The 72089-nt window shown below is 35.6% G+C and overlaps 2 protein-coding genes across 2 annotated transcripts; both read left to right on the top strand.

Moving 5' to 3' along the window:
• The first annotated feature begins 20722 nt into the window (after positions 1–20722).
• Positions 20723–38072, top strand: LOC149842957 (subtilisin-like protease SBT4.14). The gene is made up of 14 exons (XM_090000782.1): positions 20723–20894; positions 20991–21114; positions 23804–23939; positions 31322–31582; positions 32511–32593; positions 33661–33758; positions 33855–33998; positions 34204–34309; positions 34432–34954; positions 35071–35171; positions 35533–35754; positions 36368–36476; positions 36641–36854; positions 37588–38072. Exons 1-14 carry the CDS (start codon positions 20723–20725, stop codon positions 38070–38072), a joined length of 2778 nt encoding a protein of 925 aa, XP_089856908.1.
• A 1184-nt stretch (positions 38073–39256) lies between these two features.
• On the top strand, positions 39257–64964 carry LOC149842956 (subtilisin-like protease SBT4.14). The gene is made up of 11 exons (XM_090000781.1): positions 39257–39429; positions 48579–48676; positions 48773–48916; positions 49122–49227; positions 49352–49874; positions 49991–50091; positions 50409–50630; positions 62529–62580; positions 63242–63535; positions 63713–63784; positions 64893–64964. The coding sequence occupies exons 1-11, from the start codon at positions 39257–39259 to the stop codon at positions 64962–64964; spliced, it is 1857 nt and encodes a 618-aa protein (XP_089856907.1).
• Positions 64965–72089: the final 7125 nt, after the last annotated feature.

The raw sequence follows: 72089 nt of genomic DNA, 5'->3' as shown, positions 1-72089 counted from the left end.
AAAGTCCATTTATGACTTTGAATTTTCCTTTCTTCTCCTTTCATCTCAACTTCAAAATCATTCCTTTCGAAGTTCAAATTTATTTTCCCAAAATCTGATTATTCCAAAAACTTAAATCTTAAAGTTCTAAAGTTAGAAACCATTTCCTCATTCTATTATCAGATTCATCTCAGAAACACTTGGAGATTTCCAAAATCATTTTTTGAAAGAGCATACATCCTTGCATTTGCACAAGCATGATTCTTTGTGCATTTAGACTTAGAATAAATTCTTAGATAATCTTTTAGCAAAGCAAAATGCATGAATTCGACCCTTGGTTCGATTACCCCTGGTAAAGGCGCTAGGAACGGTCGAACCTCGTACCAATTAGCGAATCCTGTCTCCCAGTTTTCCCGCAAATATTTCAAAACGGAGGCGAGTTATTTTCTTAAATATCTTCAAAATTAAGGTCAAGTGAGACCCCACAAAAGAGTTCCTCTTCTTTTCTTTTCTCTTCCCTCTTCTTTTCTCTCTTTTACTTTTCTCCCTTCAAAAAGGAGGAAAATAGAGGTTGGAAAGGAAAAGAGAAGGAAGAGAGAGAAACCACAAGAGAGGAAAAATTTTGCGATGATCACACTATGCCACTCTCCTTGCACTCTGCATTATCATGGAGATCCTAATTTGAACCTGAAATGCTAATAGCAAATCCATATCTGGGTCAAAATCAGAATCATATCTGAATCCGGATCTAAAATATATATTTCAAGAAAGTGAAAATTTTAACTTGACATTTTAAAGAATTGCTATTGTAAAAACCTGATATTAATATAATGATTTTTTAAATTTTTTTGACTTATAAGTATATATCAATAATTTTCAAGGATTTTTCAATAAAAACTAAATTCTTCAATGTATTGCAATATTACTCTTAAAAGTCCTTGGGTTTCGTCCCTACCAAAACAAGCACTACACAAGATTAATCCACCAACTCCAAATAATCTGCCTCTTCTTTCCTTTTGGCGCTAAATTTAAGTCGATATGAGATCTCTAATTGAGTACATAGAGCTTCAAATTAGACTAAAAACCCCACCATGGCAATCCAAATATTTTTTGAAACCAAGGACGGGACAAGAAAATATGTGGTGCATCATCTTATAATTCTAAGATTTTAATCATAACGCATACATGACAAGGTCAATATCGGATAAAAGCTTGCAGTTTTAAAGGTACTACAATGGCCTTTCTCACTCTCTGAAATTAAACAAGTGGTCTGGCACTTAGCCCAATTGAAAGCCCTAGGGGTCGATGGCTTTCCCATCGGCTTTTTTAAAATATTTATGGGATTCCATAGGGTTATCTTGATCCTTATTTTTTGAAAGATTTTGAAAATGAGCTTTAAATAAATATCTAAAAATATAGATTTGGGATTAGATTCTTGAAAGTTATGGGTTTCGTTCTACAAGAATTCAAGTGTTTCTTCCTTCTGTGAGCAAGGATCAAATGAATCAACGATGCAACTTTTCATCTTTTGATTCCTCTGTCATACGATCCAACATACCTCAATTTGCTTTTCTAAAAATAAAAATGTGGTTCATGGTATATGTCAACACCAACACTTGAAAATATAGAAAACAAACAAAAATATAGAAATTAGAGATTAAACACACCCCAATAAATAAAATAAAAATAAATAAAAGTAAACTTACTATGGACTTTGCTAGCCCTCCTAATGACTTTGATGAGCACAAGAAATCTGTCAGAGTTGTCACAAGATTAAGACTCTATTCAGGTCTGATATAGTGAACCCAATGGAGCAATTGTAACGCACCAAAATTTTAACCAAAAAAATTTTGTGATTTTTTTTTCTTTTAAAACTAGTGAAAACAACCTTTTTCTTTTGGTTAAATATTTTGGGTGGGCTACAGTAGGAACAATCATCATAACTGAACTAAAATATGAATAACATTCACTATTAAAATTTAATTCAGTCTCAATAATTAAAAAATCATATTAGAGTATTTTCAATCTAAAATAACAATAAATATTTTTTCAAAACTATCATAAAAAAAGAAAAAGATTGGCTCTCAACAACGTCGGAGCATTCCATATTCGCTCCGCAGCTATACATCATACCTCACATGAAAATCCATAAAATGGGTCAGACTCGTGAAAGCCTGATTGGAAATAACGACACAGGTAAACCAAAACTAGTATACATTATCATATTTCAACAAACTCACATAATGATGCAGTCAATTATTCATTCAAATATACATATCATCACAATGCATCACAATAATATCATTTATAAATAGTTATAATCTTATGCATGATTAGATAAACGTAAATGCACTGACCATTCAAGGACATAAGATCCTTCATGCATAAGTGACTTTAATTGTTTTTATTTAGGTTATTGTTTTACGTGATGCATGCCATGCTTAACTAAATGCACAAACAATTAAGGTGATCATTTCTTAACCCTGTGGGTATTACACAAACAGTACCTAGATTAAGATCATGACCATGACTTAGGAGGTACATTCAAACAATTTATGGTTATGGTCTAGACGAACACCTTTCACTTGTCCTGGGTGAGAGCTCCCAACACCTCTTTCCTGATGCATCAAACTTATACTCATGTGTTTCGCGACCTACCACCCCACGACTAATGTGGAGGCATTTTCCTATTTTCGTGGCTGAGAAGGAGCAACCTTCCATGCTCAAAACAAGTTCCATGAAGTCGAAAGTACTACTTACCCTCTCATTATAAGCTCAATAGAATCAATGTTTACATGATTAAGTCTATTATTTATCCATGCATATACAGAATGAATATAATTTTAGACCTTTAATTTGGGTTCAAGAATGCAAAATTCAATGCCAAAGATACTATCATGCAACACATACAATTATAACATATCAAACTCATTTATGCATTCACTTATAGGCATTGATCATGATTAACTATATGTATTCTTACACAATCATATAAACATGTAATGCATAACACATGCACTTCAATAGCAGTGTGCATTCAATCATGCACATGCAAAAGTTTCTCTTTTCATGTCATGTTCCTTTAGGCACTTAGTACCTGCATAAACACAACATTATAGGTTGCATCTGCATGCTTATTTATCATTTAAAAACATAGGCTCAAATCATACATTCACTGCATGTATTGCTTAACCGATTCATACCTGGTTCGAGATCCGCTTAGGCCCATATCTGCTATGTTGTTTTGACTATGACAACTCTATTCATAGTCTAAGAACAAAGTTTAAATTTTTACAAAATGTAAGAAATTTTACCAGCTTTCCAATACCGCAAACCGTTAATAAAAACTCCTTTGGATTAAGGAGATATGATCGATTTAGGCTCATGTATACTTGATTGTTCTAATTGTCACTGTTCTGTGCATATTTCAAGAACAAAGTTTAATTGTTTTTTAAAATATATGAAATTTCCTCAGCTTTCCAACACTATAAACCGTTCATAAAATCTCCTTTGAATGAGGTAGATTTGATCTATTTACCCAACATATGTCATATCTTTCACACAGTCGAGAATAGACATTCGAGTGAAATGACTAACGCATGTTCCATATTTTCTTTTCACTGATTCATGAAAGCAATTTTTTTATTTTCTTTTCTTTTTATGGGTTCAGTTTAAACCAAACCCCAATTTTGATTTATTCAAGGTCACCGTTGGTTTTGAAACAAAAATCATATTTATGTTCTTTTGAAAACCGTTTTGCCTAGTAAAAACAAACATAAGTGTTCTTTCATATATATATTTTTTTATTAGCCATGACAAACTGAATGTATACTTACTTATAAGCATATTAGTTCCACCACTTAAATATGTACAACAAGGATAAAGTTTTGCAAAATACTTACATGATTTCAAAAACATTTGTTCAAATAAACTATTTTTAAAACTCTTTCGATTGTGTGGTTGCAACTCCTTGATAAACCTAACTTCTATGGAGGTTCAGACCTCCTACACTTAATAATGGAAGGATAGAAGCAAGAAAAAGAAAGATAAAAAAGAGAGAAAATAAGAGAGAAAAGAGAAGAGCAGAGAGAGAAAGCTAAAAATTCTAAACATACCAATAACGAGGGGGGGCGTGAGCCCTTCTTGGCTCTTTATATAGTTTTTTTCTGCTTTACAAAACTTTCTAATTCCTAAATTTTCAGCCCAAACTTTCTAAATTTCAAAACAACTTAGCCTAACACACATCACTTATTTGTTAAGTTTTAACTTACATATATATTTTTCTCTCTTTGTTTGTTTTATTTTTAGAAAACTTTTGAAATATCAATTTTCACGGATTCTAACTTACAACTTTTAAATTTAATTCCAACATGAGCTGCCACATAAGATGGGCCCACATAAGGGGACACCCCACATGTGGACCTCTATCATTCTATTAAACTTTGTTAATTCAAGTTTTTCATTCTATAAAATATATATTTATTATTTTATGCTATTTTAGAATGGATTTCAAATCCATACAAACCAAATTTTAACTTAATAAAATTACATCACTTACACATCAAATTAAACCTAAATTCATCTAAAATCGTATTTGATTTTATTTCGACACAATTTGCCAATTATTTTATTAAAATTCTAACTTTTTATAAATTCAATTTTGAATGAAAACTTTAATAAAATAAACTTTGATTCTTTATAAAATATCTTTTAAAATTCAACTTAGACTAATTTGCATTTTTATGTTTCTTTCATATAAAAATCCTTATTAATATTATTTTACTCATTAAAAATGCTCTAAAAAGTCAAAGGTGTTACATTTAAATTCAAATTGACGATTAAGTCAAATTTGAACTAGATCAAAACTCAAAATTCTATTCACAATAAACTCCAAAATTAGATTCAAATTAAATCTAGATTAAATCTAATTAAAAATTAAAACCCGATTCAAAATAAATTCCTAATTTGAAATTTCTTCTAAATCTAGATTAAAGCTTGAATTACAATTTAATCATATCTTAAGTTCAAATAATATTTTAACATTAAATTTGCATTTATTCTTCTTAAAAATATCAAAATTTTATGGTTTTTTGTGATCGTTGCAAATTTTTTTCTTTTCTTTCTTTTTAGGAAAAAAAGAGAAAAACTCTCGCAAGGTCTCACTTGACCTTTTGTAGAGATATTTTGAAATTACTCACCTCCATTTTGAAATTTCTGAGAAAATGAAGTGACACGATTCGCTCATCGGTACGAGGTTCAACCGTTTCTAGCGCCTTTACCAAAGGTAATCAAACCAAGGATAAAATTCATGCCTTTTGCTTTGCGTAAATTGGTCTAAGTAATTATTCTAAGTTCATAATGCACATGGAATCAAGCTTGTGCTACGATTTTGAACTTGGAAAATGTGTATGATCTTTGGAAATGTTTCAGAAATTTGGATTTTTCCAAGTGATTCTGAAATCTATTTAAAAACATTCTTTTAAGAAGTAAACTTTGAAGTTCAGAAATCAATTTTGAATTGAAAGGTTAACTTACTTATAAGCATATTTTTGTTCTTTTGAAAACTGGTTTGGTTAGTAAAAACAAACATAAGTGTTCTTTCTCATATATATATTTTTTATTAGCCGTGACGAACTGAATGTATACTTACTTATAAGCATATTAGTTCCACCACTTCAATATGTACAACAAGGATAAAGTTTTGCAAAATACTTACATGATTTCAAAAACAATTTTTCCAATAAACTATTTTTAGAACTCTTTTGATTGTGTGGCTGCAACTCCTTGATCAACCTAACTTCAACGGAGGTTGAGACCTCCTACACTTAATAGTGGAAGGATAGAAGCAAGAAGGAAAGATAAAAAAGAGAGAAAATAAGAGAGAGAAGAGAAGAGTAGAGAGAGAAGGCTAAAATTTCTTAACATACCAATAACGGGGGGGGGGGGCAGTGTGCATTCAATCATGCACATGCGAAAATTTTTCTTTTCATGTCATGTTCCTTTAGGCACTTAGTACTTGCATAAACACAACATTAAAGGTTGCATCTGCATGCTTATTTAGCATTTAAAAACATAGGCTCAAATCATACATTCACTGCATGTATTGCTTAACTGATTCATACATGGTTCGAGATTCGCTTAGGCACATATCTGCTCTGTTGTTTTGACTGTGACAGCTCTATTCATAGTTTAAGAACTAAGTTTAAATTTTTACAAAATGTAAGAAATTTTACCAGATTTCCAATACCGCAAACCGTTAACAAAAATTCCTTTGGATTAAGGAGACATGATCGATTTAGGCTCATGTATACTTGATTGTTCTAATTGTCACTGTTTTATGCATATTCGAAGAACAAAGTTTAATTTTTTTCAAAAATATATGAAATTTCCTCAGCTTTCCAACACTATAAACCGTTCATAAAATCTCCTTTGAATGAGGTAGATATGATCTATTTACCTTACATATGTCATATCTTTCACACAATCGAGAATAGACATTCGGGTGAAATGACTAACACATGTTCCATATTTTCTTTTCACTGATTCATGAAAGCAAATTTTTTATTTTCTTTTCTTTTTATGGGTTCATTTTAAACAAAAATCATATTTATGTTCTTTTGAAAACCGGTTTGGTTAGTAAAAACAAACATAAGTGTTCTTTCTCATATATATATATATATTTTTTATTAGCCGTGACGAACTGAATGTATACTTACTTATAAGCATATTAGTTCCACCACTTCAATATGTACAACAAGGAAAAAGTTTTGCAAAATACTTACATGATTTCAAAAACATTTTTTCAAATAAACTATTTTTAAAACTCTTTCGATTGTGTGGCTGCAACTCCTTGATCAACCTAACTTTAACGAAGGTTCAGACCTCCTACACTTAATAGTGGAAGGATAGAAGCAAGAAGAAAGATAAAAAAGAGAGAAAATAAGAGAGAGAAGAGAAGAGTAGAGAGAGAAGGCCAAAAATTCTAAACATACCAATAACGGGGGGGGGGGGGGGGTTGAGAAACTCTGTTTTGATGTCACATAATATGATACACTGTCTTATTTGATTTCATATAATATGATAATATGTCTTCTTGAAAAATGTTATATTATGACTAAATATGTTTTGCCATATATCTAACGAGTATTTGATGCAAGGATATCTCACTCAAAAAGGGTGGAGACCTCCTGTTCAAGTACAACTATGGTGCAATCATACTCCTTGAAGAAAAAGCTTGTTGAGTCATGCATTCCTAAAGACCATCTAAAGAGATCGGCTACCTCAAGTTGAAGATTTTTTCTTCTTTAGAGTCATATGTAACAGAACCTTCAGAAGCATGCATATTGCATATTACATACTCATTCATAAAAGCTATTTCATAAAAGTATACGATAGTTTCAAAAAGCTCCTTTTTGAAAACAAATAATTGTACCTTCTTACAACCCTTTATGAAAAAGGTATATTGACATGATTTCAAAATGTAATAATTGTACCTTATATCATATACAAGACAACTTGAAAAGAAATGATTTCAAATATAGGAAAAAGACAAAACATGAAATCGGCTACACAAAGAAAACAAATATAATATGTTTTGAAAAGACTCTAGTTACCTTCTTTAAAGAAATGATTTCAAATATAGGAAAAAGACAAAACATGAAATAGGCTACACAAAGAAAACAAATATAATATGTTTTGAAAAGACTCTAGTTACCTTCTTTAAAGAAATGATTTCAAATATAGGAAAAAGACAAAACATGAAATCGACTACACAAAAAAAACAAATATAATATGTTTTGAAAAGACTCTAGTTACCTTTTTACAAACCCATAGAATGTCGACTTACTTGAAGTCATCATTCTCTTTGTATAGCATTAAATACCTCCTGTAAGAAATCCTTGTTAATATCCTTCTCAAGAATGTCGACTTACTTGTAGTCTTCATTCTCTCTGTAGACTTTGAAAAACACATCATAAAGAAAACTCTTGATATGACTATGTACAAATAAATATCTCAAAGCATTTATTGTACTTGCACTCATTTTAAGTAAAGAAGTACTTATGTACCACAAATCATTAATTAGGATAAAGACAAAACTACATGACAGCCTACAATCCAACGTTCAATGTACTATTCTAAGAAATAGACTTTTTACATAAAATATATATATTACCTAAAATATTACAACGACTAGTGTACCCTATATTTTACTTTTATGGAAAAAAGACTTTCTCGAATTTCTCTAAAGATGTTTTTTGAAATGACATGACATTTCACATCTCAAAAAGGCGACGATTTCAAAAAGTAACGACTACTTTTTTAAAGCTATATAAACACACTCAAATGAACTATTCAAGACAATGAATGGATATGTGAGCTTACAACGAGAAAAATTCCTATTCGATATTTGAAAGAGAGCCTAGAAAAAGAAAGAGAAAAGAAAGAGAAAAAGTCAAGAATAACTCTTTGACAAAGAGTATCTTCTGAGTGAAAAGAACAGAACATTCTGAGAATCCTTCATTCGTGCATTCATATGATTCTGAAGGTTCTATAGGAAGTATTGTAACTTTCTGTTATTCACTGTATTCCTTCTTTGTTGAAAGAAGTAGACCTCTGAGAAAGAGGGTGTTGCCCTTCTCTGTTGAGAGAAGAAGACCTCTGTGTAAGAGGGTGTTGTCCTTCTCTGTTGAGAGAAGAAGACCTCTGTGGAAGAGGGTGTGCCCCTTCTCTGTTGAGAGAAGAAGACCTCTGAGGAAGAGGGTGTTGTACTATTTATCCGGTGACTCAGATGTTATAGTGGAAAGCTCAAGTGGTTTGCTTGGGGACTGGATGTAGGTCAGGGTTTTGACCGAACCAGTATAAATCCTGAGTTTATTGTGTTGTGCCTTATTGCTTTATTTTTTATTTTATCAACTTGCATCGTATTTCACTATTCACCCCCCTCTAGTGGAATTTCATTTGGTATCAAAGCAGGTTTGCTGGTTTCGACATAACAAGTCTTCCAGCACATATGGCATCTACTTCTTATGCTCGTGATATTGAAGGTCAACACGCATCTCGTCCTCCTTTCTTCAACGGCTCCAACTATGGATACTTGAAGTGCAGAATGACTATATTTTCTCAAATCCATAGATTTTGCTGTATAGAAAATTGTTGAGCATTCATACACATCTCCTTCCGCAGACTATAACTTATGGTCTGATGAAGAAAAGAAAATGGCAAACCTAAATGCAAAGGCTATGAATGCCTTATATTTTGCCATCGATCAGAATGAATTCAATAGAATATCTATATGTGAATCTACATATGATATTTGACATTCTTTGGAGGTTATTCATGAAGGAACCAATAAAGTGAAAGAAGCCAAAATCTCATCTCTTGTCAGAAAATATGAGTTGTTCAAAATGAACAAAGATGAACCCATCACAAAGATGTTCACCAGATTCACCAACATCACCAACGATCTGAAATCTCTGGGTGTAACCCACTCTCAGACAGAAAAGGTGAAGAAAATCTTGAGATCTCTCACAATTGATTGGGAGAAAAAGACTATTGCTATTGAAGAAGCTCAAGATTTGTCCAAACTTACCCTGGACGATTTAATAGGCAATCTTATGGCCTATGAAGTCCATATGAAGGAAAGAAGGGAAGATGAACAACCTTTGAAGAAAACTCTAGCCTTCCTAGCCCTTTCTGAGGATGAGGACTCAGAAAAAGAAACTGAGATTGCGCTACTCACCAGAAAATTCCAGCGCTTTATGAGAAGGAACCAGCTTCCAAATAAGCACAAAGAAAGAAAAGACCCAAAAGAAGATTCTATGTGCTACCAGTGTAATAAGCCTGGTCACCTGAGACGTGATTGTCCTCTTCTCAAAAGAAAATCCAAGACTGAGGAACCAAAAAAAAGGTTCTTCAAGAAAAAGGCTCGGCATGCTCAATGGGATGATTCAGAACCATCCACCAGTGAAGAGTCAAATGATGATGAAGCAGAAACCGCCAACATGTGCTTCATGGCAGAAAGCTCTGTAAGTGAATCTCTTGATTTCTCCTTTGAAGAACTTCAAAATGCTTTTTAGGAACTTTTTGAAGAATAAAAAAAAACGATTCTCAAAAATAAACATTTGAAATCTGAGAATCTAGAGTTCATTTTGAAAAATGAAAAACTCGGTATTGAAAATTCTGAGTTACAAAATAAAAATCTTCTTATTACGTCTGAAATCTCTTCTACCAGCTCCAAGATTAAAAATCTGCAAGTAGAAATTTCAGAATTAAAAAGTAAAACTGAGAACCTTATGAAAACGGTTTTCAAGTTTACTAAAGGAAAAGAGAACTTGGATAAACTCCTATCCTCTCAAAAAGTGTCTTTTTACAAGAATGGTATTGGCTACTCTCATTTCAACAAGCCTTCTTGTATGAATCAAAAGACCACGTTTGTGAAAAGTTCTTCTGAACCTAAAAAAGAGTATTATAATTTTAACTTCTTAAACTCCTCTAAGGCTGTAGACAAACCCAAATCTAAATGGATATGGGTTCCAAAGTCTAACAAAAAGGGACCCGACTGGGTACCAAAAAGAAATTTTACTTAATGTTTTGCAGGCTCCAAACAAGAACAGATGGATACTAGACAATGGATGTTCAAAACACATGACTGGACATTCAGACCTCTTTGTTGTTCTTCATAAAAAAAAAGGAGGAACTGTCACCTTTGGAGATAACAACAAAGGTTTGATAATAGGTATTGGTAATATTGGAAATATAGATAAACCTCTTATCAAAGACGTTCTCCTGGTTAAAGGCTTAAAACATAACCTTCTAAGTATTAGTCAAATGTGTGATACAGGTTATAATGTTAGCTTTAATCATAATGCTTGTCTCATAGCAGACACCAACGAAAATATTATCTTAAAAGGTATAAGAAAAAATAATATATATGAACTATACCTAGAAAACATCACAGCACATTGCCTCATAGCTAATAATGACTCTCAACATTTATGGCACATGAGAATGGGTCATGTCAATTCTAAGTACATGTCTAAATTAGCTAAAGAAAAGTTAGTACGTGGGTGACCCAAAATATCTTTTAAAAAAGACTATTTTTATGATGTATGTCAATTAGGAAAACTGTCTAAATCATCTTTTAAATCAAAAAATATAATTTCAAGCAAAAGACCTCTAGAGCTTCTCCACCTGGATCTCTTTGGTCCTTCTAGAGTAGCTAGTCATAATCACAATAAATATGTTTTTGTCATTGTAGATGACTACTCAAGATTTACTTGGGTAATATTTTTGAAAAACAAAAGTGATACGTTTTGTCAATTTAAAATTTTATGTAAAAAATTACAAAATGAAAAATCTTGTTCTATTGTTAAAATCCGTAGTGACCATGGAGGAGAATTTGAAAATGAACTTTTTTTAAATTTTTGTAACTTGCATGGTATTTCTCATAACTTTGCCTTTCCTAGAGCTGCACCTCAAAATAGTGTAGTAGAAAGAAAAAATAGGACCCTTCAGGAATCTGCTAGAACTATGCTCCAACACAATAATCTTGCTAAATCTTTTTGGGCAGAAGCTGTTAATACTGCATGCTACATAACAAATAGAGTTCTCATTAGACCCTTATTAAATAAAACTCCCTATGAATTATTCTATGATAGGACTCCAAGAATAGACTATTTCAAAGTCTTTGGATGTAAATGCTTTATCCTAAACACAAAAGATAGCCTAGATAAATTTGATGCTAAATCTATTGAAGGCATATTTTTAAAATATTCAAGTCATAGTAAAGCATACAGGGTTTTCAATAAGAGTTCTAATTCTATTGAAGAATCTATGCATGTTAGTTTCTGTGAATCTATTGATCAATCTGTTCATAAGCAAACTAACGATGATGATGTTGAAAGTACATATTTATTTTTAGATAACACAGCTAAGTCTAATGAAGATGATCATCAAAGAACATTTGTCGATATCAAAGATCATCCTCAAAAGCAGATTTTGGGAGACCTGACAAAGGGGGTTCAGACTAGAGCTCAGCTAGAACGGATTGCAAATATGGCATTCATTTCTCAACTTGAACCAAAGAAGATTGATGAAGCCATCATCGATGAGTTCTGGATGCTAGCCATGACTGAAGAACTGAATCAATTCCAAAGGAATGAAGTTTGGGATCTTGTACCAAGACCAAAGGATCATCCGATCATTGGGACAAGATGGATCTTCAGAAACAAACTAGATGAAACAGGTAATGTTATAAGAAACAAGGCCAGACTAGTAGCTCAAGGATACAACCAGGAGGAAGGTATTGATTTTGATGAAACATTTGCTCCTGTTGCTAGACTTGAATCTATTAGAATGTTTTTAGCATATGCAAGCTATATGGATTTCAAATTATATCAAATGGATGTTAAAAGTGCCTTTTTTAAATGGTTTTATAAATGAAGAAGTTTATGTAAAACAACCTCCAGGATTTGTAAATGAACAATATCCAGATCATGTTTTCAAACTAAAACGTGCTTTATATGGCTTAAAACAAGCACCTTGTGCTTGGTATGACAGACTCAAAACCTTTCTATTAAAAACTAGTTTTTCTGTAGGCAAAGCAGACTCGACATTATTTGTGAAAATAGTGAATAATCATACCCTAATTGTTCAAATATATGTAGACGATATCATCTTTGGATCTACTAACAGCACTCTCTGTGAAGAATTTTCTAAGTCCATGCAGAAGAAATTCAAAATGAGTATGATGGGAGAACTCAACTACTTTCTTGGACTGCATATTAAGCAAACCAAGGATGGAGTTTTCATCAATCAATCTAAGTATGCTCGTGAACTTCTGAAGAGGTTCAACATGAACTCAACTGCTTCAAAAACCACTCCTATGAGCACTACTACTGTTTTGGACAAAGATGAAGATGGTAAGTCTGTGGATACAAAGGTATACCGAGGTATGATAGGATCACTACTATATTTAACTGCTAGCTGTCCAGATATTATGTTCAGTGTTTGCTTGTGTGCTAGATTTCAGTCAAATCCAAAAGAATCACATCTTAAAGCTGTAAAAAGAATAATGAGATATTTAAAAGACATAGTTGATTTTGGATTATTCTATTCAAAATCCTCTACATTTGATCTAATCTCATACAGCGATGCTGACTTTGCTGGAAGTAAATCTGACAGAAAAAGAACAAGTGGAACATGTCATATGCTAGGGCACTCACTAGTATCATGGTTCAGTAAGAAACAAAACTGTGTATCCTTATCAACTACTGAAGCTGAATACATTGTTGCTAGCCTAGTTTGTACACAAGTTATCTGGATGAAACAAACCTTAAAAGATTTTGGTTTAAATTTTGAAAATACAACTATTTTCTGCGATAATACTAGTGCTATAAACTTATCTAAGAATCCTATTTTACACTCACAAACTAAGCACATTTAAATAAGACACCACTTTTTAAGAGAACAAGTCTTAAACAACATAATTAAACTCGAATTCATACCCACTAATCAACAGTTAGCAGACATATTCACTAAACCATTGAAACATGAAGACTTCACACGAATTAGAAGAGAACTAGGAATATGCAAACTAAGTGACTTATAAATTAATCACACTTATTAAAATTAATACTTCTTATAAGTTATGTTAAAATTTTATTTTAAAAGGTTTTTTCTTCTTATCGATTTTTTTTGTTAGTCAAACTAGGTTTCCATATTCACGTATACTCTAACACATTCATCATGACACATTCTTTATGTCTTTCAACTTGTCATCTTTCAAGTACACATCCATAATGACTCCTTGTCCTATTTTCTTTCACTCATATCCATAAGAACTAATTATATTAAAGTAAAAGCTATCATGACATTGCTCACATCACTCATCTCATAACTCCTTTATTATTTTTATCCTTTTGTGAAAACTTCTCTTACGATATGTTGGTTCACCTTCAACATGATAACATATTATTTTATGAGAAATCTTACTTTTCAAATTCTAGTCAAAATCGAATGATTATCTTTTTGGTTCTTTTTACCTTCTTTTAAAGATCTAATTGTTATGTTTTACATATAATTTTTTTACTATATCATTTGTTATATCATATATTACGTACACTCTATTTCTATCATGTCTTCTTTTTCTCCTATCGAGACACTTCACTAAAATCTTAATGCCTTTCATGAAAAATTCAAATGATTATCCTCTCATGCCACCTTTTAAGTTGTTATATTTCACGTAAATTTTTACTATATCATCTATTATATCATAGCTTAAGAACAATCTATTATCATCTCTTCATGCTTTACATCTTTTACGAAAAAGTGTTGTAAAATTCTCTTTTCAAAAACTTGTACTCCACTCATAAGTACGATTTGTATCACCTTTTTATCTCTCTATCTCTCTATATTATACGAAGTACCTTTCCATCCGTGATCATGACTCTCTCATATATTTTATATCTCTCTTCAATCGAGAATCATCAAAACCTTGTCCTTTAAGCAAAACTTAATTTCTTATCTATCATAACTCCACTTTATGTCATCTCCTATTTAACATCAAGTGATTGTTGTCCTTTATGAACACTCTCATTTCTCTACATATCCGTATTACTCTTCTTTATATCTATTCACACTCCTTTCACGTATACCAAAATATACACTTCTTAAATAAGAAATTATTGCATCCCCTCATACATTCCTGTTTGTCCTATTCCAAACTCATCCTTCACGCATTTGGAAAGCTTTCACATAAAGTAAATTCTTTGAAAAGTTGTTTGTTCTTATTAGGCCATTATTCACTTTATAACTTTTCTTACATGATCTTCACGAAAATCTTTAAAAACTCTTGAATCATTAAGTTTACTATGTCACTCCATACTCAATTCATGACACTTCTCACTATTCAATAAACTCGCCCATAGTAAATTTGATAGATATATAGAAAAATTATTTCGAAACTATGTCTTTCTTAACATATATACTAATATAATCCACTATCTTCCAAAATTGATTTGATTTATCATTCACAAGCTTCTTATTTTACAACTCACGCATTTCCTCTTTTAGCTAAAATCTAAAAATCCTTCACTTCCAATGTCATTCATTTCTTATCACCATTATTTTTCTTCTTCTATTTATTAGATTGATTCATATCTCATTCCCTACGAATATCTCTATTCTCTTATAAACTCTTTCCAAGTTTTATTTCTCTCTTGCTCGTTCTTCCTAAGCTCTTGCCATGGCTTCCTCCTCAAACAATGCAATCACTGCCGCCGATCTAAGGTATCCCGATCTATTTCACCACTACAACTCACTCTGCTCACGACCAATTCATGAAGGTAAATTGGTTCACTACGATGACTTCGTATTATTTGACCTAGAAAGATCTCTCCCCGAACTTAAACACTTACTAGGATCTTCATCCCAAGCTGCCTACTATCCCGAACTCGTCCGACTCTTCTACACAAATTTTTCCTCTGATCATGAGCAAACCACCATCACCACCAAAGTCTGAGGACGCCTGATGTTCTTTAATACTTCCTCATTAGGCAGAATTCTAAACCTTCCTTCCACCGGCATAAACCTAGACAACATAGTACCACTCGACCGGTCGGTACTTCGAAAAAATCTTCTCTGTACCAACTGCTCACACCTTCCCTGGCACATGAGGAATCTCCAACCTCATGCTCAACTACTTGCCCAGATTCTTCTCCACAATATCTATCCCAAGCCTCCACGCAAGGGATTAGTTCCAAGAAAAATCTCTCTCCTTCTCTATGCAATTTTTTCTTCTACTCAGATAAACTGGTCCAACATTCTTTTCGACCTTTTTATTCGCTATAAAAAATTTCAGCCTCTTCTTTTCGGGTGTTTTATAACTCCCATTTTAAAATACTTCAAAGTACCCCTTCAAAATGAAGTCATCCTCTATCCCTCTCAGATCCTCGATGCTACTTCCTTCAATCTAAGGTCCCTACACCTTCCCGGCTCTGATGAAGAAGATCCAACATCCAACTTTGATTATTTCTCTGCACTGATGGATGTCCAGCATTCTCAGGATCGTATACTTCGCAATCAAGCCTCGTTGCAGCAGACTCTACAGACCCTCCAGCCGGATCAAGCCAACCGTTCACTTCAATCCTCTCCACCTTCGGAATAAACTCATTTGTTTTTGGACTGTAATAATTTATCTTTTTTACTGTAATAACTTTACTTAAGTTTGGTCTGTAATAACTCTATTACTCTGATCCCTTCATTTTTGTCTATGACAAAGGGGGAGAAAACCTGTCTCCATTATTGGAGAAAAATACTCGTATTTAACATTTTTCAATATTTTTATGATAAGTATTATTTCTATTCATAATGTCTTTTTGACAGGGGGAGCATATTTTTTATCATAAAAAAAGGGGAGAATGTTGAGAAACTCTGTTTTGATGTCACATAATATGATAGACTATCTTATTTGATTTCATATAATATGATAATATGTCTTCTTGAAAAATGTTATATTATGACTGGATATGTTTTGCCATATATCTAACGAGTATTTGATGCAAGGATATCTCACTCAAAAAGGATGGAGATCTCCTATTCAAGTACAACTATGGTGCAATCATACTCCTTGAAGAAAAAGCTTGTTGAGCCATGCATTCCTAAAGACCATCTAAAGAGATCGGCTACCTCAAGTTGAAGATTTTTTCTTCTTTAGAGTCATATGTAACAAAACATTCAGAAGCATGCATATTGCATATTGCATATTACATACTCATTCATAAAATCTATTTCATAAAAGTATACGATAGTTTCAAAAAGCTCTTTTTTGAAAACAAATAATTGTACCTTCTTACAACCCTTTATGAAAAAGGTATTTTGACATGATTTCAAAATGTAATAATTGTACCTTATATCATATACAAGACAACTTGAAAAGAAATGATTTCAAATATAGGAAAAAGACAAAACATGAAATCGGCTACACAAAGAAAACAAATATAATATGTTTTGAAAAGACTCTAGTTACCTTCTTTAAAGAAATGATTTCAAATATAGGAAAAAGACAAAACATGAAATCGGCTACACAAAGAAAACAAATATAATATGTTTTGAAAGGACTCTAGTTACCTTCTTTAAAGAAATGATTTCAAATATAGGAAAAAGACAAAACATGAAATCGGCTACACAAAGAAAACAAATATAATATGTTTTGAAAAGACTCTAGTTACCTTTTTACAAACCCATAGAATGTCGACTTACTTGAAGTCATCATTCTCTTTGTATAGCATTAAATACCTCCTGTAAGAAATCCTTGTTAATATCCTTCTCAAGAATGTCGACTTACTTGTAGTCTTCATTCTCTCTGTAGACTTTGAAAAACACATCATAAAGAAAACTCTTGATATGACTATGTACAAATAAATATCTCAAAGCATTTATTGTACTTACACTCATTTTAAGTAAATAAGTACTTATGTACCATAAATCATTAATTAGGATAAAGACAAAACTACATGACAGCCTACAATCCAACGTTCAATGTACTATTGTAAGAAATAGAATTTTTACATAAAATATATATATTACCTAAAATATTACAACGACTAGTGTACCCTATATTTTACTTTTATGGAAAAAAGACTTTCTCGAAATTCTCTAAAGATGTTTTTTGAAATAACATGACATTTCACATCTCAAAAAGGCGACGATTTCAAAAAGTAACGACTACTTTTTTAAAGCTATATAAACGCACTCAAATGAACTATTCAAGACAAGGAATGAATATGTGAGCTTACAACGAGAAAAATTCCTATTCGATATTTGAAAGAGAGCCTAGAAAAAGAAAGAGAAAAGAAAGAGAAAAAGTCAAGAATAACTCTTTAACAAAGAGTATCTTCTGAGTGAAAAGAACAGAACATTCTGAGAATCCTTCATTCGTGCATTCATATGATTCTGAAGGTTCTATAGGAAGTATTGTAACTTTTTGTTATTCACTGTATTCCTTCTTTGTTGAAAGAACTAGACCTCTGAGAAAGAGGGTGTTGCCCTTCTCCGTTGAGAGAAGAAGACCTCTGTGTAAGAGGGTGTTGTCCTTCTCTGTTGAGAGAAGAAGACCTCTGTGGAAGAGGGTGTGCCCCTTCTCTGTTGAGAGAAGAAGACCTCTGAGGAAGAGGGTGTTGTACTATTTATCCGGTGACTCGGATGTTATAGTGGAAAGCTCAAGTGGTTTGCTTGGGGACTGGATGTAGGTCAGGGTTTTGACCGAACTAGTATAAATCCTGAGTTTATTGTGTTGTGCCTTATTGCTTTATTTTTTGCATCACTATTCACCCCCCCCTCTAGTGGAATTTCGGGGGGGGGGGGGCATGAGCCCCTCTTGGTTCTTTATATAGTTTCTCTCTCCTTTACAAAACTTTCTAATTCCTAATTTTTCATCCCAAACTTTCTAAATTTCAAAACAACTTAGCCGAACACACATCACTTATTTGTTAAGTTTTAAAATACATATACATTTTTCTCTCTTTGTTTGTTTTATTTTTAGAAAACTTTTGAAATATCAATTTTCATGGATTCTAACTTACAACTTTTAAATTTAATTCCAACATGAGCTGCCACATAAGATGGGCCCACATAAGGGGACACCTCACATGTGGACCTCTATCATTCTATTAAACTTTGTTAATTCAAGTTTTTCATTCTATAAAATATATATTTATTATTTTATGCTATTTTAGAATGGTTTTCAAATCCATACAAACCAAATTTTAACTTAATAAAATTACATCACTTACACATCAAATTAAACCTAAATTCATCTAAAATCGTATTTGACTTTATTTCGACACAATTTGCCAATTATTTTATTAAAATTCTAACTTTTTATAAATTTAATTTTGAATGAAAACTTCAATAAAATCAACTTTGATTCTTTATAAAATATCTTTTCAAATTCAACTTAGACTAATTTGCATTTTTATGTTTCTTTCATATAAAAATCCTTATTAATATTATTTTATTCATTAAAAATGCTCTAAAAAGTCAAAGGTGTTACATTTAAATTGAAATTGACGATTAAGTCAAATTTGAACTAGATCAAAACTCAAAATTCTATTCACAATAAACTCCAAAATTAGATTCAAATTAAATCTAGATTAAATGTAATTAAAAATTAAAACCCGATTCAAAATAAATTCCTAATTTGAAATTTCTTCTAAATCTAGATTAAAGCTTGAATTACAATTTAATCATATCATAAGTTCAAATAATATTTTAACATTAAATTTGCCTTTATTCTTCTTAAAAGTATCAAAATTTTATGGGTTTTTGTGATCGTTGCAAAATTTTTTCTTTTCTTCCTTTTTAGGAAAAAAAGAGAAAAACTCTCGCAAGGTCTCACTTGACCTTTTGTAGAGATATTTTGAAATTACTCACCTCCATTTTGAAATTTATGAGAAAATGAAGAGACACGATTCGCTCGTCGGTACGAGGTTCAACCGTTTCTAGCGCCTTTACCAAAGGTAATCAAACCAAGGATAAAATTCATGCCTTTTGCTTTGCGTAAATTTGTTTAAGTAATTATTCTAAGTTCTTAATGCACATGGAATCAGGCTTGTGCTATGATTTTGAACTTGAAAAATGTGTATGCTCTTTGGAAATGTTTCAGAAACTTGGATTTTTTCAACTGATTTTGAAATGTATTTAAAAACATTCTTTTAAGAAGTAAACTTTGAAGTTCAAAAATCAATTTTGAATTGAAAGGTTAAAACTTGAATTGAAAGCATGAAATTGAAGATTTTAAAATTGGATTCAAAGTTGAGAACTTTTAAATCTAAAATTAATTGAAAATCAAATTTGAATTGATTTAGAATAAAGAATCAAACTTAAAAATTGATTTTGAGATTTGAAATCATAATTGAACTTGAACTTAAAATTAGAATTGAAGTTTGGAATTTTGAAAGATTGAGTTTTGAAAAATGAACTTATAAATTGAAATTGAATTTGAAATTGAAATTAAAAGTTGAAATGAAAACTTGATTTGAGACTTGAATTTGAACTCTTGATTTTGAAAATGAAATTTGAAATTAAAATTTAGAATTTAAATTTTGAATTTGAAATTAGAATTGAACTTTTAAACTGAATTTACTCTGAATTTTGAGAATTTCAAAAATTGAAATTGAATTTTTGAAATGAATTTACTTTGAATTTTGAAAGTGGAAAATCAAAATTGAATTTGAGATTCATTTTGAACCTTGAATTTGTTTTAAAATTTAAAGTTGAAACTCAGAATTCCAGTTTAAATTGAATTTGGAATTGGGATTTTGAATGAAAGTTAAAAGTTTGAAATTTGAGAAATGAAATTGAATTTTGAAAAAGAAATTTAACTGAAATCATTTTGGAATTTGAAAATGCAAAATTTGAGAAATGATATGGAGGGCTCGTTGATTTGCTCTCAAAGAGAGATTGAAAGCAATACCCTAGAAAACATGCGGCGAGCTATTCATGAGGAAGAAAGGTGAGAGAGAGAGAGAGCACCTGGCTGCCGGAGGTGCGGTGGATGGCTGCAGTCAGAGGTCGACCTAGGGTTGGAGCACGACGAGCGAGCGAGGGTGATGCAACCCCCAAATCTCCAAAGGACCGAGGATCCACAGTCGAAGGCCCTCTTCAGCAGACATGAAACCCCCAAAACTCGAAAGAACTTGCTGCCTGAGGGGCAGTGGGGCGTAGCTGCAGAGGAGGTCGAGTGATGGTGGTTCGAGCACAGCGAGATGCGTCGTGCAGAGGAGGTCGGGCGACGGTGGCTCCTGAGTGTCGAGGGGGGTTGCTCCTTCACCGGTGGCTAGACGCCAAAAACTCCCAATCTCCCACCGTCGTCGATGCTGGAATGGTGGCAGAGGGGGACGAACCACAGGACGAAGGTGAGACTTGAGTCGATACCGAGAGGCGCAGAGGCTAGGGTTTCAACCAGGGCTCTTCTGCTTTGCAGGGACAGAGAGATTTCCCAATCTTTGCAGAGACAGAGAGATTCTGCGATCAGAAAAGATTAGGGTTTGAAACAGAGACGAAGCAACCGATGAGAGAAATATGCGGTTTTGCCTTTCTGACGGAAATGGCAGAAAATGGGGAGTTGGGTCGTGGGTAATTAAGGAAGGGAAGATTTGGTGATTTTCAGAGAGATACATGCAGAGGAGAACCCGATTAGAGAGAGCAGAAGATCGCTAGAGGTGGGGTTCATAGATGGAGGAATGGTTGTCATTGCTCACCAGAGGGACAATGTTTAAAGTGCCAAAAAGAGGCTCATCGGAGGGATGATGGTCGTCACTTTTTAGAGAAAGAGAGAGAGAGAGACTAGCCGGTGGTGTGGAGGAAACTGGCCTGGATAGACACTGCGGCAGGTGGAGAGGAGACTGACCAAGATGAATGTTGTTGGTGGTGGGAAGAAAATCAACTTTAATAGAGGCTGACGGTGATAGGGAGGAAACTAGTGGACCTTGTTGGGTGACGATGGTCATTAGGGAGAAGGCTAGTGGCATAGTGGTGGAAGTGGTGGGAGAGAAAAGGGGAAGGTAGGGAAGGGGAAAGATAGAAGTTGTTTGATCTGTAAATCGGATGATTGTTGGTTAAAATCAGTTGCTGGAAAACATATTCTAATTTTCATATATATATGTATATACTTCTAATGAAAGTAAGGTATATGAGAAACTAATTAGGCTGGTGAACATTGGATTCAAAGTTACATGGAGATTAGTCTTGGATGTTTATTTCGACAACAACATTACTTGGCATTCCAAGTGGACCCCACAGAAAAAAGGGTGCCAACATTGTAAAAAAAGTACTTTTCTAAAAAAATTGTAGGGTTTTTCTTCATTCGATGTAGTCCATTCAGTTTCTTCCCTATGACCCATCTATCTCTAGCTGAAACTGTTTCACCTCATCCCAGCTTCCCCCTCTCTCTAAAAAATAACAGAAAGAGAGTTCAAAGTTGAAAAGGTTGGTTTATTTTCTTTGTATGTTTTTCTTGTTGAATGCATTTCCCTTTTTGTCTTCCTCTGATGGTCCATTTTTTTCTTGTTGATGTGAGGATCATTGATTTTTTTTTATTTTCTCGAATTTGGGGTTTGTGGGTTTGGCTGGGCTAAAAAAGGTAATTGAGAGAGCATAAGGAAAAAATAAGGTAAGAAACTTATCTTTGTGTTTTTTTTTATTTAACAAATCTCTTATGCTTTCTTTTGAAAGGAGAGGTGGGGACCATTGATTTCTAAGCTGCTTTTACAACTTCCATGCCTACCCACCACATTCTCTCTCTCTCTCTCTCTCTCTCTCTCTCTCTCTCTCTCTCTCTCTCTCTCTCTCTCTCTCTCTCTCTCTCTCGTAGTTTGAAGAAACACTTTTTGTAGGCCCACCCTCACAAATTTGTTATTTTTGTTCCTTTCCATCATTTGGGTTTTTGTGATTAATCGTTTCATTTTCTATGTGCCTTAGCTTAATATTAGCCAAATATATTTCAACTAGTTTGGAAGTGGCTGGTCAAACCCCATCTGAAGCTCAAGGTGGGGTTATAATGTGATTAGGAATGACAATGAATCGGGGAAAAATGGGGCCCCACCTTGGACCTGGTATGTAGGACATGAAACGAGGATGGAGGTTAAAACAAAAATGTATGCAGGGGTGGAGGTGGGGTTGGACTTGCGCTTTCTCCTGCCCCGCCTTGCCTCCCCACCCACCCAATCACGGATCCCTATTAGTAAAACTTTCTCTCCTTCTTTAGGAATGGTGGTGGACCAAGGGGAAATGGGGTCCCACCCCACCTCGGCTTGTTTGGATAGGGGATGGAGGTGAGGATAATTATTAAAATTAAAAGTTCTGCGGGGATGGATGGCAGAATTTTAAGACAAGGCGAGGGTGAAGACCTTGTTTGATCCCTACATGTGATGCATTTTTTTCTAATACTAAGCCAAACCCACAAACCCCAAAATTAAAGGGAGCAAAAAATCAATGATCCTCACATCATCAAGTAAAATGAACCATCAGAGGAGAACAAAAAGGGAAATGCATTCAGTAAGAAAAACACAAACAAAAACCCTGACTTTTTCAACTTTGAACTCTCTTTCTGTTATTTTTTAGAGAGAGGGGTTGGGTAGGTTGGGAGTTAGAAGACGGGTTTAGTTAGAGAGAGACGAGGGCAGAGGGAAAGAAAAAACTAAATGGGCTGCATCGAATGAAGGAAAACCTTGCAACTTTTTTATAAAAGTATTTTTTTCTTTTTCGTTTCTTAATGTTGGGGGCTTTATCTTTTGTAAAAGTATATATATATATACACAGTCTGGTATAGACTGTGCTCTGCACAGTTTGGGTAAAGACTGCGCTCTGCACAGTCTTTCTCTCTAAAGACAGAAGTATATATAAAAATATATAAAAGATATATTTTTTTTAGTTTTTATAAATTTTTGTCCTAAAGAATGGACAAAAATAGACTCGATCAATGTTGATCGAGTGCAAAACATGGATGAACTCGGCCTTGACTCGTTGACCGAGTTCGAATTGGCATTGACCGAGTCCGGGCCGTGTCCGAAGCTGCACCTGTGTTGGGGCGTGTCGACTCGGGTGCGGTGCCTCCTTAGCCGAGTCCGTGTGACATAGATATTGGGGTTTTATTTTGTTTTTATTTTGGGAGGATTGACACATTTCTCTCATCCTTTTTGAGCTTCTTCAAAGATTTAGAACGATGTGATTTAGAAAATGAACTTTTATTTTTATATAATTCTAATTTCATTTGGCATCAGATAACTTGTTTGATGTTGTTTTGTATAAATTTCACATATAACAGTCAGAGTCGTCTATGGAATCCCTCGGACAACATTGCAAGGTTCAAAGCAAACGTTTGGCTCCATGGAATCCCTGAATGTCCACAAGAGCATGGAAGACTGACTACTTTCCAGGCACACAATTTATGGTCTGTCAAGGTCTATGTTTCACTTACACTAACAGAATCATTGACTGGGTTTTACCTTGGGATCAAAACAGGTCCGGATATGGATCCAGTCTTGATTGAATCGACACTGGATCTGATCATTGAAAAGTGGCATAGCGTAGGGGTGAAAAATGGGTCTGAAGCTTCAATCCTATTCCGAAGTAGATCTGACCTATAAAATCTGATATTCAGATAATCCATATCCGAATATGACAGATTTGGAACAAATAATTTGGGGTTGGGGCGGATCATTTTACCCTAAAAATTCATACAATCAGTTCCTTGTTTATTGGAGAATTTTTTGTACAAAGCTGAGGATAAGCATGATCATCTTCACTTGCCATTAGCTTTTTTACGTTTGACACAGTTCAAGGTGGTTCAAGCCAAAAGCTTGGATACCCCTTGAAATTGAACCGAATCATAGGACCCGAAGCTCATGGTCTTCCAACCACTTGATGAGCCTTTTAGTTTTAAGACAACAATTGTAGGCTGTAAATATGTTCAATTTACTAATTGACAGCAAGTCCTTTGAAGATACCCTAATTCCCAATTAATAGGGCAATCAATCGGTTCAAAACGTATAAGATGGGTGGTTCTACATTTAGGGTTTACAAAAAAGAAATGACGAAAATTAGGAATTGAGTCAGATCTGGACCAACCTCACCTATGCCAGAATTGGGCCCTGCTCCATTGTCCAGGGCTTAAGCCTGCCTGTTTTAACAAATGGATCTCCAAGCACGGTTTGTCTAATTGATCATAAATGGTCATCAATGGGACTGGATCCAGACGGATTTTTGATCCAAACTACAAATTAGACATGCTACCCATACATGAATTTTAAAATAAGATCTACTTATATATTTAGATCGACTTCATATTTATGTTATTTTGGACTCAATCTGAATCTATTTAGATCCATGCATGTGTGGGAATATATACAACAATACAAATCAACCTATTTATGCTTATTTCCATGAAAACTCTCATTTACAAACACTGTCAGAATCAGTACTACCATATAAAACTTCATATACGAGTTCAACTCTACTGCAATTTCAGTTCGGATCCATATTTGCAGCATTAAATTCAAGTTCGGATCCAGGTTGCTGGGATCCAGCTCATATATTGATTTTCCATTCTTTGTAATGCCAAGGGTATCTTTATGATTGTCTAAATGCAGAAAGTTTTCTAACATCCAGAATTTAAGGGAAAAAGATCTCAACCACAGGCTAGCAACTGATCACCTTATTAATACTTACCACGTGAAAACAACTTACCGATCTTCTCCTTGCCCTCCATATTGGGTCCGGCGTGACTTTCTGGCGAGGAGGCATACCAGACGGCGTCACTGTAGCAGTGGCCCTGCATAGCAAACAAAACAGAAAAATAAAATATAGACAGCGTACCTGATGCTGCCATTTACGGAGGTTGGAGGTCGCCGGAGAAAGGGATTCTTCAACTCAGCCTGTCCGCAGCCACCACAAGCGCAGGCCTCTTTATGCAGACGGTGAGTCGACCTCTTCCCTCCTCAAAATTTCTGTATTTTCTCTTATTGAAAGGGTTGCTTATGAGACCCTTTTATAAGCCACGAAATGGGAACGGTTGAGTAATTGTTCCCTCTGTTTTTCAGGTTTAACGGAAGGAACATTTCATGTGGGAAGAGTTACCCACATCGTGGGTAACCACCACCAACGTGGTGGTTTAACCCAACATTCTCCCACTTGTTCCGACGATAAACCTTTTAACCAGAAAACCTTATGGGAATAACTTGATGAATAGAATGGCCTTTATATTTTATTCTTAAGGTCCTTAGTTGAATCTCTAATCCTTATGAGATTAACAACAACCAAAATGAGAATCAAAAAACTGAAAGTGATCACTTTATTTATATGCATATGTCAAGAAGAGTTTAACAATCCCATCCTCATTACATGTTCGGAATATAATCCCGGTGCTAGCCCTTTAGTAAGAGGATCAGCGATCATCTCTTTGGTACCAATATTGACAATATGCACTAAATGATTCTCCGTCCTTTCTTTAACAACAAAATACTTCAATTCCATATGCTTGCATGACGTAGTACTTTTGTTGTTGTTCGAAAAGGACACTGCAGCTTCATTATCACAATAGACCTTCAGTGGCTTCCCAATGGAATCGACCACCATTAACTGTGATATGAAGTTCTTTAACCATATAGCCTGCGAAGTAGTCTCGTACAATGCAATGAATTTTGCCTCCATGGTGTGGGCAGCAGTGGTTGTCTGCTTTCCACTCCTCCAAGAGATCGCTCCCCCAGCAAGTAAGAAGACGTACCCAGTAGTAGACTTTCTACTATCAAGGCATCCTCCTAAATCCGCATCTGAGTAGCCAATGACCTCGAGGTGATCAACTTTATGATACGTTAACATATAGTCTTTTGTCCCTTGCAAGTACCGCAAGACTTTCTTGGCAGCCTTCCAATGGGGTAAACCTGGATTAGACTGAAATCTGCCAAGTACCCCTACTGCAAAAGAAATATCTGGACGAGAACATGTCTGCGCATACTGCAAGCTGCCAACAACTGATGCATATGGATAAGCACTCATCTGTGCTTTGTCAATATCGTTCTGTGGACAATCATTTAGGCTCAGCTTGTCACCTTTTGATATGGGTGTAGAAGTAGGAGAACAATTTTCCATCCCATATTGCTTTAACACCTTTTCTATATAGGATCTTTGGGAGAGGCCTAGAAACCCTTTTGCTCGGTCTCGACGAATCTCAATGCCAAGAACATAAGCAGCCTCACCCATATCTTTCATATCAAAATGTGATGCAAGAAACTGTTTTGTCTCTGAAAGTAACTTCATATCGTTGGTTGCAAGTAAGATGTCATCCACATACAACATTAATATAATGAACTTACTCCCACTTTCCTTAAGGTATATACATTGATCAATAATGTTTTCTGTAAACCCGAAAGTCACAATGACTTGGGAAAATTTAATATACCATTGTCGGGAGGCCTGTTTAAGTCCATATATTGATTTGTTAAGCTTACAAACCAAACAATCATTTTCAGAGAAACCAAGAGGTTGTTCCATGTATACCTCTTCATTCAGATCCCCGTTGAGGAACGCTGTTTTCACATCCATCTGATGTAGCTCTAAGTCCTAATGAGGTACGAGGGCCAGAATAATCTTCATTGACTCCTTAGTTGAGACAGGAAAAAATGTCTCATTATAGTCAATGCCTGCCATCTGGGTGAATCCTTTAGCAACCAATCTTGCTTTATGTCTCTCTATGTTACCTTTGGAGTCCTTCTTGGTCTTAAAGACCCATTTACACCCTACGGGCTTTACTCCTTTAGGTAACGTGACAAGATCCCACACTTGATTTTTAGCCATAGAGTCTAACTCTTCTTTCATGGCTTCAATCCAGTGCGAAGATTGTTTGCTCTCAACAGCCTCCATAAAATTCAACGGGTCATCATCCATATCTATGAAATCACAAGGCTTCTGAAGGTACACCACATAATCAGGATGTATGGCAGATCTTCTAATCCTTGTGGATCTCTAAACAGGTCGTTCCTCAGGCTCAGATTGAACTTGATCATCCTGTTCGTGCTCTTCCGCATTGTCCACAATAGGTTCACTTTGGATTTGTGCATTAACAATCGAATGATCAATCACACCATCATTAGGAATAACAATGTGGTATCTTTCGATTTTTTCCTTAACAGGTGATAAAACTGGATCCTGTATTTCCTCAAAACCAATGCTTTGAAGTGCACTTAATCCTACTGAACCATCTTCTAGGAATTTAGCCTTATCCGTTTCAACAATCTGTGGTGAGTGAGATGGGCAATAAAACCTGTACCCTTTTGATCTTTCTGGATAACCAATGAAATATCCACTGGTTGTTCTTGGATCAAAGGCTTTAATGTGGAGGTTATACAGTTTAGCCTTTGCAGAACATCCCCATATGTGCATATAAGACAGTGATGGTTTTCTACCTGTCCACAACTCGTAAGGAGTTTTAGGCACAGATTTCGTAGGAACCTTATTCAAAATATGCACAGTTGTCCTTAAGGCTTCACCCCACAACTTTATGGGAAGTGTTGAATAATTCAACATAGCCCTGACCATTTCTTTAAGCGTACGATTTCTCCTTTCAGCTACACCATTCTGATAGGCACTACCAGGCATGGTATATTGAGGCACAATGCCTTTCTCTTTAAGAAATCGTGCTAATGGTCCTTCCCTTTGCCCCATCTCAGTAAACCTAGCATAATATTCGCCACCTCTATCAGACCTGATTATTTTAATAACTTTATTGGTTTGTTTCTCTACTTCTTTCTTAAATTCCTTAAACATCTGAAAAACATCAGATTTTTCAAAAATCAAGTAGAGATACATATACCGAGAATAGTCATCAATAAAGGTGACGAAATATTTTTCGCCTGTGTAACATGGGGAAAACGGTCCACATACATCCGTATGGACTATTTCTAATATCTCACTACTGCGTTTGGCACCCTCTTTATATGTGTTTGTATGCTTAGCCTTTATGCAATCAACACATGGGTCATTGTCAGTAAAATCTAGAGATTGCAAGATCCCTTCATTTACCAGTCTCTTTATTCTCTTTTCAGAGATATGACCCAACCTTCGATGCCAAAGCATGTAAGATTTATCATTCATCATGCTACGTTTATTTCCAACTAATGCGTATTCAGAAGTCAAAGACTCCTGAGTTTGGATCTTCACATTCAATCTATATAAACCATCATAAACTGATGCAGAACCAATTTCAATTGAATTTCTGAATATGAACAATTTGGAATTTTCAAACTTAAAACAATATCCAAATTTATCCAACTTTGAAATTGAAATTAAGTTTCTACTATACGATGGAATATAAAAGACATCATGAAGATCTAAAACTACACCTGTATCCAGAGTAATCCTGCAGGTTCCAACACCCTTCACATGTGAGCGCATCTTGTTTCCCGAATAGATGCTTTTCTCATGCATTGTTGGTTCCCTTCTGCTCAGGAACAGCTGTAGACAGTTGGAAATATGAACAGTAGCACCAGAATCAATCCACCAGCTATTTTCAGGAATTTGTAATAAATTACATTCATGAGAAACAAATGACAAATTACCTCTCTTTTCCAACCACTTCTTGTACTTTATGCAATCTGCCTTTATGTGTCCCTTCTTCTTGCAAAAGAAGCACTTTATGGGAGCAGAGTTGGATTGCTTATCTTGGGATGTCTTATCCCCAGTTGGCTTCTTCCTAGCATTTCTCTTAAATGCATTCTTCCTTGGTCCTACCTTGGACGTATGAGAAGCCATATGTGCACTTTGCACCTTCTCACCTTTCATCCTCTCTTCTTCTTCAACACACTTGGACATAAGTTCATTAAATGTCCATTCATCATTATGTGTGTTGTACGAGATTTTGAAAGGTCCGTATTCCAAGGGTAAGGACGTTAGAACTAAATGCACTAGGAAAGAATCAGAGATAGTGAGCTTCATGTCATTCAGTTGAGACGCTATGTTTCTCATCTCCAAAATGTGCTGACGAATGTTTCCCCCTCCAGTATATTTCATAGATATCAGTTTTGACATCAGGGTACTGACTCTGGCCTTGTTTGAACTCACAAATTGTGCCTCAATGGCATTCATGAATTCCCTCACTGTTCTGCATTGTGGGATAGCACTCCGAATGTTCTTAGCTACTTTAGATTGCAAAAGCAATAAGCTAAGTCTATTCGAGCGCTCCCACTTCTCAAAAGCAATCTTTTGATCAGCAGTACTCTGATCAGTGAGGGCAGCGGGTTCATCTATCCTTAGGGCCAGATCTAGATCCATATACCCTAATGCAAATAAAACAGTTTCTTTCCAATCACTAAAATTTGATCCATCTAGAAAAGGAATTGAGCTAGAGCCATCTAAAATCACAGAACTAGAAACTGCATGACAAAAGACACGTATCAGGAAGCATTCATACGAGACTTAAAACTTTAGTGGAAAAAGCAAAATGATAAAAACCCTTGATATGCTTCTTTCCAGGCGAGTGAAGGGGGTCATCGGAGTCCTACTTTGGTAAGAGCTCCGACACGCGAAACCACTTCGCCTACCAACCATATTCGGTAAAACTAAGGTTCTTGTGAAGATAGACCATCAACACAAGGTATCTTTGGATACACATGTGTGATGTATCTCGACACATTTACCTTATTCTACCCTACTTAAATTCCAAACACGATAAAACTACCTTTGGGTCGTCTATCGTTTCATGAATATAAGTACAATATGCATATCGGCTTAGGAACTGTATGATAGTATAAAATTCATTCATGACTCACGTGTATTCAGTCACTTTGGTGACATGAAAACACTGATTCATTTAACTATCCTTAATGCTAATATGCAAAATTATATTTTAAAATAGTCCGTAAACTGAATGGACTAGACATATGACCCTCGAAATGGTTCTTAAACTGAATGAACCAGTCATATGTATCACGAACTGGTCTTAAAGCACTCTGAACCGGTCTGAAACAGCCCCGAACCGGTCATCCAAGGGTCTGAACCGGTTCTGAACCTTATGAACCGGGTCAAATATGAACAAAAGTTCATTAAAACCCTATAACCGTATGCCAAAACCCCTATGTTTTCTTATATTTAAGAAAACAGGGTCTTAGCATCTCGGAACCGGTGAGAAACTGGAAGGAACCGGCCAAAAATGGCTCTGAACCGGTCCCGGAAGGGGACTGAGTCAGTCCTTGATCCGGTTCAAGCCAAATAGTGCCTGGACCCTAAAGGATCCGGGTCAGACCCGACTGCTTACTGGATCCGAGTCAGACCCGGGGTTATCCGGATCCGGGTCGGACCCGGTACAATCCTGATTTGGGTCGGACCCGGTTAAGACCGGATCCGGGTCTGACTCGGTTAAGACCGGATCCGGGTCGGACCTGGTTAAGACCGGATCCGGGTCGAACCCGGTTAAGACCGGATCCGGGTCAGACCCGGTTAAGACCGGATCCGGGTCTGACCCGGTTAAGACCGGATCCGGGTCTGACCCGGTTAAGGACCGGATCTGGGTCGGACCCGGTATTACTGGATCCGGGTCGGACCCAGTAAGTACCGGATCTGGGTCGGACCCGGTAACCGCTGGATCCGGGTCTGACCCGGGGTTTACCTTATCCGGGTCGGACCCGAGCGGGTCCCCACCCGAATCCCTGATCCGATCTGAATCACTTTATGGATCGGTTTCGGGTGGTTGGGTCCGGTTCAGAAAATGAACCCGACCCGAAAAACAAAAACGTAAAGAGTCAAAATAGGGTTTTTCTGAAACCCTATTTCGCCCTTTTCGATTTTGTTGCAGGGTGTGGCCGCCGGTTTCGACGATCGAATGATCGCCGGCAACCCCAACGGCGAGGAGGTGTCAGCCACCACCATCGGTGACCCAATGGTCACCCCACAGTCGACGGTGGGGCGACAGCAGCTGCAACAGCAATGTGCAGAAGGAGCTGACCTCTACCGCTGCCTACCGGCGACCCATGCAGCCGGCAGTCGGCGAACGCCTGCCGTCGAACAACCTCGGCGCCTGCCGACGATCAACGCCGGAGTATTGAAGACGACACAGGTAAGTCTTCTTTTTTTTATTATTATACTGTCGCCCAACGGCGACAGTCGCCGGTGCCGGCGACAAGCGCCGGTGACCAGCAGCAGGGTCACCCCACGGTGATCTGCGTTTCTGGTCAAAACCGGAGCACACCCCGCAGCGGAAGCGGGGTGTGGGCCCATAACCCAAATGTTGGGTCCGGCGTGACTTTCCGGCGAGGAGGCATACCAGACGGCGTCATTGTAGCAGTGGCCCTGCATAGCAAACAAAACAGAAAAATAAAATATAGACAGCGTACCTGATGTTGCCATTTACGGAGGTTGGAGGTCGCCGGAGAAAGGGATTCTTCAACTCAGCCTGTCTGCAGCCACCACAAGCGCAGGCCTCTTTATGCAGACGGTGAGTCGACCTCTTCCCTCCTCAAAATTTCTGTATTTTCTCTTATTGAAAGGGTTGCTTATGAGACCCTTTTATAAGCCACGAAATGGGAACGGTTGAGTAACCGTTCCCTCTGTTTTTCAGGTTTAACGGAAGGAACATTTCATGTGGGAAGCGTTACCCACATCGTGGGTAACCACCACCAACGTGGTGGTTTAACCCAACATTCTCCCACTTGTTCCGACGATAAACCTTTTAACCAGAAAGAAAGGTAAACAGATAAAGAAAAATGGGTACTTCAAAAATGTCCTTCATAATTTGCTTCCTATTACTCACGGTGGTCCATTGCAGTAGCACCATGGAAAGGAAGGTAAGTAATTGATGAGACTAGCTCAAATTTATTTCTCACAAGTAGGTAGCTAGTGAGTCAATTGGATATCATTTTGCCTATTTGATTATTTGGAAGTCATAAATCTCAAGCAATTATTGGTGGTTCACATAACTTAAGATTTTCTGTTGATACTTGACATAGATTAATCATTTCATATATTAAACTGTCTAACATTGGCAGTCATACATCGTGTACATGGGAGACGTGCCATCCAATTTTCTCTCAGACACGCACCATCACATGCTTGCATCTGTAACCGGCAAGTCTCTCTCTCTCTCTCTCTCTCTCTCTCTCTCTCTCTCTCTCTCTCTCTCTCTCTCTCTCTCTCTCTCTTTCTCTTTTGTTTCTCTCCCATCCAATATTCTGTTGGATGTATTTTGGTAATGTTGAATGGTGAATGTTCTCCTTTCTCTCTCTCCCTCTCTCTCCCTCTCTAAATCCATCAACAGGTGCAGTCTATCATGATATATATTTGGAGTCTTGAAGATTTATGATTTTTGGCCATCAATTTTTCAAACATTATAAAAACCAACCATGTCTTGAAACCAAACACTACATGCCTAGATCCGTATAATACCAGGCACACAGATCTCATCTGTATGATCAAACTTTTAAAATAAAACAAAAAAAATTCATACAACCCATATAACATGCTTCATTTAGCACTCTCTCCCTCTCTAAATCCATCGACAGGTGCAGTCTATCATGATATATATTTGGAGTCTTGAAGATTTATGATTTTTGGCCATCAATTTTTCAAACATTATAAAAACCAACCATGTCTTGAAACCAAACACTACATGCCTTGATCCGTATAATACCAGGCACACAGATCTCATCTGTATGATCAAACTTTTAAAATAAAACAAAAAAAAATCATACAACCCATATAACATGCTTCATTTAGCACTCTCTCTCTCTCTCTCTCTCTCTCTCTCTCTCTCTCTCTCTCTCTCTCTCTCTCTCTCTATATATATATATATATATATATATATATATATATATATATATATATATATATATATATATATATATATATATATATATATATATATATATATATATATATAAACCTAGCTTTCCCAAACAATCATGGCTGGTGCCACATGATGTTTTCCAACCAATCCTACATCAAAATGGTAGCAGTAGTATCTCAAATGAATGAGTTTTCCTATCAAACTTAAGTTTCTAAATTTTTTTTTGTTATTGATACTAAATCATAAATGTGTATACTATGAAAAAAGTTTCCACTCGTTCACAATTAATTATTGGCATTCCTTGAGCATGTGATGAGCAATTTGCTTTAATTTCATGAAATTCATTTTGGCAGCCATGACATTGCAAGAGAGACAATGGTCTACAGTTACAAGCGAAGTTTCAATGCATTCACTGCAAAACTCTCACCGGAGGAAGCAAAAAGTTTAGCTGGTTAGTATGAAACACAAGTACATTGACTATTGTATACACAATCAATTTTTCCAATAGTTTAGCTTGTTTAATATACTATTACTTAATAATGTGCAGAAACTGAAGGCGTGACATCAGTATTTCCTAATTCCTATCACAAGCTTCACACCACAAGATCGTGGGATTTCGTCGGCTTCCCTTTGAATGTAAAAAGGCAGCTCAAGTTTGAAAGTGATGTCATCATTGGAGTTTTGGACACAGGTAAGCATTAAAGGGTATTATGAATGTAAGCAAAGGTTTGATTAGATATGAATAAGTTGTTCCTTGGTTTTCTAGCCAACTTGACCCAGTCACATTTGTTGCTCTTTTTATTTTATTTTATTTTGAAGGAGCTCTTCTTCTTCTTCTTTTCATAAAATTGATTCTTTTCAAGAAAATGATGCCATCTTTCCTCATATAAACATAGGTATCAGCCCCCATTCACAGAGCTTTGACGACAAGGATCTTGGACCTCCTCCTGCTAAATGGAAGGGCACATATGAAAGATCTGAGCATTTTAGTGGGTGTAACAAGTATGCTCTCTCTCTCTCTCTCTCTCTCTCTCTCTCTCTCTCTCTCTCTCTCTCTCTCTCTCTCTCTCTCTGATTCATTCAAAGATTTACACTCCCAACCTTCAATAATTAAATTGACACAGCAAACTCATCGGAGCCAACTATTATAGAATAGACGGACCCTTCACGCAACTTCAACCCTCTGATATACTATCTACAGTTGACACTAAGGGTCATGGCACCCACACAGCATCAATTGCAGCTGGTGTCCAAGTTCCAAACGCAAGCATGTATGGGCTTGCTAATGGCACTGCGCGGGGTGCAGTCCCTGCAGCTCGCCTTGCTGCATACAAGGTATGCTGGGAAGACACTGGCTGCTCCGACATTGACATTCTTGCTGCCTTCGATGATGCCATCGCCGATGGTGTTGATGTGATCTCAATCTCCATAGGCGGCATGAACAATGGATACCTCAAGGATGCAATATCGATCGGGTCGTTTCATGCCATGAGTAAGGGAATTATCACGGTGGCGTCGGCCGGGAACGATGGCCCTGACCCTGGCATGGTGGAAAATGTGTCACCATGGATCCTTACGGTGGCGGCGAGTTCCATTGATCGGCATTTCAGAACCAAACTTGCACTGAGCAATGGCATGCAGATTACAGTATACCTTTGGCTCTTCACTAAAAATTTTCTTCACAATCTTTTTTTCTAGCTAGGTCGCTTGTTTTAGCTTATATATTAAGTTTGTTAATTTGGTTCTTCTTTTTAAAATGACAGGGCATATCATTAAATACTTATTCCCCGAATAAGAAATATTACCCACTCATCACTGGGGCCCAGGCAGGAAGCAGTTCAGGTGGCTACGGGCCATATCCAACGTAAGAACAACTGCATACTTGTATAGTCTTTGCGTTCCTCGGGAAAGTTCAAGATAATTTTTAGAAATTCTTGGGGTTCGTTTGCGCGTGTAGTGTATATATATATATATATATATATATATATATATATATATATATATATATATATATATGTATATATATATATATAAAATCTCACGTACTTCTTAAAAGAATTCGCTACAAGAGGCAATCCTTTGGTTTTTGACCATAGAGATCCGATAAGTACGGTTATATTTGTCAAAAAATATTTTTCAAAAGTGGGTTGAAGATTCGCACCCTATAAAATGTCTGCAATAGGATTATAGCTTGTACTCATGATTGCTTAACAATTTGTTTGCAGTTTTTGTGATCAGACTCTAGATCCCAACAAGGTGAAAGGGAAGATTGTTCTTTGTGATTTGGTAAAAGGAGACCTTGACTCCAGTGTTAGGGACATTGGAGGGGCTGGAATCATCTTTCAGAGTTACAAAAGCCAAGACGCAGCTTTCCCTTTTGCTCTACCAGCAGTTTTAGTGGATACCAACAAATCAATGACAATAAATGATTACATCAATTCCACTAGGTATGTAAATTGAAACTCGATCTCCTCACTTAAATTCCTGACATGGGTAACGATTACAATGAAACCTTGAAGTGAGAGGCTTCCATGCATTGACCACCACTATACAATCATCTTCACTCCCTTTTTGCGCAATTGCGTAGTTGTTGTTGTTGTTGTTGTTGCGCGGTGGCGTGTATCGTAGGTGACGATCCTTCTCTGTCAGCCTACAGCTCCTTCCTTCTCGGTTGGGCCCCTAACCTTGTTCATCTAGCTAATTCCAGAGGAGGATAGGGTTATTTGTGACACAAACCCATCCTTGAATATCACCCGAATTCGTATTTGGGAAGCAATTCGATGTCAATATAAAGTTAAGCAATGGAGTAGTCATATCTGGAACTCTAATTAAAGCCCACCCACGATATTTGGCCACATCAATAAGACTGCCAACTCTTGACAATGTTGTCTGCAATGGGAGACTGAAGCCAACAGACCTTCCAAAAACCTGATTTTGCCATCTTAATTATTCTCCAAAGCTCTATGAATTGCTATATTACATCACGTATATACTTGTTGCACAAAGATTGTTCCAAACATCATCCATTAAAATTGATTTTTTCCTCTATTTTTCTTGAAGGTCGCCTTATGCAGTTATATACAAGTCTTATACAGTTAATGTGAGCATTCCACAAATTGCATCTTTCTCATCTCGTGGCCCGAATACACTCTCACCAAGAATCCTCAAGGTAATGCAGTATTTTACATGCTTAAAAGGGAGAGCAAATCGGGTCATTGGCTGAGTAGGTACTCTGCCCAATGACTGGATGCCATGCATCCCCTTCTGTCCTCTAAATGATCGGATAGTGCTAATCATTGTTGCTTGATCTAATAACCATACCCTTGATTACAGCCTGATATCACTGCCCCTGGGCTAGATATTGTGGCCGCATATACACCATTATCTTCAATGACTGGGAAGAAGGATGATGAACGAATAGTTAACTATAATATAATGTCTGGAACTTCAATGTCATGTCCTCATGTGAGTGGTGCGGCTGCATACGTCAAGTCTTTCCACCCTCGTTGGTCTCCTGCTGCAATCAAGTCTGCTCTCATGACCACAGGTAAATTTGTTTTCTATTTTGTTTTATTCGATATTTTTCCTCTATAATATTTGCTTTGCATTGACAATGATGCCTTAAAACAAATAAAATACACACTAGTATCTGATTGTAGATGTATAGATATGTCTTTGTGGTTTCGTAAGTTTGATACTTTACTTCACTCAAAGAATTCTATAGTTGGTAGATTGCATCAAAATAGTAGTGTTGTTCTCTGTTTTTGCTTCGGTCTGTAAATGTGTGAATTTGGAAATCCATTGATTTGCCTTTTGCAAACAAAAATATAATTAGAGATTCGCCAAATAACATGCCAATAGTTCTATATTGCAATTCATAAAAATAATCTGCAAAATGTCTCTGCTCTCTCCATTGAAATGAATACTCAATTCTCAACATGGTAGGTGCCATTTTTTGCCAATATAAGGGGGAAAAAAAAAACCATGGCAGGTGCTTACAAATAGTTGCAACGAGGGCAGTTGTCATGCTATTTGATATGATGTTATATTCCATCGCAACTGCACATCTCACTTGATGGAGCTATCTATGTATGGCCCCCCGCTTTAACATTCTCATGGTTTCCAAGTGAGATGTACAAGATGCATTGAATACAACCCATGACCGTAACTGCTCTAGATGTGCCTAACCTTGGAAGTTGCTAACCCAGATAGCCCATTATGTCTGAAGATTCAAAGGTTCCTATACCATATCTTTAACCGTTTTTCTTTCTCATTTCCAGCAAAGATGATGGACCCAAGGTTGAATGAGGACGCAGAATTTGCCTACGGTTCGGGTCTATTTGATCCAAGACATGCTGTTCACCCAGGCCTAGTGTATGACATAGACCAATTGTCATACGCCCAATTTCTCTGTAAAGATCACATAGACGGTGCTGCCTTGGGAATCGTGACTGGTGGTCAATATAACAACTGCTCCGCCATACCTGTCGGCCAAGGCTATGATGGTCTCAACTACCCATCGATGCAGGTCCAAGTTAACAATGGATCTGACCCGATCCATGCCGTGTTCTATCGCACAGTGACCAATGTTGGTGCAACAACTTCAGTCTACAAAGCAATGGTCAATGTCCCAAGTGGGCTTAAGATCAGTGTCACACCAGAAACTCTCTTATTTAGCAGACGGGGACAACGTCTATCCTTTAAGGTAGAGGTGAATGGTGATCCTCTTGGCGCCAATCCTATGGCATCAGCTTCACTTGTTTGAGATGATTCAAAACATAAAGTCAGAAGTCCCATCGTTGTATATCAATTGGCTCCATTCCAAGGAATCACCCACATGTAAAATGTCAAACTTTCATGATATTGAAATTACACTTTTACTTTATAAGAAGAATTGTTCTTTTAGTAATTATTTTTTCATGTAAAACTTATTTATGACTTATTTTGGAGAAGAGGCTCAAGGATGAGCAAAAATTCAGGCTTTATCTACCCTTTTTAATGTTACTTTTTTCTCTCTTCAATTATTACTTTCTTCTACTTCAGTTTCCTAAATGCTTCATATTCAAATCTTAAAGCTTGCGCTTGGAAATGAAACGATGCATGGTTGAAGTGTTTAGCCTGCACGCAATAAGTTTAGAGTTCAAATCCTATTCGTTATAAGTTTGAAACAATAATTTATTTTGTAAATGAGCCGAGTTTGAGTTTGGCTTAGTAGGTTTATGTTGTAAATTCTATTATTTTCAACTATGAACAAGTATATATATATATATATATATATATATATATATATATATATATATTGTAAATGAACTAGCTTGTACTTTGCTTGTTTGGCTCAGGCTTTTCATGAACTCAACCATGGCTCAGTTCAATCAATAAATGAGCTGAACTTGAACACCCTCTACAATCATGGATTATCATATGGTGTTTATATATTCTCCAACAGTTGAGTTTTTCTTCAATCAGACAATACATATTGTTTTTATTTTTTTTTTTAATTAATATTCTTTTAAGGAAGTAAAAAGTATGTTTTAGATTCTGAATTTTCAAGATTTTGGTATGTCTTTAAATTAAGTGCTAAACATTAACGGATTATAATACTTTGTATTTTAAAGTTTTAAATGCATTGTGAGCCATCCCTTTCCACTTTTTGAAAAACATGTTGAGATGTAAAAACTTCACAACAGTTGGTCGGTTGAGGGACAATGGCAAGTTAATGTAGCTAGACAACATAGTTTAGCCAACAGCTTCAGGATTTGCTGTGATCATTGGCTGGAATGAGGATTAGGAACAATAATGACAAAATAAGGTGAAAATACGAGAAAGATGGAGAGTAAAATATGACCTCTTGTTACTAGATACCGGCCACCCTTTTTGCGACCTGGCTGCCAGATCGCTATCACGGGGGAGGGGGGGACCTTCCTCTAAGGGTGACTCGTTCTCCACAGCATGGCAAAAGCTGATGACAATCTCCAATTGATGGGGTTTCAACTGGTTAGTCCGTGCTATTTTTGTGAGTGTGTTGTGGAATCTAATGAGCACCTCTTCGCTGGGTGCATATGGTTTAGAAAGCTGCAGGAGTTCTTCTGGAACGAGGTTACGGCTGATAGTTTTTGCAGTCTGTGAGATGTGTTCCTCGCTCTCCCAAAAGGATCGGGCAAAAGGGACTACGAGTGGAGTAGCTGGGTTTTGATTTCAATGGCAGCTGATTTGGTTACACAAGAATGAGATTGTTTTTTAGAGGGCAACCCCAAGCATAAAGTTATTACAGGTTAGAACCACCAACGAGTGTAGAGAATGGATGATGTTGAAGAAAGCAAAAAACAGGAGCAACGTCTTGCTTCCGGACATGTTGGTTCAACATGCTCATGTTTAGCGGTTCTAGAATTGGGACCTCTTTTGATAGCTCATCTCGAATTCAGTTGTCTCAATCATCGTGTTTTTAATTATATTTGTATATGTCATGAATTAATTTCTACAAAATGAGAATATTTGCCTTTCTTTTCAAAAAATAAAATCTTCACAAAACATATATCTTGTTAAATAAATTATAAATAATAAATATATAAGATTCAGTTGATGAAACACTCAAATATTGGAGAAGGAGAGCTGCCTGAGAATCATTGGTTATAGATTTTGGACCTTCTTTTGGTTGGATTATATCTTTGCTTTACTTATGCACACACAAGTGCTTGTGTGGATGGTTCATGGGATTAAAGCTCCCTCAAATAGTGATTTTCTTCCAAATGATTAATGAATATGATGCAAGGGTCCAGAGTGGGATAGTAAAAACTACACCATGATCTATGCTATTGCATACTAAACTATCAAAACACTAAAAATCGACTGAAGATAAAACAAAAATTTTGGAAGCTTAAAAGAATAAAAAATAAATCTCTAATTGTCCCAAATTTGTTTGAACAATGATTGTTTATAGAAAAATCAAAAAGTTTATGAATCCAAAATCAAACTAAAGCCTAATAAAAAAACTGAAATCCAATTTAAAATTCAAATAACAAAAATATATGCAAAAGGATCCAATCGATGCAAGGATTCTTAGGCAGTACAAGCAATTTTGAATTTAATTAACTATGACAAATCTTGAGAGTAGCCGAAACCCAATGCAGGCCGCCACGAGGGACAAGCTTCATTTGAGACAGTGAATGGGCTACATCACTGTGCTGGTGTGGGCATTTCGGTGTGTGCGTGAGTTTTGCTGTGCCACTCTCCTTTCACTTTGCATTATCATGGAGATCCTAATCTGAACCTGATATGCTAATAACAAATCCATATCTGGGTCAAAATCAGAATCATATCTGAATCCAGATCTAAAATATATATTTCATAAAAGTTAAAATTTTAACTTGATATTTTAAAGAATTGCTATTATAAAAACCTGATATTAATATAATAATTTTTTAAAAATTTATGACTTATTAGTATATATCAATAATTTTCCAAGATTTTTCAATAAAAACTAAATTCTTCAAAGTATTGCAAGATTACTCTTAAAAGTTCTTGGGTTTCGTCCCTACCAAAACAAGCACTACACAAGATTAATCCGACAGCTCCAATTAATCTGCCACTTCTTTCCTTTTGGCACTAATATTTAAGTCGATATGAGATCTCTAATTGAGTACATAGAGCTTCAAATTAGACTAAAAACCCCACCATGGCAATCCAAATATTTTTTGAAACCAAGGACGGGACAAGAAAATATGTGGTGCATCATCTTATAATTCTAAGATTTTAATCATAACGCATACATGACAAGGTCAATATCGGATAAAAGCATGCAGTTTTAAAGGTACTACAATGGCCTTTCTCACTCTCTGAAATTAAACAAGTGATCTGGCACTTAGATCATTTGAAAGCCCTAGGGGTCGATGGCTTTCCCATCGGCTTTTTCAAATATTTATGGGATTCCATCGGGTTATCTAGATCCTTATTTTTGGAAAGATTTTGAAAATGAGTTTTGAATAAATATTTAAAAATATAGATTTGGGATTAGATTCTTGAAAGTTATGGGTTTCGTTCTTCAAGAATTTGAGCGTTTCTTCCTTCTGTGAGCATGGATCAGATGATTCAAGGGTGCAACTTTTCATCTTTCGATTCCTCTGTCATACGATCCAACATACCTCGATTTGCTTTTCTAAAAATAAAAATGTGGTTGATGGTATATGTCAACACCAACACTAGAAAATATAGAAAACAAACAAAAATATAGAAATTAGAGATTAAACACACCCCAATAAATAAAATATAAATAAACAAAAGTAAACTTACTATGGACTTTGGTAGCCCTCCTAATGACTTTGATGAGCACAACAAATCTGTCAAAGTTGTCACAAGATTAAGACTCTATTCAGGTCTGATATAGTGAACCCAACGGAGCAATTGTAACACACCAAAATTTTAACCAAAAAATTTTTGAGAATTTTTTTTCTTCTAAAACTAGTAAAAACAACCTTTTTATTTGTGTTAAATATTTTGGGTGGGTTACTGTATGAACAATCATCACAACTGAACTAAAATACGAATAGCATTCACTATTAAAATTTAATTCAGTCTCAATAATTAAAAAATCATATTAGAGTATTTTCAATCTAAAATAACAATAAATATTTTTGAAAAACTATCCTCAAAAAAGAAAAAGATTGGCTCTCAACAATGTTGGAGCTTTCCACATTCGCTCTGCAGCTATACATCATACCTCACTTGAAAATCCATAAAATGGGTCAGACTCGTGAAAGCCTGTTTGGAAATAACGACACAGGTAAACCAAAACTAGTATACATGATCATATTTCAACAAACTCACATAATGATGCAGTCAATTATTCATTCAAATATACATATCGTCACAACGCATCACAAGAATATCATTTATAAATAGTTATAATCTTATGCATGATTAGATAAACGTAAATGCACTGACCATTCAAGGACATAAGATCTTTCATGCATGAGTGACTTTAATTGTTTTTATTTAGGTTATTGTTTTACGTGATGCATGCCATGCTTAACTAAATGCACAAACAATTAAGGTTATCATTTCTTAACCCTGTGGGTATTACGCAAACAGTACCTAGATCAAGATCATGACCATGACTTAGGAGGTACATTCAAACAATTTATGGTTATGCTCTAGACGGACATCTTTCACTTGTCCTGGGTGAGAGCTCCCAACACCTCTTTCCTGATGCATCAAACTTCTACTCATGTGTTTCGCGACCTACCACCCCACGACTAATGTGGAGGCATTTTCCTATTTTCGTGGCAGAGAAGGAGCAACCTTCCATGCTCAAAACAAGTTTCATGAAGTCGAAAGTACTACTTACCCTCTCATTATAAGCTCAATAGAATCAATGTTTACATGATTATGTCTATTATTTATCCATGCATATACAGAATGAATACAATTTTAGACCTTTAATTTGGGTTCATGAATGCAAAATTCAATGCCAAAGATACTATCATGCAACACATGCAATTATAACATATCAAACTCATTTATGCATTCACTTATAGGCATTGATCATGATTAACTATATGCATTTTTACAATATCAAATAAACACGTGATGCATAACACATGCACTTCAAAAGCAGTGTGCATTCAATCATGCACATGCAAAAATTTCTCTTTTCATGTCATGTTCCTTTAGGCACTTAGTACCTGCATAAACACAACATTATAGGTTGCATCTGCATGCTTATTTAGCATTTAAAAACATAGGCTCAAATCATATATTCACTGCATGTATTGCTTAACCAATTCATACATGGTTCGAGATTCGCTTAGGCCCATATCTGCTTTGTTGTTTCGACTGTGACAACTCTATTCACAGTCTAAGAAGTAAGTTTAAATTTTTACAAAATGTAACAAAAAACCTGACTTTTTCAACTTTGAACTCTCTTTTTGTTATTTTTTAGAGAGAGGGGTTGGGTAGGTTGGGAGTTAGAAGACGGGTTTAGTTGGAGAGAGACGACGGCAGAGGGAAAGAAGAAACTAAATGGGCTGCATCGAATGAAGGAAAACCTTGCAACTTTTTTAAAAAAATATTTTTTTCTTTTTCTTTTCTTAATGTTGGGGGCTTTATCTTTTGTAAAAGTATATATATATATATATATACAGTCTGGTAAAGACTATGCTCAGCACAGTTAAAAAAAATATATCTACACAGTCTGGTAAAGATTGTGCTCTACACAGTTTGGGTAAAGACTGTGCTCTACACAGTCTTTCTCTCTAAAGACAGAAGTATATAAAAAATATATAAAAGATATATTTTTTTAGTTTTTATAAATTTTTGTCCTAAAAAATGGACAAAAAAATACTCGATCAATGTTGACCGAGTCCAAAACAAGGACAAACTCGGCCTTTACTCGTTGACCGAGTTCAAATTGGCATTGACCAAGTCCGGACCGTGTCCGAAGCTACACCCGTGTTGGGGCGTGTCGCCTCGGGTGCGGTGCCTCCTTAGCCGAGTCCGTGTGACATAGATATTGAAGTTTTATTTTGTTTTTCTTTTAATAGGATTGACGCATTTCTCTCATCCTTTTTGAGCTTCTTCAAAGATTTAGAACAATGTGATTTAGAAAATGAACTTTTATTTTATATAATTCTACTTTCATTTGGCATCAGATAACTTGTTTGATGTTGTTTTGTATAAATTTCACGTATAACAGTCAGAGTCGTCTCAATTACATTATTATTCTCTGTTGCATAATCTACATTCTTACTTGTGTAGCTTTTTTTTCAGCTTTATGGTCTTCATGATGGTGGCAGTTCTTTTAATCCTCACTGGTCATCTGATTTAAGCATGTGCTCAACAAGGTTATTGCTGAAAATGGAATTGCTCTTCGTATATATTTAAATTACAAAAAATGAAGGTGCTGATGCAGTTTGTCATTGCTCTGGGATCTTCATTATCGGTTCTCAGCATGCACTAATGCAACTTCTATCTTGCTTTATGATTCATATTATTTTGATCAATCCTGTTACTATTGTAGCTTGTTTGTAAGGGAGTTTCTATACAAATTTTCAATCTCTATAGTGATTGGTTTTACTACTCCAAGGTTATACATGCAGTTTGATAAGTTTCATGACAACATTTCATGTTAAAAAGATGGGCTTTTAATGAGTCTTTCAGCCAGCTAGATGTGTGTGAACCTTATTCCTCTTTATGTTTGGTGAGTTTCAAACAAAAAGCAATCAATTGTTACATGGTTGCTGTTAGCTTACAGCATATTTACTCAGAACAACTTTTCTATAGGTTGCATTTTAAAGGCCTTGGAAACGGTAGGGCACAGCCTCTCTCTCTTATGATGTAATGAAAGAAGTGGAAGACGAAAAGACAAGAGCCACTAAAGCAGATTCACTATGTGCTCAACCACGAGTCCTTTAAGGACAATACAAGAAGCCTACAAGGGCTAATACACGAGAACAAAATATAAAAAATAAAGCTTTTATTGATGAAATGCTTAGTAAAAGCAATGGGAACAAAAGGGTGCAAACAACTCCTATATATACAAGTGATTGGCTGAGTGGGATGTAACTGTGTTTTTTCAATCAGCTGGATGATCTGCAGTCAAATGGAAGTTGTATGGACTCATAGTTTGACATTAGTGTAGTCTAATGTGGTTGCTTATCTATGTTTTCTGCATCTGCTAATGTTTTTTGTAGCAGGTGTATTGGGATCAGTGGACTGTAACTGTGTTTTTTCTATTCTCTATCCTCTGTTGCAGCAAGTGATATCTCATCACCTGCTATAGTACTATTATGCTAAAATTCACATGATTCACAAGATAAACAACAATGTCGCTAGCAAAAGTTAATTTGGATAGATAAGCCTATGAGAAGGTCTTAGAAACTATGACAAATCTGTCCATTAAGTTTTTTCTTAATATTTTTGCCTTTTTGTTGCCTGAAAAATTTAGGTGCCTTGGTTAAACTACTTGTGTAAGTTATCACTTGAAAAAATCATGTGCCATGTAAGTTGTTACCTCAAAAAATTCAATTGTTCGCTATGATTTTGACCAAACAAAAGAGTAAAACTGTCAAGAATAAAGTGAATTAGTCTCGCATCATTCAAATTTTTGGTACATAAACAGGTTTTTTATTAGGGTTTGAAAAATCAATATCCCATAATTATTGTTATCTTTCTATACCCAAAAAAGCATGTTTTTATCAGAAAGTTAACATAATTTTGTCAAAAAAGCATAATTCAACTGTAGATTCTTAGCAAATTGACCATATCAAAACACATCTATAGCGCCGGATTGCAGGACACTAGTTACACTGTACAAGTTAACACTCCCAACGCGAAGAATATGTGGATCGAATAATGGAAAGAGAGGTGCACCAAATTAAACACTTATGATGGTCTTTGTTACTGGTTTTTTGTTTTTTAATATTTTTGGCGAAGCCAAATGAACTTACTCGGTAGGTTGTGAGCCAAGTAGCAGGTCCAGTACATGGCTGGGAATGGAACCATTGACCCACATTTAGGGACAACATTGCAAGGTTCAAAGCAAACGTTTGGCTCCATGGAATCCCTGAATGTCCACAAGAGCATGGAAGACTGACTACTTTCCAGGCACACAATTTATGGTCCGTCAAGGTCTATGTTTCACTTACACTAACAGAATCATTGACTGGGTTTTACCTTGGGATCGAAACAGGTCCGGATATGGATCCGGTCTTGATTGAATCGACACTGGATCTGATCATTGAAAAGTGGCATAGCGTAGGGGTGAAAAATGGGTATGAAGCTTCAATCCTATTCCAAAGTAGATCTGACCTATAAAATCTGATATTCAGATAATCCATATCTGAATATGACAGATTTGGAACAAATAATTTGGGGTTGGGGCGGATCATTTTACCCTAAAAATTCATACAATCAGTTCCTTGTTTATTGGAGAATTTTTTGTACAAAGCTGAGGATAAGCATGATCATCTTCACTTGCCATTAGCTTTTTTACGTTTGACACAGTTCAAGGTGGTTCAAGCCAAAAGCTTGGATACCCCTTGAAATTGAACCGAATCATAGGACCCGAAGCTCATGGTCTTCCAACCACTTGATGAGCCTTTTAGTTTTAAGACAACAATTGTAGGCTGTAAATATGTTCAATTTACTAATTGACAGCAAGTCCTTTGAAGATACCCTAATTCCCAATTAATAGGGCAATCAATCGGTTCAAAACGTATAAGATGGGTGGTTCTACATTTAGGGTTTACAAAAAAGAAATGACGAAAATTAGGAATTGAGTCAGATCTGGACCAACCTCACCTATGCCAGAATTGGGCCCTGCTCCATTGTCCAGGGCTTAAGCCTGCCTGTTTTAACAAATGGATCTCCAAGCACGGTTTGTCTAATTGATCAGAAATGGTCATCAATGGGACTGGATCCAGACGGACTTTTGATCCAAACTACAAATTAGACATGCTACCCATACATGAATTTTAAAATAAGATCTACTTATATATTTAGATTGACTTCATATTTATGTTATTTTGGACTCAATCTGAATCTATTTAGATCCATGCATGTGTGGGAATATATACAACAATACAAATCAACCTATTTATGCTTATTTCCATGAAAACTCTAGTTTACAAACATTGTCAGAATCAGTACTACCATATAAAACTTCATATACGAGTTCAACTCTACTGCAATTTCAGTTCGGATCCATATTTGCAGCATTAAATTCAAGTTCGGATCCAGGTTGCTGGGATCCAGCTCATATATTGATTTTCCATTCTTTGTAATGCCAAGGGTATCTTTATGATTGTCTAAATGCAGAAAGTTTTCTAACATCCAGAATTTAAGGGAAAAGGATCTCAACCACAGGCTAGCAACTGATCACCTTATTAATACTTACCACGTGAAAACAACTTACCGATCTTCTCCTTGCCCTCCATTGTGTCTAGCAAAAGTGAAGGTTCTGCTTGGGAAGTAGAGCGATTCTTGGGAATTAAGGATTCCAAAATGCATTTGTTTTTCCGTTTGGCATGCATGTAAAAGCCAGTCAAAGAAAAAGAATCCAAATTCCTTTCAAATAAATTCCCTTATTTTTCCTACCAAATCCATTTTACCAATTTCTTCCAAGTATCTTTTGCCAAACAGATAAAGAAAAATGGGTACTTCAAAAATGTCCTTCATAATTTGCTTCCTATTACTCACGGGGGTCCATTGCAGTAGCACCACGGAAAGGAAGGTAAGTAATTGATGAGACTAGCTCAAATTTATTTCTCACAAGTAGGTAGCTAGTGAGTCAATTGGATATCATTTTGCCAATTTGATTATTTGGAAGTCATAAATCTCAAGCAATTATTGGTGGTTCACATAACTTAAGATTTTCTGTTGATACTTGACATAGATTAATCATTTCATATATTAAACTGTCTAACATTGGCAGTCATACATCGTGTACATGGGAGACGTGCCATCCAATTTTCTCTCAGACACGCATCATCACATGCTTGCATCTGTAACCGGCAGGTCGCTCTCTCTCTCTCTCTCTCTCTCTCTCTCTCTCTCTCTCTCTCTCTCTCTCTCTCTCTCTCTCTCTCTCTCTCTCTCTTTTGTTTCTCTCTCATCCAATATTCTGTTGGATGTATTTTGGTAATATTGAATTGTGAATGTTCTCCTTTCTCTCTCTCCCTCTCTCTCCCTCTCTAAATCCATCGACAGGTGCAGTCTATCATGATATATATTTGGAGTCTTGAAGATTTATGATTTTTGGCCATCAATTTTTCAAACATTATAAAAACCAACCATGTCTTGAAACCAAACACTACATGCCTTGATCCGTATAATACCAGGCACACAGATCTCATCTGTATGATCAAACTTTTAAAATAAAACAAAAAAAATTCATACAACCCTTATAACATGCTTCATTTAGCACTCTCTCTCTCTGTATATATATATATATATATATATATATATATATATATATATATATATATATATATATATATATATATATATATATATATATAAACCTAGCTTTCCCAAACAATCATGGCTGGTGCCACATGATGTTTTCCAACCAATCCTACATCAAAATGGTAGCAGTAGTATCTCAAATGAATGAGTTTTCCTATCAAACTTAAGTTTCTAAATTTTTTTTTGTTATTGATACTAAATCATAAATGTGTATACTATGAAAAAAGTTTCCACTCGTTCACAATTAATTATTGGCATTCCTTGAGCATGTGATGAGCAATTTGCTTTAATTTCATGAAATTCATTTTGGCAGCCATGACATTGCAAGAGAGACAATGGTCTACAGTTACAAGCGAAGTTTCAATGCATTCGCTGCAAAACTCTCACCGGAGGAAGCAAAAAGTTTAGCTGGTTAGTATGAAACACAAGTACATTGACTATTGTATACACAATCAATTTTTCCAACAGTTTAGCTTGTTTAATATACTATTACTTAATAATGTGCAGAAACTGAAGGCGTGACATCAGTATTTCCTAATTCCTATCACAAGCTTCACACCACAAGATCGTGGGATTTCATCGGCTTCCCTTTGAATGTAAAAAGGCAGCTCAAGTTTGAAAGTGATGTCATCATTGGAGTTTTGGACACAGGTAAGCATTAAAGGGTATTATGAATGTAAGCAATGGTTTGATTAGATATGAATAAGTTGTTCCTTGGCTTTCTAGCCAACTTGACCCAGTCACATTTGTTGCTCTTTTTATTTTATTTTATTTTGAAGGAGCTCTTCTTCTTCTTCTTTTCATAAAATTGATTCTTTTCAAGAAAATGATGCCATCTTTCCTCATATAAACATAGGTATCACCCCCCATTCACAGAGCTTTGACGACAAGGATCTTGGACCTCCTCCTGCTAAATGGAAGGGCACATATGAAAGATCTGAGCATTTTAGTGGGTGTAACAAGTATGCTCTCTCTCTCTCTCTCTCTCTCTCTCTCTCTCTCTCTCTCTCTCTCTCTCTCTCTCTCTCTCTCTCTGATTCATTCAAAGATTTACACTCCCAACCTTCAATAATTAAATTGACACAGCAAACTCATCGGAGCCAACTATTATAGAATAGACGGACCCTTCACGCAACTTCAACCCTCTGATATACTATCTACAGTTGACACTAAGGGTCATGAAACCCACACAGCATCAACTGCAGCTGGTGTCCAAGTTCCAAACGCAAGCATGTATGGGCTTGCTAATGGCACTGCGCGGGGTGCAGTCCCTGCAGCTCGCCTTGCTGCATACAAGGTATGCTGGGAAGACACTGGCTGCTCCGACATCGACATTCTTGCTGCCTTCGACGATGCCATCGCCGATGGTGTTGATGTGATCTCAATCTCCATAGGCGGCATGAACAATGGATACCTCGAGGATGCAATATCGATCGGGTCGTTTCATGCCATGAGTAAGGGAATTATCACGGTGGCGTCGGCCGGGAACGATGGCCCTGACCCTGGCATGGTGGAGAATGTGTCACCATGGATCCTTACGGTGGCGGCGAGTTCCATTGATCGGCAGTTCAGAACCAAACTTGCACTGGGCAATGGCATGCAGATTACAGTATACCTTTGGCTCTTCACTAAAAATTTTCTTCACAATCTTGTTTTCTAGCTAGGTCGCTTGTTTTAGCTTATATATTAAGTTTGTTAATTTGGTTCTTCTTTTTAAAATGACAGGGCATATCATTAAATACTTATTCCCCGAATAAGAAATATTACCCACTCATCACTGGGGCCCAGGCAGGAAGCAGTTCAGGTGGCTACGGGCCATATCCAACGTAAGAACAACTGCATACTTGTATAGTCTTTGCATTCCTCGGGAAAGTTCAAGATAATTTTTAGAAATTCTTGGGGTTCGTTTGCGCGTGTAGTGTATATATATATATATATATATATATATATAAAATCTCACGTACTTCTTAAAAGAATTCGCTACAAGAGGCAATCCTTAGGTTTTTGACCATAGAGATCTGATCCGTACGGTTATATTTGTCAAAAAATATTTTTCAAAAGTGGGTTGAAGATTCGCACCCTATAAAATGTCTGCAATAGGATTATAGCTTGTACTCATGATTTCTTAACAATTTGTTTGCAGTTTTTGTGATCAGACTCTAGATCCCAACAAGGTGAAAGGGAAGATTGTTCTTTGTGATTTGGTAAAAGGAGACCTTGACTCTAGTGTTAGGGACATTGGAGGGGCTGGAATCATCTTTCAGAGTTACAAAAGCCAAGACGCAGCTTTCCCTTTTGCTCTACCAGCAGTTTTAGTGGATACCAACAAATCAATGACAATAAATGATTACATCAATTCCACTAGGTAAGTAAATTGAAACTCGATCTCCTCACTTAAATTCCTGACATGGGTAACGGTTACAATGAAACCTTGAAGTGAGAGGCTTCCATGCATTGACCACCACCACTATACAATCATCTTCACTCCCTTTTTGCGCAATTGCGTAGTTGTTGTTGTTGTTGCGCGGTGGCGTGTATCATAGGTGACGATCCTTCTCTGTCAGCCTACAGCTCCTTCCTTCTCGGTTGGGCCCCTAACCTTGTTCATCTTGCTAATTCCAGAGGAGGATAGGGTTATTTGTGACACAAACCTATCCTTGAATTGCATAGAATCCTGCTAACCTACTACTTTTCACAAGAACATTTTTGCTTGTCAAGATAAACACTATAACTATAAGATCGATCATAGGCTTCGTACCAACGTCGATGGTAATGTACTACTTGCATATGTACTTGTTATGCTTTTATCTTTAATTCTTCTGTCTTTTCTTTTACCGTGGGTACCATAATTCATGTCATTTGCTCACCAGTTTTCTTTCTTGTCACGTATGGAGAAAATCTAGGCATTGAAGCTCTCTTCTATATTAAACGTTAAACACCCATGTCTTCTTACTGGAAAGTGACTGTTAGTCTAATATTTTGGATCCACATCAGTAGCAATATAATTTTATGTGGCTTCATCTTGTTTCTAATTTTTTTGAAGAAAATAATTACATTGTTATCTTGTGACTGCTCGGGTTGAACTAGACTAAAGTACACTTAGTAGTGAACCAAATTTTTTAGAAAAGTTTTTTGTCAAGTGCTTTATCTAATATGGCATGTAGGTCATGTCTAAGAGACAACATACTTTAGGCTTTCATGCTTATCTGAGATAACTGTAAACTCTAATATCTCTTTATAATTATCAAAGACAACAAACTCTTCCTTTACATGCTCCAAAAACTACGCCCATGAATCCTTTGACTCCTTATGCACAACTATAAATACTACAAAAAAATAACTTACTACAAGAATCAATACTATGAGCCGACAATAATATACCCATGTATTTCATTTAGGAATGTATCATCTACCATAAGAACTGAAGGGCATTCTTTTAAAAACCCATCGATGCATGGATGAAAGGATAATAATAGGTACTTAAATCAATTTTTTCGATTGATCTAAATATACCTTAGTAATAATTGGTTAGCTTTAATTAAATGATCCAAATAGGCAAAAAGCATCCTAAAGGACTCTTCGAATGAACCATATAGTGACTCCCTCATCTATTCCTATCCACGTCATGCTTGTTTGTAAGTAATCTCAACACCTTCCTTGTGATTGATGTCATTCATGGTTTCTCTTGGAGTTATCTTTGGGTTATCGTACATGCGTTTGTGAATAACACTTAAAATATATTTGAAAGATAATTTTTCTACTATAAGGTTGCCCAATGATTCACCACATGTATGCTCACTTTCAAACTTCTTCACTTGAAAGAATGTTACTTTGCATCTTTGTGCAATGAATCTTTTAGTGGCAATCAATCATATTTTGTAGGTTCTTTCTCGTGCATGCAATAGTAACTGTTATTGTAACTCTTTATAAATTTTATTTTATAGTTATTCCCCATCACATGATCCTTTAAACACTTGTAACAATGCTGAAGATCATTAAATCTTTTGCCAAAAGCAATTTCTTGATCGTTTGATCTAGTTGTTAGCCATTGAAAATGTTTGCAATCATTAAGTTTTTCGTTATGCAACTCATCATACAACTAAAATGCCTCTGCTTCAATGATTTTCTATTCTTCTTTATTATATGAAAATTCTTTAAACAAGAACATGTTCAACCATGTCTCATTAGTGTAAAAATATAAAACAATTCTACTGTCTAACAAATGCTCATATAACTTAACAATCATTGCAAGAGTTTGACTTTTCAATTGTCATTTATGCAACATTTTCACCCACCATTATTTGTCCAATGTCATCAGTGTCTTGGTCATTTCATATCGTTTCATCATCAATAACATCTGATTCTCCATTGTCTATGTCATCGCTACTGCCACTAATTGACTACTTCATTGCATAAACTAAATCAAAATTCATCGTATCTATCATTTTCTTTACTTTTATGCATGCAATATTCCTATATTTTTAACTTTCAAGATTAATCATAAAAAAATAACATTTATCATCACACCTACATCTTAAGCAAAAATTATAAAGTCCAACAACTTGTACCTAGTTTTGTCATCTATCATGATAGGTTGGATGTCATCTACATTACTGCGCCGAATATCATTGGCATCCTGTGTGGTTCAACATCAATTGTTCGTGAAAGTTATTCATTGTCTTTACATCAAAAATCTATATCCCTAATCGATTCAACCAACTGCATGCCCTCTGGAGCTCAATGTTTGGGACATCAATATCATTCACTGTTTGAGACAGTTGGATGTTCGCCAAAGGACTAAGCTCTATCGATGGTGCTTGAGATAGCTAAACATTCTCTAGACGATTCTAATCATTTCATTCACAAGTGGCATATTCTTCTTTAGGTGTAAGAGCAACTAAGTAAACAACACCACTAAAGAACATCGATTGTATATCATCATCATCCAACATATCCATCAATATATATTGGCTATTTAGGTTCAGAGAAAAACTATATTGAAGGATCATTGACTCTTTCACATATCTAGATTTATGAGACATCAAAGCCACAATTTCCTTATAGCTACTATTTTTGGAGACCACTATAGATCTCCAAGTAGGGTGATCAGTGCTATGATAGTGTACTCTAACCCTTTCAAAGACCATCATTAATTGCCTACAACAACCACACAACATATAATGCATCTAATGAAAATAACATATGAGAAAAAATCATCCATATATATTTATATACATTCAATTAACATAATTACCTACAATAACCGCTTTGAAACCCCTATTCAATGTTGTACACACTAAACCCTAGCCCCATTACACTAACAAAAAAACACTAAATCTTAACTAAAGTAAAAACAAACATAAATACACATGGGGCTATTAAATGCTCACATTTTGATCTAACCTGAGAAGTTGATGAGAAGGATATCAAAACCTCATCAGAATGCAATAATTTTTTTTATAAGAATCACCACAATTTTACAAGAATCACCGCAAGAGAAGATGAAAATGCTGAGGGTTCTAGAGAAAAAAGGTTAGGATTCTTCTAAAAACAAACAAGAAAAATAAACAAAATGAATACAAATGATTTTATATATAATTCAGCAAACATACAAATGTAAGAAAATTCACATACCAAAAATTTGCGCAGTTCTCTCTTATTTATCGATCTACTTGAGTTGCTTAATTGAAATCCGCACATTTCTATGTGAACTTCCTACTATATATGCAAAGTTAATTTGTGATGTTTTGACCAGAAAGAACTTTACTATACATGCAAATTTAGTTAAATATTTGCAAAGTTACGATATATTAACATGGGGTTCACACTATATCTCGAGAATTTCATGTTATATATTCGAATTTAGTATGATATTTACAATGTTTCAAGGTTTCAATTTAACAGGAGGTTCACAAATTTGGTTATGCAAACTTCGTGAGGTCCACAAAAAAATCGTGTGAAACTATCTTTAAGTGAGAGGGTGCGATATCTTGAGAGCATATCGATATATCATGGGAACCTCAGGAGATCTACTATGCAAAGGTTAAAATGATCATTTTAAAGCCAAATGTTTGTAATTTTAGACATCAGGTGAATTTTTTAAAATTATAGGATTTTTTGGAAAACACATAATTTTTGTCATACAATATGGTCATTATACAAAAAATATTTAGATAACTATATTCGACCTCTACAAGTTTGAGTTTGGTCATACATCATTCTTGCACTTCACCAACCATGCAAAGAAAAAACTAGATCAATAAAAAGGGGTAATGCTAGACCTCTGCCCCATGCATCTACCAGTTTGTGTGGTTCACCGGTTCCAATATCTTGCTTGCTATTTGCCTGGTGTTGTGGATTAGATCAAATAGCCCTTTGGGCAATCTGGCACATCCCATTCCAATCCACTTGGTTTTCGGTATGACCAAGTGGCTAAAGGAATTGGTACACACACACACACATATATATATATATATATATATAATATTTGGTGCCTTTGAAGGCACCAAATTATATAGAACTATAAAGCTGAAAATAATAGGTTCAAACTTTATCAACTCAATTTGTCCACATAGATATGTTAAAAAAGGTTTGTTTGCTAAGGGTCAATATATATATCTATCTATATATATATATATATATATATATATATATATATATATATATATATATATAGAGAGAGAGAGAGAGAGAGAGAGAGAGACTACCTCTAATAAGGCAAATAGCAGCAGGGATGTAAACGGTTCGGATTCGGGGGTTGGATCTAAGCATTACCAAGTTCGAGTTAATTGGTTTTGGCATAATCGTGGGGCCCCACCCAGGGTTTTCCTCACTTGGGCTAGGGTCCCTCATCATTAAAAAAAAGAAGAATTTTTGATGTATTATAGACTGTTAAAATTCTCCTTATATAACGTTATTGGACGATCCAAAACTTATGTTTAACTAAACAAACCATAACAGATCATATCCATAGGGATTGATCCACGAAATAATCATGAAAATATGAAAAAATGGTCTGTTTCTACAGAAGTACGGTACAATCAAGGGTAGCAATATTAATATTATTTCTCAAAGGCAAACTGGGGTTAAGCAGACCCTACCAGTTTATTAGAAAACAAGTCACTCTACAAGGATATACAACACAAACTATACATCATTGAGAATGGGGTGTCAGTCCAGGGGCAAGGTAGCATTTTTTTTACAAAATTTGAACGTTTAAGGTTCTGATTTAAAATACTGACAGGTTTAATTAGAAGCAATCTTATCTTCCTGCTTTTCTCTTTATTTATTCCGTGCAAATAAGAGAGAGAGAGATCTAGTGGGAATGTGGGATTCAATTCAAAGATGCAACTGTAACTAGGATCCATATGGTTGAGAGCCTTACATCAAAAATTATGAACCTTATATCATACAGTACAGCCAATTTTGCGCATTCAAAAGTGGATTGGGCATATGGATTTAAGAAAAAAAAAAGATAGTTTGACCCTAAAGATGAGGTTGAAAATAAGCCCTTACAGATCTGCCGCCACCTAGCATGTCACCAATCGTCCTCCAGTAATGTCCTTTGCCGCATCTACAAATTTCTCTTAGTTGTGAACAACTGGCAGCCTGCACAAGGAAAACTTGATTTTAGGGTTACATTATGGATCAAAGTAGTACGAAATTTCCATTTGCTTCACACTATAGTCTATGGCTGATAAAAAACATGCATTATGGTGAACTATGCTACGGAAAAGCAAATTACACCAATAAAATTTAATAATCATCATTTTACCAATTCAAATATTTAACATGTTAATATATGTCGGTGTCATCTAAACCACCAATTTCTGTAAATTTTTTTTTTTAGAATGTCATCTGATAATATGAATCACATGTTGGGTATAAATTATTCCATACCCATCACATCCGAGTTGCTGGCATTAGGATACTAAGTGGGTCCCTCACCAACTTGGCTCCAACACGTGTGCCAAATGTTAGGGTGTCTTAGCCCTCACTAGGGCATGTGTTAAACAAGTTGGTATATTTTGCCGTGGAGTGATGAAAGCATGTTAAATGAAATATACTAAATGAAACATGCTAAACGAGTTTTTTGGGTTTTTCAATCCTATTTTTAAGGATTCTGACACCATAGATGGGTTCGGCATGTTTATTCACAAGGAAAAGATACTTGAATCATATGTTCTTAATGGGAAAAAAAAAATTAGCATTTAAAAAATTTATGAAGATTTTGGACCATTGATTTTTTTTTCAAACCATATAAAAACCTATCAAAACATTGAAATTTAATGTTCCACGAGTCGTTCCCTATAAAATCAAGGGCGTATGTCTCATCTTTATTGAAAAAAAAAAAAAACCATGAGACGGGACAATGGGGAGGAAGGGGCCTAGTCAGAAATCTAAACTAGCGTGGGCACATATCGGGTGTCAACTGATCAGACCTCCGTCAAAATGGGTGAGTCCAAAACCGGCGATCCGACTATGAAGTGTCAGTGTCAAGTCTGTATTGGGATTTGATCGAATCTTTTTATAAAAAAATCATACTTACACAATGAAACCCAATCCATACCTGGTAAAGTTTTTTTAAGTTTTTACATTGAAAATTTGTGAATCTTAATAGGAACTCGAGTTAGATCCAGGTGTGGTATAAAATTTCATAAATCATATCCAACCCATTTAATTATGCCTTATGGGGCTGACCGGAATTGTTAATTGAACCCCTTCCTTTGTTACCAAACCGTGATCCTACTAGATCCATACGGGGCAGGATCGGGTCATACCCGATCTGTAGACACACCTAGGCACAGGCACTATGAATGTATACGGTGCAGGTGCAGGTTCAGGTTGGATATGAACTGACCAAACCCATCTAGTCGGGTTTGGTGAAATAAATTAAATCTGATTGAAAACTCATGGTTGCGGATTCAAATTCAGTTTTTATAGATGATCTAATTGAATCCTTGACATATTTCAAAAAGTTAACACTAAAGGGATTTGAACTTGAGACTTAAGGTAAAAAAATATCTTTTAATTAATTTATATAACCACATACTCATTCGTAGACTTGTAATAAATAAATATATATAATTTTCTAATATCCAATAAAAATATCTAAGGTGAGCACTGTCAACACTGACCCGAAACCCTGGATATTTTTAGGTCAGGCCTAGCTTTGCACCTGTGAGGAGGTATTTGGTATCCTTGTTGGGAAAGAAATCCTTAGATGGTGATAAAAGACAGCATTAAGAGAACACACTCATTCAACGTAGTTGGGAGAAAGAGACCCCCTACATCCACGATTCCCTCACCCACTCAACTGTGAATCATGTGGGGGGAGGTTCCCTTATATTTATATTTTGATTACACATGACAGTTGGAGAGGATATTCTTCCCTCCTACAATTAAGGGATTTACATAACCACCTTTGCTAACCATTCTATATTTGTCATTCAAATCTTCAACCGACTCCTTGAATCTAGTTTTCTTTTGCATTCTTGCCTTTGCTGTTTGGATAGTGGGTCCACTCCTAGATGCACGTTGATCATCAACATGGCTAACATCCCTCCTCAAACTCAAGAGACTAGGGAGGGCATTGAGTTTGGTCCGGAGAGGAAGAAAACATTGAGCTGGAAGGGCCTTTGTAAAAGGATCTGCAAGCTGATAAGAACTGAAAATATGTTTGACAAGAAGTTGTCATGACACAACTCTATCTTTGACAAAATGCATATCTATTTCAACATGTTTACTCTTTTGATGAAACACAGGATGTGCCGACATATATGTGGCACTGACATTGTCACACCAAAGCACTGGAGTAGCACCAAGAGTAACTCCCAAATCTATTAGAAGATATTGTATCCAAGATAGCTCAACAGCAGTATTAGCGACAGATCTGTACTCAGCTTTTGTGGAGGACCGAGTGACAGTACGTTGTTTCTTCGAGCTCTATGACACAAAATTTGGACCAAGATAGATGACATACCCTTTAGTGGATTTCTGATCATCTGTGCAACCAACCCAATCAACATCTGAATATACATTAAGTTGAAGATTGTTAGACAGTCAAAAAAGAAGACCATAGTGAACAGTGTTCTTAATGTATCAGAAAACCCATTTGACAGTACTCCCATGGGCAACAATGGGAGTGTGCATGAATTGACAGACTTTGTTAACAACAAATGACAAGTCTGGGCGGGTGACGGTTAAGTAATGCAAGGCACCAACAACTTGTCGGTACAAGGTGGTGTCATGGAATGATGCTCTTTTATTAAGCACTATGGAAGTAGAAAGAGGAGTCGACATGAGTTTCACTCCAAGCATTCCAATTCTCTGTAGAATTGGTGTGAGTTTTATGAAAGTGTTTTTAAAACAAATTTTTTAATGAAAATCAAGTGAAAGCCATACTCCAAAAATCTAAAAACCGGCTCGCATAAGTGGTGGAGTCCGGGTCGAACTCAGAGAACGGAAAATACTTTATATTCAACACACAATCTATACTATGCTTTATTGCCAAAAATAAAAAAAAATAATTAAATAAATAACTAAGAGAGTACTGCCCTATGCAGAGGGCTTAAACAAAGGAATAAATGGTTTTATTACAACCCAATTAATAAAGAAATAAAATCCTAATCTAAAAGAAAGAGAAAAGTCTTCAGTGCTCTGAGGCTTTTCTAGTCTTGAATTGCTTTGCTTCACTTTATGCTTCTCTATATCTATGTGTAGGTCATGTTTTTTTTTGTTGTCTGAGGGCTTGAGGAGACCCCATAGGATACTTTTAGAGCACAAAAAGAGCTCTCTCGCACGTCCAACGCTTCTCTGCAAGAAACAAAAATACACAACGCAACAGAAACAAGAGCTCTAAACTAAATCTAAACAAAAAAATCAACAAAAAGAATCAAACTACACTCCATGACAAAATAGCATAACAAACTATGAAAAACAGTACTTTACGTTAACTAAATCACAACTAACAATGTAAATTAATCTATGGAATAAGCGATCAACTGAATTAATTAACTAACACAATACCTAGAGCAACTATGTAACTATGCAAATAATAAAAATTAAACTACATATGTAGAACAACCTAAGAAGTAAAATAATAAATTAGAACATCTATTGCAATAAACAACCTACTCTGAAACATGATGCGTAATCTAATATGCAGCAAAACGTTAAGTGATACTAACAGAAACCTAAACAACATGAACTAAAAAATTGGCATGTATACTGACTCAACCTAATATAATTACTTTATACTATCTTGCAAGCTTAATTTTTAAAGCAAAGACTAACTTTATTAAAATATTAACCCTATGAAATACCTACAGCTATGGGAAAAACTAATTAACTACCAACATAATAGAATAAATAAATACAAATCTATGCTACGTTATATGTTGGAAACATCTAATAAAAAAAAACTAAAAAAACTAAAGGACATCTAATAAAAATGTAAAAACTGAGATTCGATATGTTGATGACGACCGACTGATAACTAAGAAACACTGTCACAATGCTAAAACGTTAGTGAAGAGCAGCTGAACAAAACAAAGAAAAACATTAATATTCTAATGGAGAACAACTGAGTCTAATGATGAAAACAAATACCGACTGAATACACAAACTAACATGCAATTTATGAACTAAACAAATCACACGCTCATGCCATATATATATATATATATATATATATTTAAATACACAGACAAATAAAGCGCGCATATTATGAACTAACATATATTTTTGTTCTTTTCTTTTAGCAATAGTTGAAGACAGTTACGTTGGACTAAATGCAAATGCAATGAATAACAAAATGAAACAACTAAACTATGTTATATGAAGTTGATCCTAACCCTAAGCTGAATGCAAACATGATGCAAGATGAGAAACAAAACAAATCCAACGATATAAAAAACAATGATGCAGAAAAATGTAAAGAGAAGGGAAGAAGAAGCTCACCTCGCGGATCGCTTTCAATGGACGGGTTGAGAAGAGAAGGTGGTCAATCCAGCTGCATCCATGCTTCCCTGACGAAGAGGAAGAAGTTGTCGATGATGAAAGGGTTTGAAGCTTGAAGAAAAAGAAGAAGAAGAAGAAGAGAATAATAGAGAAAGAAATCAGCAAAAGAGAGAGGGAACAAGAGAGAGAGAGAGAAGAGAGGGGCAAGAAGGAGGGGGCATAAACTCTAAACCTAGAAAAATGTGTTTCAGCCCTTGAACATAACTATTTATATTAAAATATTAGGTTAAGCACATTTTTCAAAAAGAGTCTGATAGTTTTTCAATAATTTTCAAAAAAGGGTCTTTTGAAAAACGTGTTTCCTAAAACATACATTCCTAAACTAATTAAAACTTTTACTTAAACCTTTCTAAACTAATTCAAACATTCATTAAAAAATCTTAAACTAAATTAAACATTGAAAAATGCAAGGCCACTTTGAAAAAAAATACAATTTTTTGATAAATTCAATTTTAATGCAGATTCTCGAAACTAATGATAAAAATGGGTTTTTAAAGCAATTTTAACCTGGATCATGCATAAAATTCCAAATGTATGCATGATCAAATATCCCCATGCATATCATTTGCTAGTCCTTGAGCAAACTGAAGTAAAAAATAAAAATGTTAAACTAGTTAAAGCAAAAGCCTAACTCACTTTCGTAGGAATCATGACTGCATTTAGCATATGCAACAAGCTCTTTAAACCCCTGGGTTACTCCAGTGGACGAGTAAGGTCTCGTGAGGGTTTGCAGTGATGCTACCTACAAACATCTCTGTCATGCATGCTTAGAAATTCAACTTTAAACATCATTAGGCAGTTAAGGAGTTTATTTTTGCAAATATTTCATGTCATTGCATTATCAAAACATGATTAGAGTCTTTTATCTGCCACCATAAAATAAAACCTTTTCTTTTACTTTTCTAAATAGCATAATCATTTATGTTTCATTCTCAGAAAATCATATATATATATATATATATATATATATATATATATATATATATATATATATATCATTATTTACTAATCCTCACTCATATGTTTTTTGCATAGGTTTTCTCAATATTTGTTTTTAAGCAGTGAACTTTTTCCTTTTATGTTTTTTCTTTTTCTTGATTTTCAAATTTTTACACTTTTTTTTCTTTTTTTGTTGAGCACTATTTTAAATTTTCAATTTTTGTGACTCGTGTAACGAGCTTTGAGTTAGTGACTCCCAGGTCAGACGACCTTAGGGCACCAGATACTAAGTACCCCTCAGTCTTAATCGCTCAAGTAACTAGACCTTCAATTTTTATAGTTTTACGTATAACTTGCTTCTTTGTCATGTGCAATGTCAACATCTATTAGGCTCTGTATAAAGTTTATGTAATGAGATTTCGGGCCGGTGGCTCCCAAATCAGATGACTTTAGGGCACCGGGTGTAAACACCCCTTAGGCTCTACTTGCTCAAACAAAATAGGCCACAGATATCAACGTAGACAATGAAGTGATTTCCTTCATTATCCTTTTTGACATAAAACTCCAACACTTTAACTTGTATCTAAGCCCAGCTATTGAGAAATACAAAGAGATCAAACAACTAAACATGTACTCTTTTCACTATTTGAGCTCAAAACTGTAATGTTGTTCATTTGCTTAGTTTTTCAAAAATAAAATTGTGCATATTCATACTTGTGATTCAAAATAAACTTTAACATGCATCTATCGCCATTTCTTTGAAATTCACATAAATAATCATATTTTTCTATATCCATGTCAGAAAAAAAAATTATGGGCCTTAAAATTCCTCTAAAAATATTAGATTATGTAAAACATTTATATAAGTTCAAACTCATTCCTTAAAACCCCATTTTTTATGAGTTGTCATCAAAAGTGCAAGTACCAAGACAGAAAAAGTCTGGGTGTGCAAACTACACCCTCCCTTATGCTTGAATGACATTGTCCTCAGTGACACTTTCCCCATGCTTGTATGAAACTGAGTGAATGCATATGAAAACAAAAATAAATGAGAAAAAAGGAGTAGAAGTCACCTGATCCACACTGTGGAACCTTATCTGATATGACATATAGATGGTTTTGCAGAGGTTCCACCTGTCTACCTGTTATGCAACTCATAAAAATACAAAAATACAATGCATACATGCTCTATCATTCACACTCATGAAAAAAAATAGAAAAATAAAAGAAACTACTAAAACTACTAATAGTATAACATAAATATGGTTTGTCTCCCATAAAGTGCTAAGTTTTACGTCCTCAGCCAGATGGATCTCTGGAGACCCTTCATCGTTCATGAGATCAATGGATATGAGGTCATGCTCAATCAGGGACTCTAAGGAAAATGATGTCATCTGTGACATTGCACACTATGTTTCTTCCAACTCTACCCCTATGGACCCTACAATGACTATCTAGACTAGAAAGAAGAATGAGACCAGTCTTTGCATGAAGGCTATTTTCAAAAGATGGAGAGTCATAAACCAAACATCTATCACTATAAGCAGCGTCAAACAAGAGGGGGTTGATGTGAACCTGCTTGAACATGTCAAGCATTTCATGCATGTGCGCCCCCTGCTTGCCAAAGTTAGTTGGTTTGGCTAAGGCTTGAGGAAAAGGGGCACGGGGGATATACGAAGGAGGCACAGGCCGTGGGCCCTACTCATTCTTCTTGGGCCTGGTGGAGGAGATCGGTTGGTTAATAGGTATGGCAGTGGGCTCGCCAGTCGACTTCTGAGTAGGGTGGAATGCCTTTCCACTCTAAAGGGACATAACAGAGTTAACCTGCTCATGGTGGGACTCTGTGAGGTGCAGACCGTGAGACATGGGTTATTTGCCCTTCGGGTTGACAACAGACTGACTAGGGAGGCTTCCCACGCTTCACATGCTCAAGGCCTTAGCCAACTGTCCCATCTGAGTCTCTAGCTTCACTATCGATTGCGTGTGGGAACTGAGATTGGCTTTAATATCAAAAAGGGCCTCAAGCAGCTTCGCTTGAAAAGATGGGCTCGGTGTGGGCTCCTGAGGAGAAGGCAATCTAAGTTGGGGGTTGGGTTTGTGAAAATATGGGATGTGGGTAACCTTGTGGGAGGTTACCTTGTCTATGCTATGTCTGGGGAGGCATCTGGGGTGTCTCTTGTGAATTTATCCATGCAAAGTTGGGATGATTTCGCCATTCTGGGTTATAGGTGGGTCAATAAGGATCGTGCACTGGTCTGGCAAAACCTTAGGCAACATTCACTTGCTCCTAAACGAATTCAGGATAGAGTGGTACTGTCAGACACTTAGAAACAAAGTGTGTAGGGCTAACGCATAGCTTGCACACTTTTCCTATTGGATTTAACGAAGCTGGGTTGGCCAGTAATTAATCTACTTTCCTAGTCAACTGGTCTACTAATTTTTGAAGTAGATTAATTACTGCTAACCTTCAGGATAGAATTTTTGCAGTTGGGTACGTTCATCCCTAAAATTATTGATCTGCACCGTAGAGCAGATCTTGAGGAACTCATCAAGATGATGGTAGGGGTCTTCGTTGCTCAGACCATAAAAAGATGGCAACATTTGTATAATGCTAACCTTAATCTCAAACTGGGGTGCTCCTACAGCGAGCCTCGCGATGCAGGAGGTAGGAGTATATTCATTGAGAATGAAATACTCCCTCAGGGGATGGGTCAACTACTAATTTTGGGACATGGGGCCGGATTGACAAGCTCTCTTAAGGGACTCGGGGTTCTTAACAAACTCAACAAGCTCGGGGTCAAGCGAGCATCGCCCTTGCATGCACCTTAGAGTAGATCGGTGCAACAACTGTCCTAAGACACTGGTTTTCTACCTACCTAACATGCAAAGCTGCCAAACCATAGCAAACTATAAGGCAGGTAAAGAGAAAAGTAACTAGAAAGCAGGAAACAAAACACTGCACACTTGCACCTAACATATATTTTGTGAAAATTTAAACTATGAACATGATACCAATCATGCGCAGTCACCTCTAAGTGTATCCTAATTGGTGGGTCATGCAAGAAAGGTAAGCTGGTATCTACGGTATGCAAACGCATGGTTTTAAACCTAAATACTGAAAAGAAACTAAACAATCCTAAATATGAAGAAGGAAAAGTAAACTAAGCAGTCCTAGATAATAAACAAAAAGTAAACTAGTAACCTAAGTAAACGTGAACAAACAGTGGCAATAAAGTGAATACTCATATTAATCATCGTTTCTCAACAACGATGCCAAAATTTGGTGTGAGTTTTATGAAAATGCTTTTTAAAGTAATATTTTTAATGAAAATCAAGTGAAAGCCAAACACCAAAAATATAAAAACTAGCTCGCATGAGTGGTGGAGTCCAGGTCAAACTCAGGGAATGGGAAATACTTTGTATTCAACACACAATCTATACTACGCTTTATTGCCAAAAAGTAAAAGAACTAATTAAATAAATAAATAAGAAAGTACTGCCCTACGTAGAGGGCTTAAACAAAAGAATAAATGGTTTTATTATAACCCAATTAATAAAGAAATAAAATCTTAATCTAAAGAAAGAGAAAAGTCTTCGGTGCTCAAAGGCTTTTATAGTCTTGAATTGCTTTGCTTCTATTTATGCTTCCCTCTATGTCTATGTGTAGGCTATGTTTTCTTTTGAGGGCTCCCCGAGGGCACTTCTGAGGGCTTGGGGGGACCTAAGAGGGTACTTTTAGGGCACGAAAAGGGCTCTCTCGTACGTTCAACGCTTCCCTGTAAGAAACAAAAACACACAACATAGCAGAAACAAGAAATCTAAACTAAATCTAAACAGAAAAATCAACAAAAAGAATCAAACTACACTACAGGATGAAATAGCATAACAAACTATGGAAAACATTACTTTATGTTAACTAAATCACAACTAACAATATAAAATAATCTATGAAATAAGTGATCAACTGAATTAATTAACTAACACAATACCTAAAGCAACTATGTAACTATGCAAATAATAAAAATTAAACTACATATATATAGAACAACCTAAGAAGTAAAATAATAAATTAGAACATCTATTGCAATAAACAACCTACTCTAAAATATGATGTGTAATCTAATATGCAGCAAAACGTTAAGTGATACTAACAGAAACCCAAACAACGTGAACTAAAAATTTGGCATGTATACTGACTCAACCTAATATAATTACTTTATACTATCTTGCTAGCTTAATTTTTAAAGCAAAGACTAACTTCATTAAAATATTAACCCTATGGAATACCTACAGCTATGGGAAAAACTAATTAACTACCAACATAATAGAATAAATAAATACAAATCTATGCTACGTTATATGTTGAAAACATCTAATAAAAAAACTAAAAAAACTAAAGATGCTATCTGTTGTAGGATGTCTAATAAAAACGTAAAAACTGAGATGCTATATGTTGATGAAGACCGACTGATAACCAAAAAATGTTGTCACAACGCTAAAACGTTAGTGAAGAGCAGCTGAACAAAACAAAGAAAACGTTAATATGCTAATGGAGAACAATTGAGTCTAATGATGAAAACAAATACCGACTGAATACACAAACTAACATGCAATTTCTGAACTAAAAAACCACACGCTCAGGCCATATATAATTTTTTTTTAAAATACACAGACCAATAAAGGATGCATATTATGAACTAACATATATTTTTGTTCTTTTCTTTTAGCAATAGCTGAAGACAATTACGTTGGACTAAATGCGAATGCAATGAATAACAAAACAAAACAACTAAATTGTGTTATATGAAGTTGATCCTAACCCTAAGCTGAATGCAAACACGATGCAAGATGAGAAACAAAACAAATCCAACGATAAAAGAAACAATGATGCAGAAAAATGTAAAGAGAAGGGGGAGAAGAAGAAGCTCATCTCACAGATCACCTCCGATGGACGGGTTGAGAATAGAAGGTGGTCAATCCAGCTGCATCCACACTGCCCCGACGAAGAGGAAGAAGTTGCTGATGATGAAAGAGTTTGAAGCTTGAAAAAGAGGAAGAGGAAGAGGAAGAAGAAGAGGAGAATAGTAGAGAAAGAAATCGGCAAAAGAGAGAGAAAGAACAAGGGAGAGAGATAAGAGAGGGGAAAGAAGGAGGGGGCGTGAACTCTAAACCTGGAAAAACGTGTATCAACCCTTGAACATAACTATTTATATTAAAATATTAGGTTAAACACATTTTTCAAAAAGAGTATGATAGTTTTTCAATAATTTTTAAAAAAAGGTCTTTTGAAAAACGTGTTTTTTAAAACACGCATTCCTAAACTAATTAAAACTTTTACTTAAACCTTTCTAATTAAACATTCCTAAACTAAATTAAACATTAAAAAATGTAAGGACGCTTTGAAAAAAAAACACATTTTTTTGATAAATTCAATTTCAATGCGGATTCTCAAAACTAACGATAAAAATGGGTTTTAAAGTGATTTTAACATAGATCATGCATAAAATAAGATGAATAAAATGCCAAATGTATGCATGATCAAGAATATCCCAAGCATATTTTTGTTGAGAAAGAAGAAGTCCATAAGGTGGGCGAGTGACCTCTATTCCCAGGAAAAAGCTCAGATCTCCAAGATCCTTCAAGGAAAACTCTTTCTGAAGCTGATCAATAAGTCAGATAATGAGAGTCTGGTCATTTCTTGTAACAAGAATGTCATCAACATACACGAAAATATAAAGATGAGTTGGCCCTTTCTTATACACGAAAAGAGAGGTGTCAATGGAGGAAGTAGCAAAGCACACATGAAGAAAAGCACTACTCAGTCTTTGGTACCAGGCTCTGGGTGCCTGTTTAAGCCCATACAAGGCTTTATGTAGACAACAAATGTGAGTTGGTATGTTTTTGTCTTGAAACCCTGAGGGTTGTTCCATGTACACCACTTCATTTAGAGTCCCATGCAGAAAAGCATTGTTAACATCAAGCTGTCGGATGTTCCATTTTTGAGATACAACAATGGCTATAACTATTCAAACAGTGGTTGGCTTTACCACAGGCTTAAATGTGTCAAAGTAGTCTATTCCTTCTGTCTGTGTGTAGCCTTTTGTCACCAACCATGCTTTATACTGTTTCACTGTTCCATCAAGTTTTCTTTTAATCTTGAAAACCCATTTGCACCCAACTACATGCTTATCTTTCTTAGGAGGTTCCAAAACCCATGTATTATTTTTATGTAAAGTATGTATCTCCTTTTTCATAGCCTCTCTCCAACATTCATGTTTGATGGCTTGACTAAAGAGCTATGGTTCACTTTCTTGACAGTTTTGGGTGACAAGAGCTGTTGGCATATGGTATTTGGAGGTCATAACAATCTTAGGGCGCCTTGTCTCATCTTGTGACCAAGTCACCATAGGATGACTTCTAAGAGGAGGCAATTCTGTAGAATGAGTCTCATTAGGTTGCTCTTGATTCTCTGATCCAAATTGATAGTTTCCACTATTGCTTTCATTGTTCTCGATAGTGGACTCAAGATTGCAAGGTTGGACAGATATGACCTGAACTTCATTGTTTATTGGGATGGTTATGATGGTCAGATCTGACCCTTCTTGACTGTCTATATGCTTCTTTATCTCATTCTTATTGCTCAAGGGGAAATCCTGCTCATTAAAGACAACATGAGGAGAGAAAAGTATCTTTTTGGTCTCTATATTCACATATTTATATCCCTTGCACTTGCTGCTATATCTTAAAAAAATATGTCGTTTGGATTTAAAATCCAACTTATGTTCACAGTGATTTTTCAAATTAGGATAAGCAGCACATCCAAAAACCTTCAACATAGTATAATTAGGTTTCTTATTAAACAAAACCTCATATAGAGACAAATAGTTTAAAACCCTTGAGGGGATCCTATTCAATAGATAAACTGCAATACAAACAACATGAGACCAATATTGAGAGGGCATACCTGCTTGACTCATTAGAGTTAAAGCCGTTTCAACAATACTCCTATGCTTTTGCTCAGCAGAACCATTTTGTTCATGAATATAGGGACATGATAAGCGAGGAGAAATGCCATTTTGAATCAAGAACTCTTGTAGGTCTTGATACTCGCCTCCCCCATCAGTTTGAAGCACCTTGATTTTTCTTTGGAAAAGATTTTCAACATTTGACTCAAAAATTTTAAAAGCCTTCTCAACGTCAGATTTTTTTGCAAGAAGATAAATCCAAGTATATTTGGAAAAACTATCCATAAAATACATATAATATCTGAATTTATCTTCACTTATTGTTGAAGTTGGCCCCCTCATACATCACTATAGATAATTTCAAGAGGTTCTTTAGGAGTCGTCTCAGACTGAGAGAAAGGAAGTGTATGATTCTTCTCACACTGATAGGCATCACAAAAAAAGAACTTGACTTTTTATGCAAATAGGCAAATTAAAATGACTAACTACTTTATTGACCACATCAACGGCTGGATGGCCAAGCCTTTTATGCCACTAGTTCACCGTTGTTCTTTCACCAAGAAAAGCTAACTTGTTCCCACCATATTGCTGCTTATTTTGAGGAAGATTCAACTGATAAAGGTCATCCTTAGTCGCTCCTTTCATTAATACTTTCCTTGTGGCTTTGTCCTTAACCAAACAACACTCTGAATGAAACTCAAAATAAACTTTATTATCTTGACAGAACTTGTTAATAAAAAGCAGCTTATGTATCATATAAGGAACATGAAGAGCCTTATCAATAATCAGATTTCTACCATCAATATTAAAAACAAAAAATCCGATATCTTGGATTTGCAAACCTGAACCATTGTTGACCTTGACCGAGTCATCTCCACCATAGGGCGTGTGAATGCTCAAGGAGGCCAAATCATTTGTTACATGATGTGTCACCTCTGAATCTGGAAACCAGTTTGTGTCCTCCATAAGATGAGGTGCAACATGAAAAGCTTGTGGCTGGCCAGTTCCTCCTGTGTTGGTATTAGTATTGTTTCTTTTAACCTCTGCCTCTGTTTTGGTTAGAAAACTGATTAAAGGTTCTATCTCAATTTTCATAAGTTTGAACTTGAGAGAGGTTAGCAACAGGTAAGATATTATCAACTTGATCCTCCTGATCTTTAATTTGAGATTCTTGTATTAAGAGCAGCCCAAGGAGATCAGATAATGATATGGGTTCAACTCTAGTAATCAACGACATTTTAAAGGCATCATACTCATTTGGAAGTCCTCTTAATATATGCATTATTAAGTCCTCACCATCTACTGGTTTGCCTGCCACGAACAATTGATGGGCAATCATGCATGCCTGCTGAAAATACTCAGTCATGGACAAAATTCCTTTCTTGATACTTTGGAGTTGTTGCTTAAGTTGCATAACCTTAGATCGAGAATAAGAAGCATAAGTTTTTCTTAAGGTAGACCAAACTTCAAAAGAGGTCGTTGAGCCAATAATTTAGGCATGGACCGGTTCAGTTAATGAAGAGTTCAACCAACTTTTCAACAATTGATCTTGTCAGACCCACGATGTGAATTCAGGATTGGGTTTCTGGGTTTTTCCATCAGCAGATGTAATAAAACGAGTGGGACAGGGCTTAGTGCCATCTATAAACCCGTATAAGTCATAAGAAAGGAGCAATGGTGCAAACTGAGATTCTCGAAGCAAATAATTGTCAGTGGACAATTTGACATTTAGAAAATACTGTAAATTTGTAGGAGCTTGAAGCAACATATTAGATTGACTTATCTCAATGGAGGAAGACTGTTGTTCTGGATTTGAAGAAGCCATTGACAACAACGTGCTTCAATGCTCTCACCAGCCAGAATGAACCAAAGCTTCTTGAGCAACAAGCTCTGATACCATGATAAAAGACAACATTAAGAGAACACACTCATTTAATGTGGTTCAGAGAAAGAGACCTCCTATATCCACGATTCCCTCACCCACTCAACCGTGAATCATGTGGGGAGGTTTCCTTATATTTATATTTTGATTACATACGACAGTTGCACATGATATTCTCCCCTCCTACAATTAAGGGATTTACATAACCACCTTTGCTAACCTTTCTACATTTGTCATTCAAATCTTCAACCGACTCCTTGAATCTAGTTTCCTTTTGCATTCTTGCCTTTGCTGTTTGGAAAGTGGGTCCACACCCAGATGCACGGTCATCAACCTAGCTAACAGATGGAACTCATAGTGAAGTTGTTTTGACCAAATCTAACTCCTTAGATAGGCTCAACATAGTGAAAATAGTTGGAATCAACTCTTTGGATCCTATTTTTTCATTATAAAAATACAATTTTGTGAGGGTTGAAAATATGGTTAATTGTAAACTGTTGATTTTTTAACCTTTGAAAAATCTTATATACATATTCAAAATATAATGATTCAAGTACTGATTTTTACTAACCCAAACACGTACATTACATGTGGAGGGTTAGATATGAAAAAAATTAAAATATTACAGTTTTTTAGTAGGGGTTCATTACCCACGAGAGTAGCAAACATTAACCTTGGGACCAATGTGTTAGTATCGGCCACAGAAACCTGAATAGGTTATTTTTAATAAATATAAAAATACTTAAAATTAAATTTTAAATATTATTTTAATAGTTTTAACATGTGTCACGTTTTGATTGACACAAATTATATTTTAGCCAATTCAGAATGATTCACTTGAGAATCGATATCAGATGATTCACATAATCATTAACCAAACGATTGAGGGCCAATACCGATACTGAAAAAATTGTCAGGGACCATCTAAAAAAAGTAGAGCACCATTATTCAAACAAACAAATATATTATAAAAGCCTGAGATTTGAAAACATTAACATGGACATGAACAACTCTTAGGGAAAAAAAATCATCTGTCACATGGATATGGGAGATAATGATTCAAGCATGAAACAACAAATGAGTAGGGTCACGTGCACATACATGTACACAGAGGGAACATGATGAGCAACAAAAAGTACACACACATACATCATACATACAAATCAATGAGTACAACTTAATTTAGTAACCCCTCTCTCTCTCTCCCATATAATCTCATGTAAGTGGCTTTCCTAATTTCTCTCTCTATCACCACACTCATTGTTACTTTATAAAGTGTTGCATGACATGGTTATCTTATAAAAAAAAGTGAACTACGTTCAACTCAAACTATTCTCTTGTCATTTTTAAATATTAAAATATGATTAATGTTTTGCTCCCTAATGCCCCTCATTGCTTCTTTATAAGTAGTATAGAAATGAAGGCACAAAGACACTTGATTATCTTATTTTATTAAAATATATTATTTAATATTTCATATATAAATATATCATTATTATTATAAGATTTAAATTGAGATCTAGAGAGGGGTTGCATTAGATAACCAAGGATCTAAAATCGTAGGGTCTCATATCCCTAGGTTGGTGAGATCTGAGGCTCCCAAATGCACCCTTAAGGCAACCATACAAAATTCATATGTGATTCCCACACTAAAGAAGGTACATCCAGGAAAACATTAATTATACTGTTCTCTTTTTTTTTTCTTATTAAAAAAATGACTTATTTCAATTCTTTATTTTGCAAATCAACAAGCAAAACATAACAACATCAATTTCACAAATCAACATGTGAAACACGTCACAGGACCACAACCCATGGCAACATGAAATAGTGCAATTAGTTCAATAAACATCAAGTTAATTTTTGCGATGTATAAGAAAAACAAAACATTAAGCAATGCCTACTCAAGGCCCACACGGCCTGCGATGATCCACTTTTGACCACCGATGCATCTAATGCAAAAACCATAATGAGCATGCCACCTATGCATTCATTTAACATGCTTTCAAATGTACAT

This window comes from Nuphar pumila, chromosome 3, assembly GCF_984573655.1.
Source record: "Nuphar pumila chromosome 3, dmNupPumi1.hap1.1, whole genome shotgun sequence".
Classification (NCBI taxonomy): Eukaryota; Viridiplantae; Streptophyta; class Magnoliopsida; order Nymphaeales; family Nymphaeaceae; genus Nuphar; species Nuphar pumila.
Note: the sequence above shows the minus strand (reverse complement) of the source record. Positions and strands in the feature narration are given on the sequence as shown.

Excerpts from the sequence above, each read along its gene's own strand:
- LOC149842957 (XM_090000782.1), top strand. The coding sequence starts at position 20,723 with ATGGTGGTTCGAGCACAGCGAGATGCGTCGTGCAGAGGAGGTCGGGCG. Across the intron at positions 33,999-34,203 it reads CATTGGAGTTTTGGACACAG|GTATCAGCCCCCATTCACAG; the intron begins GTAAGCATTAAA and ends ATATAAACATAG. Across the intron at positions 36,477-36,640 it reads TCTCACCAAGAATCCTCAAG|CCTGATATCACTGCCCCTGG; the intron begins GTAATGCAGTAT and ends CCTTGATTACAG.
- LOC149842956 (XM_090000781.1), top strand. The coding sequence starts at position 39,257 with ATGGCAAAAGCTGATGACAATCTCCAATTGATGGGGTTTCAACTGGTT. Across the intron at positions 48,677-48,772 it reads GGAAGCAAAAAGTTTAGCTG|AAACTGAAGGCGTGACATCA; the intron begins GTTAGTATGAAA and ends AATAATGTGCAG. Across the intron at positions 50,631-62,528 it reads GATTACATCAATTCCACTAG|CCAGATGGATCTCTGGAGAC; the intron begins GTAAGTAAATTG and ends TTACGTCCTCAG.